A 72,089-nucleotide genomic window follows, 5' to 3' on the forward strand; every position below is an offset into this window, starting at 1 on the left:
GCTAAGGTAGTACCTTATAATCTGCACCCTTGGTAAGGTTATAATCATGAGGAGTTCTGGTGCTGAGATGTTTTGCATGATTCACTATATCCAGATTAAAAATTAGATTTGTGCATTTTTGTAAGAAGTAGGGTAAGACAAAAAGTGATCTAAGGATGAATTTGATGTTTTAGTCAATGTTGGATGTCTCTGTCTGTATGGCAGCAACACAACTCAATGTAGCTTCATATCTTCACTGCCATTACTGACAGTGTGTAAGACCAGTGGCAGCACCAGGAATTTTTTTTTTGGGGGGGCATTGCTGGGCAAAGTGAATTTCAGGGGAGCAAAATCGACAAATTTTTGCATAACATTGCCCATAAAAAGGGAAATTTATGTAATTTTGGGGTTTTGCCTCAAAAGTGGGGGGGGGCAAGAAAAATATTTAGGGGGCAAATGCCTCGGCCCAAAAGAAACTAGTCTACAGGAAAGGCTTCTCCTTAGAGTAACCTGTCCGGCCTGAAAGTAACCTGTTCATATATTTTATAATTTTGGTTTGATGTGTCGGGCTCGGGCACTATCTTTAATAGCGCCTAGTTTATCCAATTGACAAAATCCCCAAGGTGGGCAAAATTTCAAATTCAAATACCAAAATGACTTTCCCTGCCCTATATTTTCTATTTTCTTTGCCGTGTTAATTTCACAGTTGGAACTCCATTCACAAAATAGGCCAAAAATAAAACCCTCTTGAAAATTACCACTATGGGGAAGATGGGGATGTATTCAATTGCATGTGTATGAGGGAATGAATCACCTACAGCTGAGCAGTCTGGCTATGGTCCAATGTGACATCCATACTTAGTAGAAGGACACTGGCGTAATCTGTAAAGTGACTTGAGTTGAGGCAGAATGGGGCATCCATCGTTGTCCATTGGATTTTATCTTTGCTCATTCATGTTTGGTATACCAGTAATATCCAATTTATGATAAAATGCCAGTGGTACTTATCCTGTGAAACGCTGGGTGAAACGGTAGGCCCCCCTATTTAATAATTTGCGCTTGGTCAATTTACCTGAACTTTTTTCTCAACATACTGAGCTAAAAATGTACAGGTATCTCTAATATTGTCAGTTTTACAACCAGGATCAAGTGATTCCACTAAAATATTAAATTTTTCTGAAATGCACTGACAGATTTTTAAATCTGATTTTTAAACCATTCTTGTTTCAAAAATGGTCATATTTAACAAGGAATTGGCTTAATATTGTGATCCACAGCCTCATTCCCCCCCCCCTTTCTCATAAAAAGTTGAGATGACCCACGCTCTCTTTACTACTAGGCCTACCTAAAGCTACCCTAACCATACCAAAATGACTGAGAAAGTAAAGAAACCAAAATAAACAAAGTATCAGTTTTGATTGCAGAAGCATGAAATATTCAATAGTCTACACAGAGTCATTCTTCAAAGATAGGTGAGTCACTAGAAATGCCACAGTTCAGTCTGGCTGAAGTCCAAATATGACATTACACACCATCTGTGTACCTCTGTGCTCTCAGCTGGAAGGCCATCCAAGTAATCTGTGAAGTTGATCGCTTTCAGGTCATTCATTCAATTCCTAGCCATCGCAAGCACCTGCTACGGGATTTTTTTTCATTTCGTTTCTAATTTGCACTATTTTAGTCATATTCTGGCAATAATAAACCAAAACATTATTGCTTCTGTCATTATTATTGGGTATGTCATGTTAGAAAGACAGATTGCATCATAATGTCTGTCTGTGCCTTGAAGTTTCCTGATGTTGGCATGGTTAGAGGTACATGTAGAACAGGTTGATGTAGTACATGGAGCACCTGCCTGCTGCCTCTCACTACTGCAGCCCTGGTGTGATTCCTTGCAGCGCCATGAGAATGGTTGCCAATCCATGACCATCTTGGCTGGTTTTTTGGTTGGTACTATGTTTAAAATCAGACCTCTTCCAAATTCCTGTCCCATCTGATCAGGTTCTTGTTGTGTAATCAGTGGTAATGGGCTAATGGCAGCAAATTGAGATCCTTTGTTGGATGATAAAAGTCACACATCTTAAATCCCATCATGGAAATAGTAGATCTATATCTACTATTTCCATGATCTATCAACATTACTCTTATTTATTAATTATTAAAGTAAGGTGCTATTCTGTGTAGGTACACATGCAAAGCTGATCAGTTATAGCATATATTAAAGTAAGCTAATAATAGAAATATATTATACATATTTTTTTGGCTGTGAGCTCAAGAGATTAAGCCCCAAAGATACCCCTGGGCTGGTGGACAAGGCACTGTCTGTAATAGAAGTTACAGTATGGATGGTGTGATTGAAATTATAGCTATACTCACCAGCAGCATGCTATTTTCCAAATATATCAAGAAGGTGATCTACTGAAGATAACAGTTACAGGTTTACCTGGAATTCAGAATTCAAGCACTGGTGATCAAAGAATCAAAGAAATTTAAGGACAGGGAAGGTATTTCAGCCTTGCAGTGCACTCAAGTATTTTCTTGGCACCAGTTTAACAAGTTTTTCCCTATCGAAGCATATCTTGCACATTTTTGGGTGTCCAAACAGATTTGTTTTGTCTTTTAACCAAAAGGATCCTTTTTAGAATTTAATTTTTGAACAGTGGCAACTGTGCTCTTTCCACTTATTAAAAACACCCATTTTTTGTGCATTTTCTTCTGGTCACACACACATACATGACATACAATATTATATCCTGAGTGAACCCCCAACATAATCCCAGAGTATATTAAACAATTGCCCAAGCTAATACGGTTTAAATCAATTAAGTTGTTATGGACAAAATTATAAAATACTAAATAGTATTATGTGTAATTGAAGTTAATTCCTGTAAATACCCTTTTTATTGCTAAAAAAAGTTAATTCCAGTACCTTGGTAAAGGATTGATAGTGTTGATAATTCTAGGTGTGGCGATTATACATATGATTAGCATGCATTTATACTTCAACCACTGTATGATAATTATGAATGGATCACAAATATGACTCATTTCCAACTATTTTGCTTTCTATTGATAATTTGATTTAGTATCACTGTTTGTAAATATTATATGCCAATGTAAAATATTTGATCATTTCCTGTTGGATCAAAAAGAATTTTTTCTATTTTTTTTTCATGTACCATATTTGACATAATACAGGAACCCCTTCCCTTAAGATGACTTCCATGAACTGTTCTATCTTATACTTAATTATTAAGCACCACATTTAGACAATTATTTTGAACAACTGTATTTGTGTTAAGGTGAATGGGATGGCAAGCGCCATATTTTAGCCATTAATTTAACTAAAAAACTGCAGTGTACTTAATATTAATAAATGATCATTATAGGAAATGAGTCTATACTTTGAGCACCTCGTAATCAGCGGAAAATGTTAGGCTTTTACCACTGTGCCGAAAAGTAGACCCACGTTAAGAGTGATCATAGTTAACCTGTCTGCTCTATATTTTGCAAGTTTATAAAGTATATGACTTGAATTAATAATTTGTGATGCTTCTAGCAAGATGTCACAAGAGAATTCTCCAAATAAAATATATTAATATTAATCTGTGATGTTATAAGGCCCGCCGATTTCCCCTTCCTAAGAAAACCATGCACATAGGGTGGAAATGACACACCCTTATTTCAAGTCTTGGGATCTCCTTTATCACCTTTATATTCCTCTTGTGTGTCAGCTTTATTAGTCTCAATATTTGAGTGCAAACACTGCTAGTTCATGCTCCTCTCTGGCCTTAACTGTTGGTTTGAAGTCTTATATCCCATCTTTGAATTCACCAGGTCCACAAAATTTGATCATAGGGCCCTTGAGTTTCCAACCTGAGGTGAAATAATTATTTTGATATTTAATTATGACTATTTCACAGATAATGATAAAAACAACTTGTACTCAGCTTACATTGGTTTATACCTGCACACCGATTAAAAGGGGTTGGATTTTTAGTTTGGGTTCCAGATTCTAAAGATACCAACAAAATGGAAGCCATCCTGTGTAAAGACTTCATCTTACGTCGATCCTTATGTTGTGCTATACAGGAAGTATAAGCCAAATGGTCCTTCAATTAGTTCTTATAGCAGCGCGGATTTCAGGCCCAGTTTATCATGGGGATATATGTTTTGAGCATTTGTCATTTTACACAACCCCACCCCTTATGATTTTTACTTGCCACAAACAGTGAACAGTAATTACAGTGAATGAATCTGCAATTCTATAATGATATCATGGTTGGGATGTTTTTGATTTTGGGCAGTGACCCATCATTCAGGCTGGCATATATAAGTTTTCTTGGATGGAGAATGGGTTGTGCCCAGGGTTTACTCACAAAGTGATGGCATGTGAATCATAGTATTTAATCATCAAAGTATAGGTTTCTGTCAATATTTTCATTCTATTCATTGGTATTATATTAGTTAAAACTAATTATGCACCAATAATGGCAAGAACTAAAAGTAATACAGGGCCGTGCTGGGCAATTGAGTGTTTTCTTGGATAGTGGGCAGTGCCAGGTATAAGTCACATATTGGTTGGACTTAAGCACAAGTGCAAATGCAGTGCACTATAGGGACAATTGTCAACTCTTTGGAAATTACTTGAATCCAAATATTATCATTTTGATTCAGTCATAGCAAATCAGCTAACAACTTGAACAGGAAATAAGTATAAGACTTAATATTGGTTACCCCTGGAGATTAACCAGTAGGCCTCAATGACATTGACTTTATAGAAGGATGATTTAGACTACAGCTAAAATGTGCTTTTGTTGACATAATACTCACAGCTAAAATATTAATAATAATTCAGGAAAGTTATTTGTAGTTGGGGTGCAGTTGTGTGGAAATCACCCATGGTGGGGCTCAGAAGAAATAATGACATTCATAGTGTAATGATAGTCAGAATAATGGGATATGTCCAGGGAGAAACTAACTATCCATATTTACCTATATTTAAGGCTACCTAATGGAACGAACTAGTTCACAGCTGTTCTGGCTCCTTTATAGTGGACCATTTGAGGAGAAGTTTCTGTAAGCTTTCTTCAGATCTGCTGGACATAAATAGATTATGCAGACACATTTATTATCTTGACTACATGGGAAAACAAATTCAGAGCTGATAAAAGCTGCAAATCATATCACTGTGATCTCCTTGGACTACCAGTTCCTGAAGTGGCAGAACATTTTTTTTTTTTTTTTCACCTGAAGCAGGCGTTACGAACTGTGATTGTTGGCACTGGTCAAGTTCAGATAGACTACATCTGGACTCTCAACTTCAAGTTTGTTACAGTGCATCATTACAGCAGCAGGCCTGACCATATCAACATGTGTTCCTATCGCATCTTCTCAACAGGTATGCCATGACAACCAAAGTCTTAAAGTTAGTTATTTCACACTTCAAAAAAAGATGTTTTCTTTGAATTGCCTTTTTGGTGTATCTCACAGTTTTTCCTATATTGTGGAACCTTGTCAATATTTATATCAGCTTTTAATGTATGTACTTCTTACTAATGTGCCAACAAGTACATTCCAATAGTCCTTTAATGGAACCACTTGGATTGGCTTAGATCTACTGAGCCCCAATCGCAAACCGCAACATCCCTCTAATAGCTTGAGTGAAGCAATCAATAGATCATCATACAGGTGTCAGAGTCCCAGCACAGAGCCTGCATGTGCTAAGATTGGTTAACATGCAAATATTGTGTTGTATATTCTTGCATTTTCTAGCTTTCTAAATATACAATTTTAAAACTTTTAACAGAAAAATTCACTCCTTGCTCATGGGACACCACTATGAGGCGTCCATGGCAGCCATAATGATTCTCCTTGACTGCACACCATCTATAGATGTGCAGGGAAGGCAATATTCCCATTTATGTGTTGTGTGCAGGAAGGGCTGGGGGGGGTATTTATCGGTCAGTGATATTTATGTCACATTATAATACTATGTTTAATGATGGTGTATGATTATTAAATTTATGTGCAACACTTATTATTTTGGTGAAAGCTGACTCATAATTTGTAATCTTTGGTGAAACTGAAACCTAACTCATATTAATTGTAATCATTTATGTTCAATAATTATTTCTTTGGTGAAAGTGGACTCATTCTGGTTTTGAATTTTGTATTGTGTCAGTTTCTTAACTACATGTATTGCAATCGTACCCTCTATAATTATGAAGACTTACTAAATCACTACTCATTACAAAATCACATGCTGTCAATATTTTGTGATGTTTTTAATACCTGTAATAAGAGCCATTTAAAAGATTTCAAGCATTAGGCCAAATAAAAAAATAAACATGTTTCACGTCCCCTCCTGCTTCCTTTTTTGAGGTTTCTTCAATTTTATTTTTATTTTTTGAAATTCAGTTATAACTTTTCAAAAAATATGTCTAGGAAGTAGAGATGGTTTCTATAGCCTTGCTTATATACAAGAAACACTTTTATAAGGTTTTGTGATAGTTACAGGGGGCCTATCTCTCAGAACTACAAATAAAAAGAGGCCTCCTCCTTTTTCCAGGCATTATTGTATACGCTAAAACACTACTAAAACAGCTCTAATTATGGGTATTTACACTGATTTTGCGATAAAAAATAAAAAATAAAAGTCCCTCTTCCTCCTTTTTTTTCAAAAACCGGACGTGAAACATGTTTTTTATTTTACTTGGCATTATAGAATTCAATCATCCAGTTATGAAAATGAGCTGATATTCTATTTATTGTGACCTATAAACATTGAGGAAGTGTCAAGTGAATAGAAGCCAATGTACTATGAGGTAGTGCTGCATGAGTCAGTACCATCACTGCAATTTGTTTACAAAATGCCAACAGTCAAGTTTGTGCAAAGAATATGGGTAAACTTAAACATATTAAGGGGATAAGTGTAAAAGTTTTGTGCTATATTTATTTTCACGAATTTCGCGTTAGAATTTTACAGTTAGGGTTAAACAAAAAAATTTTTATCAAACCCTACTGTCCAGTACTATTTTAAAATTTACATTATTTTACTTTTTACTTAATTTTGACAAATTTGTTCTGTGTAACTTTGGAATACGGATCAGTTGCATTCAGGTTTACTCCTATGAATCACAGGTTCTGTAATTTCACTGAACATATTCTGGTTGTAAGGGATGCTACAGACTTTTTAGTGGATGTAGAATATTTTGATTTGATTTGATTTGTTCGGGTTTTGACAACCGAAGAAAGCCTCTATTGAAGCTTATTTCCATTGGGGTCCATTTGAGCACCGGGACGAGTTGGGAACAGTCAGGGGTTAACACCCTACTCTTTTCGAAACTGACTGCGAGATACATGTACAGGTATAGCTCTCTGTACACGGGACCGACGGCTTAACGTCCCCTCCGAAGGACGGAGTACTTTCATGATTCATCTAAATGAATCATGGGGAGAGTGGATGTCCAATTTTAATCTACAGATGTTGCCAATTAATTTCAGACATTTTTTCCAAGTCAATATCCCAGCAAATATCCACCGCCGGGAATTGAACCCGGGACCTCATGCACTAAAGGCAAGTACCCTAACCATTAGACCATGCACTCCCTCATATGTAACATGTCTTTGTTATTTAATCTATTCCCATCATATTTCCAGTAATGTTGAACTTCTAACCAATGTTTGATGACATTAAATTGATAATATATTTCCACCAGACATTCTACATAACATATTATCGATTTTACATCATCAAACATTCTTTAGAACTTAAACCTTACTGGAAATAGGAATAGATTACATAACAAAGACACGATACATTGAATATTCTACGTTGAATACTCTGTAGCGGCCCTTACAGAGCTTCTAATTGGTTAATTACATGGTATAATCATCTGAGTAACCAATCAAAATAGAGCTTTTATATCTCTTAGCATTTTTAAGTTTAATTACCTTCAGCCTTACTAGGCATCATTACCATATCTGTGATTGGCTTAATATTATGATATACCCCTCTTTGTATCCAATCAAAATAGTTCTCAGAGGCCAACAATTCACACAGACTGGCTAGAATACTTCGCTAAGTTGTAGTATACCATCACGGCAGTTTGAACCACTTTTAATGACAGTCTGTCATTTGCACTTGTACTATTTGTAGCAATAATTCAACAGCTGTTTAATAATTAGTAAGGCAGTCAAATCGTTCCAATACAAACATATGCTTGTCTCCTTGTCAGAATGGATTTGACAGCCAACTTGCACCTAGATTTGTATTTAGGGGGAAATCCAAATTAAAACTGCGTATAATTGTCGGCTTTTATCACAAAAAATTTAAAAACTTGGTTAATGGTGTGGAGTAGGGGTACAATCACAGACTACTACAGACCATTCGCAACCAGTCAAAGTCCCTGTGTTTTGTATGCTGTGAATTCTTGCATATTCATGAGGGCCAATTGTTTCATCGTGCCGTGTCTAACAATCACACCAGCGTTGTGTGCCTTCACGTATACACGATAGAGCTTTGCGTGTCTTTGCTTTTACGTCAAAGACCGTAAAAAATCCATGTTACCACCATCGACTGGTTATATAAGGGAGGAGTGCCCCACACAGCAACATGATGAGTCTGGACCAAGTTGCTTCTAAAAAGAGATGAGCATAGAGGTTATCCACTTTACTCATGCGTGACTTCTAACAAAAGGCGCTGATTCTCGTAGTATTCCTCATTCAAACCAATTCAATACACGACCTCGGAGTTACCTGCATGACTTTGGCGGGCTATTTTGAAGCAGTCATGGTTGCACATGCAGGTACTTCTTTTGGAAGTCCTAAACAAGGTATAGCAGTCGTTGATAGGATATGCAACTTATAGAACACTGATAACCTCTATTCTGGCCTGTAAACACTGGCATTAATCTTTACCTCTACCCATCAAAAATGACAAAAGTGCATTATACTATGATCAGGTCATAATAGGTGAGAATTATTCAGTTTTTGGTATGGAACATCAAGTCCCAACTTCTGTCTGTGTAAGTTCACAAGAGCGCACATCAGTCAGGCAATTCGCTAAGCACAGTTTAGGAAGGTTGCTGCACCCATGTTCAATACGCCGTTCTACAATTCTTTGATAGATTTTGATATTATGAGCTGATCAAACATGCTATAGAATTGTTGAAGCAATAAAATTCAATAATACAGTAATATAATGATTTTGTTTTGAAAATAGATTTCTAAAATTTTCTTGAAAACAGCAAGATTTATTGTCAATTACATTCAGTTTTATTGTACAGGTTTTTTTCAAAATCAATCATATTTACATAAAAGTATTTTTTAAACTGATTGTTTTAAGCCATAGCTGGGAGTACCAAATGAGAGAGGACACTCCATCAATAAGCCGAGTAACAATCACATGACTGAGCACTAACAGCTATAGTGTTTATAGGTGTATAGTGGTGTATCTACTATTGATACATTACATCTTTGATGCCTACATACATATATGGGCAGAACCTAAAAAAATTAGTCATTTAACCCTAACACTGCTTTTTGCAATCGGAAGTTAAAGATGTCACTTGGCTTTTGGGATTGAACCTTGGACCCCTTGCATGCCAAGCACACGATCACCGATTGGTAGCCACAAGGGTTTTCGCTATCCCGACCAGCGATTCCTTGAGCATATAGCACTAAATTGTGATTGCATTGGGAAAGAAACATATCAGTCTATCATATTTTTTATACTATCATAGCAATTTCTGACATAAAGATATCAGGTTGATGATGCTGTGGGCCAAAAACATGCGTTTCACATGATGTGACAATTAAGCCCAAAGACTTCTACAAAAATTAATTTCTTTCATAACTAACTTTTTTCATCATACCAATTATCAAAAATAACATAAAATATTAAAATTATGAGCTAACTCTTAGCCTATACTCAAGATTTTGAATGCCTAGACTTGTAGCAAGTCTTAGAATTTTGTGACTATACAATAATAGGAAAATATTAAAATTTGATTTGTATTGCCAGTTAGAACTAAAGGATTAGGATTTAGCTATATTTGATTTGGCAAAACAGGATAATATGTTTTTAAATCCAGAACATGAGTGCTTTATTAAGACGGGAGTGTAGGGCTGTGTGTATGTTGGGGTGTGTGTGCTCTTAAGTGGTCTATGTCATGTCATTCAGGATAGGAATCCATGATATACTGGTACCGTTGGTTAAAAAAAACCTTGATGTCAGCATAGATCCTATATAAAACAAAATCCTCAATTAGTTCACCTGTTTGTCTAGCTGAATTCTGAAAGTGCTGGTCACCTTATGATCTATCTGTGTGGATTGAAACCTATTTGAAAGCCATTTTGGTCTATTTTTGTAGGAGTTTGCATTTAATACCTGTCAAATTAATGATTTTAAATTTATTTAATGAATTATTTTATTGTATGATGTTTCCTTTAGTAAGATGCCATAGCTTATACACTAATCCGATGAGCCAAGTGATGGACAGAATTCATTCCGCCATTTCTGGGGCCAACTGCACCAAAATGGTGGTGTATAACTGCCCAACATTGGGTGGAAAGCACTACCTCAAATTCAATCTTATATTGTATTGCATTGTAAACTTTCAGCATCCTTTTGTCACACGGTGATGGAACACAGTTTAAAACTCCTGCAAAGGCTTCATCATTTCACATTTCAGGTTGGATGCCTCCGTCGATGGTTGCCATTGAGGTGTAAGAATGCTTGGAATCTTATTTGTCTATAGAGTGGTGACATCCTTGGATAAATTCTCTAGCAATATCAGTCGAATGTCAGAAATATTTATCTTGAGATATAGCCCCTATTGTTTTGGAAACTCTTTAACCGTTCATATTTTTTAAACTAGTTATCCAATTTCAATGGGATTTGCTGCAAAGTGTAGCTTTGCAAATACGGTTTTATTTAGCTGGTCTAAATAAAACCAATTTACCTCAGCAGAAAATGGTTGATCCCATTGTTATGGTATTGGCTTCATTGCCAGATCAGCCTCTTCTGTTCCTCCAATGGGTGTTCTGATGTTCTCCCTTTGTGCACTGTGACATTGGTTGCTGGGGGGGGGGATTAAGTGCAATGTGAATGCACTAATTAAGATTAAGTGATCTACTGATCTTTGTTGAATTAAGTTATTTCCTAATGTGAACAGGGTCCATGCCATTCAGGATAGGGTGTCTGCATTCAGGATAGGGTGTCTGTATGGTTGGTTCAAAGACCTTGATGTCAGAAATGTGGTTGATGATCCTAAAACAAAATCATACATTGATTCACCTGTTAGTCTAGCTGCATTCTGAAAGTGCTGGTCACCTTACTTGGTGTGTGCAGTATGATACATTGCAACACATTTGGATCTATTTTAGTAGTTGAATACTTACATGAAGGACATTTTATCTATAGAGATGGGAAGGGTTATGGTTTTGATGGGTAACAAACCTGATATTTGCAGCAATATCCTGAAAGTCCAGGCTGAGCTAGAGTGAGTGACCTACATGTTTGGGAAGGGTCTATTCCTCATTTAACAAAATGTCAGGTGCCTTTGAAATTCACTGTACAGCCAAAGTATTCTAGCTAGAATACAGAATTCTTACATTCTTCCAACGATATTATTTAATATGAGAGGATAAGGCGGTACCCGTGACCGTATTTGTTGAGTTGGTGAACTCTTAAGATTTCATGTCAATGTGAACATGGCTTAAATCAATTATGAGTTGTTAAAACATAAGATATATTACCCAATAAAGCTCTTGCATGGCTAGAACACTTTACTCAAACAATAGGCAATATTATTAGCACTGTGTATATTACCTGCTTCTTAAAATCTAGCAATTCATTTTAGTTAATAGCTTTTTTGTGACAGAAATAACAGCCACTTATTCCAGTTTATTTGTAGGCTATTTGTAAAGCTGTTTGGATCAGCTCATTTCATTGGCTGGACTGAAGACATTTATTGTTTCAATCACATATATTTACTAGCAACAATAGACGGCTGGACATATTTGTACACATCCTATAGAAGCAAGGGTTGTGCTCATAGCTCTATACCAAAAAGCAGCTGCTTATCATCCTCTGCTTGTACTTAGTTGCATAAGTGGCAATTTACACTCGCTGTTGTCTGGGCATCTTTTGTTGGCAAGTTTAAATCTTCATTGGCATAAGATCCTCTTCCTAGCTACACATCAAGGATCTGGCGTGCACAAAGCTGATTTTATTTGATGATCTAGACCATTACTGAAGACCGACAAAGGACTTTGCACTCTGTGGACGACTAGAAATCATATGGAGAAGCAGTTAGATGAGTGTCTATTTGAAGAAGTTACATAGATTTTGCAGCAAAAGTGTGAGTAGTAATATGTGATAGGCTTATGCTTATGCTTATGGTCCAATGCCTAAACTTTCTCAACACGCTTGTTGACTGCAGACAAAAACTTTCAATTTTATTAATTTCACAATTTTCTGAATTGTAAATTTGCATCACCATATTTGGAATCAGCATGAAAATACATTAAAATGAGTACAAACAAGCCTAGTATTGGTTCAGTGGGTCTTAATATAGCTCTTGATGTTTTGAGAACATACCTCAAAACTTGAAGCCTACTTGTATTATATAATAGCATACAGATCATTTAGCACTTTTATGCCTTGCTTTGGTCTTGCCATGTAATTTTCTAAATATTTGATGGAAAACCTTAATTGTCATTTTAATATTATTCTTATGCACACTCTCATGTCCACAGACTGGTGTTTGTGGTATACTTATTATCAGTCCAGCCAGGCTTTTTTCATAAAACTCATCAGACTAGGTGTGTTTCTGCATGGTACATCTGGATAGGCAAACACACAAACATATTGAACATGTTGAAGTTGCAATCTGTCAAACACTGTGGACAAAACAAATCAAGAATGGGTGACATTTGTGATCACTCCTACATGTTCTATAAGATCCACGAATTACGCAGACAGATGTTGCAAGGTTCGTGATGATTTGAATTATCTTGAGGTTCATATGGCTTCATTGCCATTTATTTTAATTCTGACTGGTGTTTCATTTTATTTTAATTACCATTCATACACTTTTTTAAATGACATAAAAGCAAAATCATCAAATTAGTGAGGGGATGTAACAAATGTTCAAATTACAGAACTGCTGTGCAGTAGACAACCTCGTCACAATTTGTGGTCGTTACTTGTTGGGTTTGACTCCAATTCTTGCCATAACTCTCAATGTAACGGTAGCTTTTGCGGGCTTCTTTTGTCCTATGATTATGGATTTGTTTAACAGATAATGAACTTTAATATCAAGAGGATTGATCCTCATTGCCATCATTGGGAATGACAAGATCAAACACTTTTTATTTTAAGCAAATTATGTATACAGTTTATTTGGTTGTCTCAGGCCAGCAAATGGTCCATGGGCAGACTCACCATTTGAACCGGTCCATTCTTTTTTCTGTGCTGTAGCCCCGGTGGTAGCACAAAAAGGCCCCTAAGCCAAGTGGTCCAGGCAGGGATTGCCACATGCTCATATAGACAGTGTCCAGTCCACATACAGAAGGGCCACCACTTCCTTCAAATTGTTACCTTAAAATATATAAAGATTATCACTATGTATGATTTTGTAGTTTTATCATGTTTACGGGGATCCCTTCATGCACTTGCAAATCCATTCAGTCACAATGTTTTTATTTCAACAGAACATTGAATTTATAAACCCAAGCTATACAGAAATGTATTTATTTTTTTAAACAATGGGACATATTTGTCGCAGTAATGTAATGGGTGAATATGTGGGAAGATTTTACACCTGTGCCCCCTTCACTCCCTCCTTTTTGGAAATGTTGCTTGATGCATACACCATATCATGCATACAAATCAGCATAACAATAATACATGAATGTTGCTGATGCCAATTTGCTTTGTATTGATACAACATTTTGAGAAACTTACAAATGAAAAGGCTATGGGCCACCAGGTCAAAAATGCTTTAAAAAATGGGCACATTGGAAGCTTCCAGTTGTCAATACTCAGTATAGGTGAAATGGGTTTGCCCATAATGGTGTGCAACTGTGCATGATATTCCATGTTGTGGTATATGATCGATTTGTGCATTAATGCTGCAACAGGTCCCGGCAACAGGTGCGCATAGCAACCACCCTACCAATATTATACAAATATGAGATTCCCAAACAACATTACTCATCTCTATATTGTATGGAATGGTGTGCAGACTGAAATGAACTGGATTCTTGACAAGTTGAAATTTAAGCTTCAAAATTTGGCAAGATTCTGTACTTCTTGTGACAGCTTGGCAAAACTCCCCAAGGTTGCACCTTAAAATAAGTCTATTCCATGGCTCGGGTTATGATTTGTGATTAGCTAATGATATAGGGTTGGATCTGTACAGGGGGATCAACAGGGATAGCCATATACAAGTAGATATGACATGTCCAATACAATTACTATAGGGGTACCCATACGATGAGTGGGACTAACTAGGGTTGACGTGCCCTTTCAGGTCTGCTTGTATAAGCTGCCTTTTCCCTCCATGCAAATCCAACAAAATTCAAAGCACAAAGCAACTGCAAGACCAAGCATCCCTAGTGATCTGATTGTGTAATGATCTGAAGGTACTGTGACCAAGCTAATTAAGTGCACCAAAGATAATTAACAAATATTTTGTATTAGTAATATTAAGGAGTAGAAGTAGTAGATAAGGTGTGAAGGCCAGTTATCAGTGAATGCATTTTATTGAAATAAGGCCATCACAAAGCCCTTCCCCAGTTTTAAAACCTAAAGCAGAATACAGTCCCGAAGCCTCCCTAGTCCAAAGGCTCCTTAGTCCGAAGGTTCGCTAGTCCGAACACGTAATTTACCATTCGCTAGTCCGAATTCTGAAAAAGCTTCGCTAGTCCAAATATCGGGTTCCCTAGTCCGAGGTTATTGTAGAATAACTCTGTAACGATATGTCGTAGATAGCACAAACTATACATTTTTGACATCCTTGCAATCAGATGAATAATTTGGTATATCTGTTGACAAGATTGGAGCATTTTCTGAAATGGCTCCAGTCCTCCACATCTTAAGATAAACTTTGGACCATGTACTTTGTGTGTGGAAACTCCCATGCTTTTATCACAAAGTGCACAATTGTAACAAATTTGGGAGCTTAGCAGCTAAACTATATTACTCATTGGAGTTGTAGTGTTACATCCAAATAGGCCTAAAGTGTACAAATTCTGTTGATTTAAAGCTTAAGAGTATCTTAAGAAAAATTGTTTCGTCATAACAAGTTACTTGGAAATAAAACAATATAAATTATGTTAAAAGTATCAGTAAATACCTGGTCCTTCAAGAAATTATGACAAACTCTTCTGACGTCACTATAAGGGAGTGTTCATAAATACTTTGGGGGTTGGAAAATATAGGGGAGATCAAAGAAAAGAATGTACATGTATTGTCCTACATTTTACCCCGTACATTTACCCTCAAATTTTTTTGATCCCCCTATTAAGGACTGAATTTGTTTAGGGCCCCACACATATGTGGGCTTATGTTATTATCCAGATGGTTGTCTGTCCGCCTGCCTGGTTGTTTGTTTGGCTGTTCAGGGTGGAAGCAAATCCATTAATCCACTCTGCAGGTTAAACGCAATAACCAATCAACTTCATTATTATGTCTTCAGAATCTTGCATCCTATACCTTTGTACATAACCAGGCTGTCCGATCAATTTCTGTATCGGTCACCGGGAGCTACAGGGTTTTTTCATATCTGTAGTCTCTTAATAGGATGCATAGTTCATGTACTTTATGTGCAAAAGTCTCTTTTGGTGTGATTTTTTTGTTGTAAATGTGACATGCCATGACTAAAAATCACATTTTGACCAAAAAACACATTTTTGACCAAAAAACATATTTTTGACCAAAAATCACATTTTGACCAAAAATCACATTTTGACCAAAAATCACATTTTTGACCAAAAAATCACGTTTTTGACCAAAAATCAAATTTTTGACCAAGAATCACATTTTGACCAAGAATCACATGTTTGACCAAAAATCATGATGTGATTTATCAAAATTTAATATTGATAAAAGATTTCAGAGAAAATGACAGAAAATGTTATTAATTCTGACACTATAGTTATTCTCTCCTCAATCTTCATTTATATATACCTCCTGGAGGCACAAATTTCTTCGAACTATATTTTTTGTCAAAGACCCTCGCAGTTCAGATTGTAGCGGCAAATCACCCAGTGCTGCAACAGCTCAAAACATAACCAAGCTATATATTGTACATTGTTGTATAGTACACTTTGTACACATTAAAGAGGAAGCCCCGCCAGAGCAGTTCTTCTGGGGTGAATCAAATCTGCCTGAATATCAAATTAATCACTGATTATATTATCTCTGAATTTGACAAGTGCTAATTGATGCAATAACATTAAAACATCAATTAGCACCTGTTTAATTCAGAGATAACCTTGTCACTGATTAATTTGATAACTAGGCAGGTTTGGTTCATCCCAGAAGAACTGCTCCGGTGGACCTTCCTCTTTAAGCCCGGTCCTGACTCCACATCACAGCGCGATGTGATGCTATAAAATCTGTAATCTGAGCCAGGTTTTTACGAGCTCAGCGGTGAAAATTTTCATCGCGTGGTGGAAATTTCGGTCTGCGATGGAGTTGAACAATGTTCAACTTTTTCGCATCGCGCTGCGATATCGCAGCCATGCACCCTTCTGATTGGCTGCTGGAAAATCAATGTCAGTAGAATGACCTTAAAACCCCCTTAAAAGGAGATGCAGACCCCACATGCTTTTAAAACATCGCAACATCGCACGATGAAATTAAAATGTACATTTTAATTTCATCGTGCGATGCTGCGATATTTTAAAAGCATCGCATCGCGCTGCGAAGTGGAGTCAGGATCGGGCTTTAGCAGCTTATCAGTTCCTCCGCTAGCTATGGTCAACATGGCTCAAAGCACAGAACTCAAAGCATATGGCTACGATGACTCATTATGAGATTGCCAGAAAGAAAGAAGAAAGAACTTTACAGAAATAGACCTTAGCCGTTCTGAAAGAAAGAATAAAGAACATTAAGTGACAGAAAAGAACCCTGTTCTATGAGCTCGTGCAACCAAGAATGTGTGTTTTGAAGAATTTTTTTATTTGGCTAAAATCATGTAAAATCACACATTTTTTGGCCAAAATTAATTTATTAATTTTATTAATTTTTGCTGAAACTTTTAAAAAATATGTTTGTAAAAATCTCCAATTTTTTTCAGATTTTGTTGAAATTTTTGAGTAATTTTAGCTTCCACAAAATAAAAACAAAAACAACGCCTGACCGCCTGCCTGATCCCCCCCATCGCACCTTACATCATTTAATACTGCATTACTAGGGTCTATGCTCAGACTGAGATCCTGACAGATCTTGACCAGTTTTAAACATCAAGAGACTCTGCAAAGTTCAAATCAAGGTTACTCATTCAGTGGTCATGAATGGGATAGGCATTGGGTTTGCAAAATGTTATGACTAGCTGGATTGGTCAGTCAGATATTGTCCCTGACCATAAACTCCAGAAAAACTCTTCTATGGCCTAAAGTCCAGACTTGTTCCAGTCACAGTAGATTGGGTTTCTGGGAAGTCAGTTGAAGAGTGTTACTCATAACCGGGTCAGTTGCTATGGTCAGTGTCACAATTTTTCAAGGCAAATGCATACCAAACACTCATGATGGGCATGGTGGTGGCAGCTCAAGTAGCCAAAGTTTCAGTTAGAAGAAAGGTTCCCAAAATCTTGATATCTGGCACTTTTACTGATGAAGTAGATATCACACTATTGGGGGCAGTGGTGGTGAAAGGAATTTTTTTCAGGGGGCCTATTAACCCTACACACACAAATCTAACAAATTCCAACAAGGAAAACCCACTGCGCATACATGCATCCCATGTGATGTCATGACACCCTAAGTCATATATACGCATGGAAAAGCAAAACCCCTGTGGCTACTGCTCGGTCATCCGGTGGTTGGCTTGAGGGGTCTAAGGTTCAAATCCCAGGTGTACTAAGTGACTTCTTTGTTCATCTCCTCTCCTGTTTTGTTTCTTCTTTCCCTTCTGATAGCAAAAAAAACCTTGGGGGAGTTAGGGTTATTATCAATGAAGCCCAAACACTGCACTTTTTTTTTATTGTGGCATAGAGCTGAATTAAATCTTAATTTCTCAGTTCTCAGTTCCCAAAGTTTGGTGCTCCGAGCTGTACACCCCTATTAAAATGAAAGTTGCTTGTCCCCCATGGGGTATGGTGGTATAGTTATGTGTAGAAAATATTGGTTATGTCTCGCTCGAGCCTCGCTCCACCCTAACATAAAGGCCGCAAGCCCGGCAAAGCTGAAGCCTCTGACTTCCATAGTAAAAATTTGCAACTTTGGAGTTGCAGTATAGAAGAGCCTCGCAGGGCATAAAAGCAAGGGTAAATATAATTGTGTGACATCACAAAATATATTTATAAATGAGTTAATTGTTAAGTTATTGCATCCCAGAGACATGGCAGAGGGAAGGCAAAAACAAATACCGCTGTGCATGTGGTTCTAAATAATGCTGATGTATGTGCGTATATGCACTTTGAGCACATTCCGCAAGGTCTGAGAGTAACATTAATTTTGGAAAGTGAGATCGGCTGGATAATGATAATTGCTGCTAAAGACAATGATGACAATGCAATAATAATGGTTTATGGTTCTTTTTAATAAGCCGAGCCTAAAATTGTTGAAAACATGCATCTTTAACCAGGGGCGGATCTTCTTCTACAAAAAATAAAAATAATTTTCTGAAATAATAAATTTCTGACACCCCCTTGGGCTCCTAAAATGGCCAATAGAGTCAAAATTACCATAGCATTTGGGTGAGCAAAGTGAGTTAGAAATTTTAGTTTTGGTCTGAATCTAAAGGTTTTGTTAAGGAAAGAAATTCTACTATGTTCTTATAGCATGTTACATAAGTGAATAAGTGAAGTTGTGCCAACTCTGATGAAACTTGTTCAGACAGCTAGTGGACCCAGATTAATGAGAAACAGAGTATTGCATAACCTAAGTGGTTCATTTCCTCTTTAAATTTCCTTTATTAGGTCATTTGCGCACTTGCCACGCTTCTATGATTGCTTCACTAAGTCACCAATGATCATCATACTAGTATTAGGGATGTCCACTGTCAACACATTTGCTGCTAGAACAGTTTCCCACTCACTGTGTGTGTGTGCACCCCCCCATGTATTGTCTATGCAAACACAGCTCCATGCAGTAAGTCCCAGACCTGATAAATGGTGCACATGCTGTGGTCCAATTTAGGCCTAAACAGATTGTTTCAAGAAATTCCTTATTCCACTAGAAAACCAAACTCTTTCCTGATTGGTCAGTAAATAGAGAGGACCTTCCTTTATCAAGGGATTCACTTTTTTAAAAAAGAAAAACGCAATGAGATGAGAACTACAACAGGTTGAAGTGACAGCATTATGTGCATCAGGTGTTGAAATGCAATGATCTCCAAATTGGGGTTGATTCAGACAAGCAAACTTACATATTTGTCAAATTTAACTATTTTTGAAGACAAAATGTGCAGATGATAAGAAATTTGAGAATGTTTAAGGGTATACGAGGTATTGTTGGTCGAAGTAGCCAAAAAAAATGATTTTCATTATCTGAATCAATATATTATTGAAAAATAACACTTCGGTGTTTTGCAAAAGTTCATTCTACTAATTATATACTTTGAAAACTTGCTTAATTTATTGTTGTTAATGAGTTATGTACATTTTACAAAGGTGTTGTTGTTTCAGCCCTCTTTACAACATAACTCAAGAACCACAGGACCTATAAAAGTATATCTGTGATATTTGAATTCTTATACATGCTCGCTATGAATTGAGCAATGCAATTTTTGCTAAAGCTCACTACCATTCGCAAGATGCTGTGAACTACTTTTTTTCTGCTGCTTTATACCCTTAAGGCTACATGCTCTTTTTGGTTGAAATTTTTGGCGGGAAATAATCCCGCCAAAACATTAAAGTAATCTTTTCCCACAACTAAATATCATAGTCAGGAAATTAATGATGCATCTGGTAGCTTAGATCATAACTTTCATTATACTTAGTTGCAATTATCCCAGAAAATTCTTGATTTGTTTTTACAGAGTCTTGAATTGTCGATGTTTTTGATCAAAAACATCACTCGGTGTATTTTGAAACTTCGAGGCATTAACTCTTCTCAAATTAGCCCCAAATCATAATTTATTATATGCACGTGTAGCAAACACCAATGGGAATAATTGGACGTTGTTTGCGGAGCCTAAATTTGGTTTGATTTTATTTCACAATAATTCTAAGGTGAGAATTTTGACCTGACATTTCCTTTTTGGATTTCCAATTTAAACTCATTGATATGTGATATTTGAATAAATAAAGAGTACGCTTACCTTTCTGCAACACTTCCCGGTATCATTAAGCATCTGCTGATAACCAACATTTTAGCTGAAAACAGTCCCTTCCTATCATTTTTGAACAAAATATGGTTCAAAAGTGTGTACACTACGCGTATATAATGGCACAGCGAGGTAATGAAGAGAGCTATTTACGGTGGGGTATCTATTGTAAGTTATTAGGGTAGGCCTATAGTATATCTTCCCGCAAGTGTCAAGCATGTGCATACATAAGGGCGGTATATTCAAACGGTATTGTCTGGATCATTGAGTATCGATTGCAAGACGTATACAGTAACACGGATGTGTGTGGTCCTCCCAGGTTTTGACATGAATTACAAATGGCGTTGTGAGTGACCCAGCGTTTTCATTTTATTATTACAAAATTAATCGTCGTTTATCACAAGTCCTAAGAGTAGTACCAGTTCAATTCATCAAAATTAATTTGTATTAAATGAAAAACAAACAGACAAGTAGAGTCATATGTCTTTCTATGACTGTATTCCTACCAAAATCTGATTTTAAATACACTAGAAACGTGTTGATATGTATATCTTTGAAAATTGCCGAATGTTAACCACAGTCACCGTGGCACAGTAGGCATCTTTAGCATTCATAGTGCAATTGCCAGTGGTTCGAACCCTGGTGAAAATTTTAGTATTTTTTATTCTTTTTACTAATGCGCTGTGCCGTTTTTCAAACACGCCCCTGAATGAAATTGATGGGCAAGTACCCTTAAGCCTACCAAAACCCATCTCAAATTATGCTCTTCTGCACCCCCCTTTGGTACCACCACTGTAATAAAGGTGACCACTGTAATACAGGTGACCACTACTAATGCAGGTGACCACTACTAATACAGGTGACCATTGTAATACAGGTGCTACTCAGTGACTGAGTTGTTTGTTATACGACATCACTCTGATAGATAGAGTCATCCTCATTTTTTTTTAATTTGGGCCTTGGTAAGGTACCATGGGGCAATTTTTAAGGTACCATGGGGCTGCCATTTCAATTGTTATACCATTCTGGTTGGTTTATTGCATACACTCTAATAACGGTAAACCATGTAAGAAGAAAGTGATGTATTTTGAAATTTATAAAATATGTGCCTTCTTGGCTTGAATGGAATGATTACTTTACAAATGTGCTAAATTGGCTTGAATGCCCGGGGGGGTCACTCCCATTGTGGCCTGTACACCATCCGCGATAATGAAAACGCGTAAAAAGGGTAGTTTTTCGTGGGTGAGCACGATACGCGCGTGGTTAGGGTGTTAAAAACATGAAAAATTGGAAAAAGGGTAGCAAAATTGCAATTTCTAAATCGCAGAAATGCAATTTAGGGTATGAAATTTGATGTTAGGAATGAAATCCCTGTTTAGGGTGTCGTTTTAGCCAAGGGTTAAATCCTTGTTTAGGGTGCTTTTCAAAAGTTGATTATCGCGGATGGTGTACAGGCCACAATGGGAGTGACACCCCCGGGCTTGAATGGAATGATCACTTTACCTATGTTACCATACAAAGATTACCTATGTTACCACATGTAACTACTGACTATGGATAAGACTGCATTACGTCCTTGCCAGACACACATTGTCCATGTTCAGCCAGGTAGAAAATCTGACAGTGAGCTGCGTCAGCAATGCAGTCACAATAATTTGTTGTACGTAGTCAAGAGTAGATAGCCACACACTGATGAACGTCAATTATATGTATTGTGTACTTACTTCATTCATAACTTTTCCAAACACGTATTGTTTGTTTATTTGTTTTTCATTTGATGGGATGTCCAGTTAAATGAAGTAATGCAAGTTAAATGGTTATGCAAGTTAAATGGTTATGCAACTTTTACTGTACTATTATGCAAGTTAAATTGTTATGCAACTTTTACATTGCTGCAGTTGTGTTGTTTTGTAGTCATTTTGGATGTGTTGGATAGAAAATTTAGTTGTATTCTAATTTTCATGGTATTATATTCCATCCAAGTGCTTCCCCCTATTCCATTCCAGTGGAGTGTGGGCTTCCAACACTTTCTTCTTCTTCTTCTTCTTCCTTAATAGTAGTACCAACTACAGAATCCTGAATATTATTGTACTGCATAAAACAAAAGATCCAGATAAGAGTTCACTCATACTCCTTCCTCATGTGTATCAGGTATAATGGGACAGACTCCAAAAACAGATGATGTAACTTCAATCTACCAATTGTAGGATAGTCTGGCAAGAGAAGAAAGATCTTTTCTCATTTTCTCTGGTCTTGGATTTCATGGAAGGGTTTGCAACCACCTCCAAATCATCTCTGAAGAAATAATATAGTATGGGTTTTTTACTCAGCGCTTTGTAAATGTATGCACATCAACACAGCACAAGACCCTTTGGATAGGCTGCTTCTGGAGTTGGGTTCTAGATTCCTGAATGTAACCTGCAGGGATCCCCACTAAAATACAGTATTGACGTTTTTCATACATATTAATTTTTATGTGTATTGACCTCAACCCTATATACCAATCAAGTGCTCATAAAGCATGAAATTACATGACGTGAAAAACTCACGTTTGTATACCTATACACCCATTTCTCATGATGGGATGTTGTTTTGATTTTCCACCCGGATTAATTAATTTTGTGCGTGAGTACAATTGGTTGTACCCAGTAGTACCTAGCACCCATGTCTGGGCAAGTGAGCATTGACTGAGTTCCTATTGTTTTCCTTTTATCCCATTTTGGGTGTATTTTGATATATTGAGATAAAATTGGGTGTAGTCCTAGGTGTAGTCAGCAAGCCTTTTGTCCTTGAATGCTAGCCTTTTGAAATAATTCCCAATCAAATTGATTAAATACCCGAACCGACACAAGTATTTTCTCACCTTTGGGTAAAGTTTCCTCCAGAAATTGTAAAAAAATATAGTTTTATTTCTGGGGGTTTTGGAGTGTCCCTGGACCTAGAGCTAAATGCTAGGATCATTCGTTACAAACCTGTTACGCACTTTTTTACGGTCTATCACATAATCGCGAAGGCAAGCAACGCTCTATCGTGTATACGTGAAGGCGCACAATGCTGGCATGATTGTTAGACATGGCACGATTGAACAATCAGCCCGCATGAATATGCGAGAATTAACAGCATACAATGCATGGGGACTTTTGATGCATGGTCTGTATATAGTCATGGTAGTAGTATGTGATGGTAACCAAACAAAGATCCACTGAAAATACTCAAAAACCCAGTCTTCAGGAACAAACTGATAATTCTTTTCATGATGAATGAGTAATCAAGGGATTTTTCAATTTTTTTTAAACATTTCATGTATACTCTTTGCACACTGTACCTTATTTTCAAGAGTATCAAGCTGAGCTAAGGCCTAAGCTAAGGTTGATAACCATTAATTTATACAGGCATGACAATTTTCTGGTGTGAGGAAGTTGTTGCAAATTTCCACTTTTTTTAGTTATTTATAACCTATTTTGGAAAGATTTTCTATACTTCAACCATTTATTTTTATTTTTTTCGGAAGTTTCCATTTTTTTCATTGAAATGTATTCTTTCACCAAATTATAAGTGACATATCTTTTCCAAATTGAAAGGTTCTGCGTTAAAGTATTTGCTCATTACCATTACTTTTGTTGAAAACAAATCGCTGTTGCAAAGAGATGGAGTGAAACATTCAGCTTCTATGTTTATTTTCTTGTAGTGTACATGTGATTTGTACCGTTGTATTTTAGGTGAATCAGGGCGCTAATTAGGTTAAATATGATACTCAAACTGACAAGTACTTTAGTGGTTAGCTTGATATGTGGGTTTTTGGTGTGTTTTTTTCACATTGAATTTACATAAGCTACCAGAGCTCAAAATGTTCACCATTTGTAATAATGGTTTCAAAAATGAGATGGCACATTATGGTTTAAATACTTTTGTTTCATTATCAAGTTTTGTGGAAGAATGTTATTGTTTTGAGGCCACAAAACATGATTAATTTACCATGATACAGCAAAATCTTGTTTTCTGTAATGATTACCTTTGAAAAAAAGAACCTGATCCAAACTGAATCCTATATTACTCATCCTGGGTGCTATGAACTTCTTGGTACGTACCTTTTGTTGTGAGAACCGGAATTGAAACTTCAAAGTTTCCCTATCTGAATCACTGTTCACCTCTTTTATCACATTTAAAAAAATGAATTTTAAATCCATAGAATTTTCTGTGTTTTTGTAAACAATTTCTGTACAATCTATTTATATACCTAGGTTCTTCTTTTACATTTTTAGTGAAACTATTTTTATCAAAATCCTTGAAAAATGGGAAGTTTTTACCTGTTTAAAAACTATTATGCAGACTGTAGTAGGTAATCAATAGAATGTTTGTATTGTTATGCCAATAGGATGGTATGTGTCATAGGTGTATTTTGGGTGCCATTGACGTCAATCTTTTGTACCTGTGCTGAAGTCTAAAGGATCACGCTGCCAATTTTCTCAATGCATGGGCACACAATCTCTATGGATATAATATTTAATTTGGCTACTTTCCCATGGTGCATATTGATCTAATAACCATTTTTGGCAACACTTGAAGTTTGGCCCAACTCCCTGTATTGTGTAGCAGGCACCATTGGGTAGTCTTTTAGCAATAGGCATGAGAAGAAGACGTGTTCCTTGACTCTTCGTGTAAAACACTCTGCTGGTCAGAGTGTGATCCTGCTGGTCGGGATCCTTCAAAAGCATCTTTAATAGTATTGTTTTTATTTATTTATGTATATTGTATGGTTTGTCAATTTCTGCCGGTCAGATCTTGAGAACCAAAGAATTGCTGGAACAATTCAGAAACTGGAATCACATAATTTATCGTCAAATCCGAATTTGGACATTTAACTGTTTTTCCTTCGGCTGGTCCGTTGGAAATCAACAATACAACAAAGTCAACATCCTGAAGATATCTGACATCCCGCGTCAACATATTACTTGTATTATTATTGAATTGCAACATTGTTTGAGTATCACTTGAAAATATTGTCGCCCGCCGTCTTCAACAAAATTGTTATCATCATTGTATTCAAAGATCTACTGTATATTATATTCCTCAAAAGTGCTGGTCACTTTATCTGTATAAAAAATCATCATGGCTACTGCAGTTCTGGCTCGATTGAACCATTCTTGGTTGAAGGTAAGTTGGCAAATGAATATCTAAATATGCGTACAACTGGTCATGTCATTTTGATAGTACCGTACTACATGTAGTTAAGGGGGTTTGAGCCAGGGTGCGCTTTGAAGGGGCAATTAGCTGAATTTAATTGATGCCATAGTTACATACTAGATTATTTATACATAGCAGTTGTATTTTTCAAAGAGAATAATTCCAAATCTGAGGGGGGGATCAGGTGCATCCATGGACTCACAAAAAGCACCCTAAACAAGTATTTCCAAGACTGAAATTTGCACCCCTAAATAACATGCAAAATATGTCACCATGAGATGGGTAAGTGAAAACTACCCTAAGTAAGAAAAAGAAAAAAAAACACACCCTTTTACACCAATATTACATGACTTTAATACTCTATTCTAGTCTGAGAAAATACTCTTTGTACATGAATTTACGGACACGCCTAATACCCCCCTTCACCATTACAGTGCCCCCGGTTCCAAATGTTATCTAGCAGAGCACAGTTCAAAAGTTACCTTTAGTGTTTGGGTTTCAAAGTTCTTGCCCATCTCTTGCAATTGCAGAGCCTTCTTTGTAAAGATGCTTTAAGCTTTGAAGTTTATGTTTTATTACATTAACTATTAACTCAAGATTTGGTTTAAAATCCAAAGGTGTTCATATGGGGTATAATCTTCTTCCACGGTAAACCAAACAGCTTCCGTGGTAAACCTTATAGCGCCATCACTTGCTGAAAGTACGTTATTAGTAGGCGTGAGTTAAAAGCTATCTGGGCTAGAACTATTGCGACTGTAGGGGTGAGCTTGTCTACAGGTAAAAAAAAAAATCGTGGAGGTTATATTATAGGCCTACACGTCTAGTTTAGGGCAACGGGGGGGAGGAGGCTTGCTAGGCCTACTACGGGGATGTGCGACAGATTCGGGATGCATTTTGGTTTATTGATGGCACTCAATTTCATGAAAATTTGGTTTAAGAAAGATTGTTTTTATTTATTTTTTTTAAAATTAATTTTACGCAATTTTATTGATTTGCAGCCCGTTTTAGGGTATTTTGGCCATCAAACACAATTAAGTCAGATCTCGAATGCTATATCATGATTCATAACCCTTTCCTGTATAGTTTAAATAGGCCTATTAATATAATTTTTAAATGCTATTTTATTATTTTGTTATTAGGCCTAATTGAAAATCTAAAATAGTATAAAATCGTATATGATGCCTTAAATTAAAGTTTAAAACGTTCTTCCAATATTAAAAACTATTATTAAATATTCCCTAACATCTCAGACAACACGCCCCCCCCCTCCCCCAACACACACACCTACACACCCCTACACCAACAACCACATGCCAAGTCTTGGCGAAAGTCTACCTTGTACATCGTGCAACGCTTGGCGTGCACCATCCAGCATTGCCCGCTAAAATACACTACCCTATTACGAGCAATGGAATAGCCGTCAATCATGCACAGTGGTTGCTCCTGGAAGGAAGATTATACCCGATATGACGCGGTTGCTCATGGAAGACAAGAAGGATTATACCCCTTTTCAAGGTGTTGGCATATCTTGGTTTCAGATGTCATGAAAATTACATGTATTTTCAACTTCTTATGTTTATATACTGCCAATTTAAAATAATAATATCATAACTGCAAAATACACACACGTATGAAAAACAAAATAGGTGAACATTTTTCAACATTATTTACTAATCTATTACTTCCTTGTGCAAAAAATCAACTTATCTTAAAATCTTAATTAAATCAAATTGTTAAATTCTATAAGAAAAGACTAACAGTAAAACATTCCTTCACCATGACGGCAACATTGCAGTACAATTAGCTTTAGAATTATGATGCAGTGATCCGTTAACTCTTTGGTAACCATGCTTTTGTTGTGTAATTTTGCACAATTTCTGTGTAAGTACAGGTACTTTACACATTCCAGAAGTTCAGACAATTTTCTTGTTAAAATATGATATGGAGAATATCTTTAACAAAATTATGGAAACTGAAAGTTTCTAACCTTGATAAATAGATAGATGCATGACTTCCATGTCAAAGTACAAATTTGTTATAAATATATATCACTTTGATACTGTACTGTGTATGATTTTTATTTCATCTTTATAATCAGATATTTCTGTTTTGTCTAAAGTGAGCCTATTCATTCGGGGCATGATTAGTGCAGGTTAATGTGAAAAAAGTATGTGGTGAAAAAAAAAATCATTAAGTACTTCAGCTTTGGAAATTGGGAGTGGTCTCTTTCACTATCAATAGGCCAGTGTGGTATTGTACATAAAGGTAATTTGGAATTGATCAGACATGTCTTATTGTCTGGTATTTACCATATCTGCACTTTTATCTGCAAGATTTACTTGTTTTTTTTTGGGGTTTTTACACGGCAGTTAGATTTAAAATGTGTCCCTTATGTTACAGTCCAGAAGAAAGTATAAAGTTAACTTACATCACCTTTAAGAAGAAAAACTTCATAATGCTTCCCATCACATTTAAAGAGCCGTGTACTGAAATAAATTCTTTTGCAGTTCAATTTGTTATTTGTGTTGGAAAATATATACTTGATCTCTTTTCTCACTTGCATAAAAAGGCATACAGCTTTCAAATGTTGTTATGTGGAGGTGGCATCTCTCATTGGTCATTGTGACTTCTCCCCCCCCCCCCCAAAAGTAAGGACAGGATACCAGGGTACTTGGAGACATGCTTTACTGAATAATGTCAAAAATCAATAAGAAACAAAGGATGCAGATAATTGATTTCTTATACCAAAATATATTCAAGATTGATTGTCATTGAGAAGGGTGGGGCAGGGTGTTGTACCCGTAGACGTAAATCGGCTGCTGGCCTGCTTTTCAAAGGCCTTTCTATTAGTATTATGATATTAATAATACACCTTTTATGTCAGTCAGTATAGGGCATCTTGAATTTCTCTTCTTTTTCAATAAAAAATTCTGCAATGTGGAAGAAAAATGTACAAAGGGTCCATTGTTTGTTTGGATAAGGGGTTCAGAAATTTTTAAAAGTACAATTTTAGGTGGGTTCATGTCGACTTTTTGGAAGTCCTGTGCCCCCCCCAAAGTAGCCTAAATACTGCACATAGTTCACAGATCTCTGCTGGTGCAAAAGTTGACTGCTTTTGCAATGAGCAGTTTAGCATATTCTGATTTTAAAGCAACTACTCCAGGGTAATTTTATGGTAATCTCTCTTTGTTATGGTAATTTTCCAGTATTTTGTTTCTTGATCCTCAAAAATGCTGAAGCTGCACTTAATCCACCAAACACTCCATCAACCATGCATATATTGCATTGTCATCCTCTGTCCTCAATGGTTGAAAAATGTGCAATCAATCACAGTTGCCAAATATTTGCAATTCAGATTTTTTTTGTAGTTTTATGAGTGACTGAGACTAATGGCCGCTTACAGTTGCCATAAGGTATCTGGTCTGAAAAAATTATATGCACACAATAGTATTGTATTACACCTTAAGTTACAAAACAAACAAGTTCAAATTTGTGGTCCACATTGAAAGCATAAGTATTACTTAATTAGCTTTTCTTATTTAGGTACAGTTTCTAAAATTATATTTTAACATATTGTTACTATCAGTTCCTATCAATGGACAGGCATCTAGTGAATACAAACAAATACAATTTGATTTATGAAAGACTCATTTTGTATTTAAGCCATGGCCTAAGTTTGATTCATTAAACTAATAACTGCCTAAAGATCATATATTCAGGTTTTGTGAAACATTCATGTTACTCAGGGCTGTAGCAAGGTTGTAAAATGTGGGGCGGCCACGACAAATGTGGGGCGGCCAAAATACAAATATATAACCAAATTGAAATAAAGATATAAAGACAAACATAACAAATTTCTCAAAAAGTGGGGCGACCATGGCATCCCGGCCGCCCCGCTTACTACGACCCTGATGTTACTAGTAAATACTACTATGTACTATTTATCAGATTTTGGAAAAATTGTGAAAACTATAATTCACAAATCAATGCATATGAATATAGCATCACTTGAGGCTAATGCATGTCTTGTAGTCACATGCATAGTTGTGCATATTTAACTGATAAAAATAGGGGCCTAAATTACCAAGAATAGATATACCTGAAGTCAGATTGGACAGATATGCTAGAGGACAATGACGTACATAATTAAGCAGATGACAATATGGATTCTCTTTGCAGGAGTAGTTTTCCACATCATGTATGCAGCTTGGTAATTTCAGGGGGAAAATTGTAAATTATACTTCTGTGGCTGCAACCAAGATCATGTGATGTATCTTTGATACATTTTAGTTATTAAAAGGTAGTGGCATATCATTTGGGAGGGTTGAACATTTTAAAAGAAAGAAATTTACACGAAAGCAAAATTTCTTGTATATGTATAGTTGATGGGATTGTGGAGTCATTCAAGGGGGTCAGTTGCATTTTATTTGTTCACATTTCTGGGGGACGAAACTTCAATATTATAGACCACACTTTATATTACTGTCTGTTCAATTAGCTTAGATTCTTGAATTTTTTAGATATTTGAAAAAATAAAAAATTGCGGCCAAAGTCATCAAAGAAAAGTGTTAGCACAGCCTTGGACCTAACGTGATTTATACTTTTCAAATTCCCAAGTTCAATTTAAAACCCCATTTCTTTTCAATTTTGCCTCATTTTGGGCAGTTACTTGGGTCCACCAAAAAGGTTCGCAACCTTTTTACAAATCGAGTGGGACGGTCCATTCTCAACTAGGGCATAGACCCTATCCAATTTAGCAAAACAGTCTGTCCACCAATCTGGCCTGCCATTTCAATTGTTATACCGTTCGGTTAGTGGATAGGTTCCATAGGTGATGATGGTCCACGGTTTTGTTCACGAAACTATATGGTAAATAGCGATTACGTTTTATGCATAACATTATTCTGAGCATTATTTTTTTTAAAACAATGACATTAAAATTATGGATTTTGTTTTTATTTCAACTGGTTTACAATGTAAATTGAGTTTTGTTTAATACCATCATTCCTTCCCAAGAATATCAGCATTCGCTTGACATTTTCAGATACAGTGACTTTACAAGAATTGTTTTCTGTAACCTGGTTGTTTTAAATAATATTTTCTTGTACAAAAGTTTTTTTGTTTCCAAATGTCCTTCTCATAGTTTGTATTCAACAAACAAAAACGAAATAACAAATTGAAAATAAATGTGTAGCTTTATAATAGGCCTATACCTTCTCAGACCAATTCGAAAAATAAATAAATAAATAAATAAATTAATAAATTAATAAATTAATAAATAAATAAATAAATAAATAAATAAATAAATAAATAAATAAATACGCAAGAAATGTATTTATATAAGCTGGGCCTATTTTAGAAACCTTAGCTCATAAATAAATATAGGCATACTGGCAAATGTAGCTATTTTGCTGCACAATACTTCTTGATGCGGATGGTCGAATATATACTATCTCAGCGCAATATGACATTCGTCCCCATTGCTCTAAATGGATTGATTCAAAAAAGTTTATGGTACCCGACGTTCTACGGCTTGTTATAAAAATATCGCGGGGAAAGACCAAAATTGAAAAGAAATGGGGTTTTAAATTGAACTTTAGAATTTGAAAAGTATAAATCACGTTAGGTCTAAGGCTGTGCTAACACTTTTCTTTGATGACTTTGACCACAATTTTTTATTTTTTCAAATATCTCAAAAATTCAAGAATCTAAGCTAATTGAACAGACAGTAGTGCACTAGATATACAGGGATATGTGGAGTGCAATCTTGCCTTCATCATTAACATTAAAGGGATAAGTTCATATCTATGCATTGTCATGAGCTTAGTCCCATTCAATAGTTACTACTGTAAATACACATATTTAATATTTATAATATCACCACCTGGCCTCCCAGACCATTGATTGCTGAAGAACTATATGCATACCCTCTGGATAAACATGTGCAGAATCAAAATTCAGTAGTTTCATTTCAGGGTTTTGGAAATTTTATGTGTGTTACAGGTTTTTTACAGGTTTTTTACAGCAAAAGCCCAACTAAGGTTATAAGGACTTTGTATTGCAATTGAGACATGTCTGGGTAGTACCTCAATTGTCATTTTCTTTGGATATTAATCAGTCACAAAAATGTTTGGCACCTATCCCAAGTGTGATAAAGTCTACATAGTCATCTTTACTTCCCATTTTGTGACTGTTAAGAGGCTAGTCATCCCGGGTTTGTTTATATCCTGCATGTGCTGGAACATGTGCTAATATATACATGGTGCAAATATAAGAGGTTACAAATAAGAATCATGTCTAATTCTAAAGGCACTAGCCTAGTTTATAGGCCAGCTAGGCCTACGTGTGTACCTTTGTCAGTTTAGAATCGTATCCTGATACACGGTTTGTGATGGTCTTAAGTGAAAATCATCCGTTTAGTGTTTACCAGCTATTTTCAGGTCAGTTTGTAGACTCTGCATGTGTACACTTGGCATGCAGACGTTATGGATATTTTGAATCATTTATGCATGTATTCCATAGGTTATCTCTGGTAATCAGGTGTTGTTGTCGATGGTGATGCGATACGCCCAAGGAAGTGTGTTTCTGATTCTCGTTCGCCGCCTCAAGGCATTATGCATTGCGTTGTTATATGGTCTTGATGAAAAGGATAGGAAAACCCTGGCAATGGGGTCTCTCAAGTACAAGCTGGATGCCAACATGTGCACGACAAAAACATGGCCGGAAGATCGGCTTGATGGTCCAATGATAAAGATGACAATAATGATGTTGTTACATGATGGTAACATCAGATGAACAAAAGTGGGTCACATAAGCCCACCCACTTTACTACCAGCTATATAAGAGGTAAGAGCGTGGTGTTAGTTTATTTGGGTCTTCTACTTAATATTTGGTGGTCGAGGATACTTACTTACTGCTGTCTACTGATGATACCTTGTATGATGTCAAAAAATGAAGAGTGGTCATTGCCTGGAACTTATCCTAATTTGTTCATGTTGCCTAATTGGATGCTTGATATTGGTGAGTACAGTTGCCTGGGTTGGGACTTAATGTTTTCTCATTGGTGTCATACCTTAAGTCTATTATTTTGTTCTTGTATTTTTTTTAATTGCTGACAGCTTGACTTAGTATCATGGTAGATGTATTGAATTGTTGTCACCTGTATGTATGATTGTTTGAAGATGAAGGTTGCAATTTGGACAATACTTTAGATTGGGATTAGGGTTAGGGTTATGATCATATAGTTGGCAGTGGTTCCACAAATTGGAATCATTGCACAAAGGTCAGAAACAGGAAATCATAATTACATTTGTATAGCAACTACTTTTGAATGGTGTCCCCTTTGCACAGAAGTTGAGGTTAATGCATAGTAACCAGGTCTGTATAAGGGGCATGCACACTCAATTAAAAAAAAATATTTTTTAGTGTAGCTGTTCCACTTTCTGTGATGTTGGTCCAGGCTAAGAGAGAATGTCATTGGTACTGCTGGGGCAGTTTTTAAAAGATTTTTGTTCCATTGAATCCATTGGCCAAGGTCAAAATTGGGTGCTTTACCATAGTGTAATGCTGTCATTCGGAGAAAAAAAGGCAACACTGCTGTTGCTTTTGTTATTGTGGAATGCTGCAATTCTTTAGAGGTTAATATTTGCTACCATGTTCAACTACTGGAACAAGAAATCTCTATAGTATTTCATCAGGCATAAATTCAGTGGCCTCTCAAATTATTGTACAGCATATATCCTGTTTTTGAAGCCCATTCATGCTGACAATGAGTTTACTTGTATATGTCTAGGCCGGCCTATATTCAATCAGGAAAGTTGAAAGTTTCCTGGTTTGAGTATCTATGTTACTATATGTATACTGCTACATATTACTGAAATTTTCAAAAACATTTTAAAAATGTTGGACCAACTCAACATTTTTGTTTTCAAGAAATTCTCCCCTCTCCCCTCCCTAATATACTTCAAACTGGAGTAGGCATGTGTTACCCTCTATGGCCAGTTTGAATTTCACTTGACAAATGAATGAATAATTAAAAATTCTCACACATACCTACCTCTCGTTTTGTAGGCTCTCATAATGGTTGATTGATCCAGGAAAACAATAGGCCTACTGCAATTATTGACAAACATTGTTACCTCGGAATCTACTGACTATTGTATGCTAACAAGGGTTTATACTGAAATTGCACAATATATATAGCACTATTTTATGTTAAACTTGACTTTCCAAGAAGCTGATTGTAAAAGAGTACCAATTTTATTAACATTTTATACATGTGTTAAAATTACATTTATAGAAGCACAGGTTGAATTGATGCCATATTTATTTCATTGCCATATTCAAGATTAATCATACATGAGCTGTTCTATCAGGGCAAGAGACAATTTTATCTCTTAGATTTGACATTTTACAAGTAATTGATGAGATATTTGGCTTAATTCCCAATCTGATTGCAATATTTAGACTCATTTTACAGTTTGTTGGCAACCATTTGAAGTGTCTCTAAAATACTTCATTTTCACAACAACTTTAAGTTAGGAATAAAAAGGTTTAAGCAACAAAACACTCTTCACAAATTGTGAAAATTTGAAGTAATTAGGGCCAGGGGGTCTTATACAATGTTATAGCTCACATTCACAATAATTTATTTCTGTAAAGTAGCCTACAATTGCTTTGCAAAATTTTAAACTCAAAGCTGCTCAAGGAAAATTCAATATTTACAATATTGTTGAAGAGAGAATCATATTTCTCAAGGGATGTTCTTGTTATTAAACTTATTTAGGACAAGGACTTTTCATTTCCATTATTTGTTTTATTCTGGCTTGACAATTTCGCTACATATAAACATGCTTGCATGTACATGTATGTGGGTGGGGGGTATTTATAGTATTTGAATTTATCAGTGGAGAAAAATGATCACAGTTTTTGATTGTACACCACATTTTAGCTCCCCTAACTTTCAAAACATTTTGCTCTACTCCAGCTGCCACGTTCTGACTGTTTGCATTATTTTTACTTGCATTTTGTGGGCTTATTTGGCCCTATAGTATCATGAATATCCTTATTGACCAAAAAATGCAAGATTGGTATGCTAACAAGTAATGGATTTTTGGGTCCGATCCATTATGTCCTTTTATGTTGTCCACAGCTTGATTGGGTTGGTTGTCTTACTCTTAGCAGGCAAATTGGGATATTCCAGTTGAAATCCATACTCCCCTTCCTAATATCCCACCACGCAAGGGGTGTAGGCCTATATATTTTGCATGGAGTCACTCCTAATTGAAATTCACACTCTCTGTGTGAAGTTTAAGTACATGTCTTCCATAGGGGGTGTATGAATATCAACTGGAATAGCCCATTGGTTAAGTGGCAAAACTAGATTCCTGAAGGTGGCAAGATTGGGTTGGCAGAATTTTCTTGGTGGTGGTGGAGGGGGGGGCATTGTTTGAGGTTTTTGCAACATTTTTCTGAGAAGTATCAAGCTCATATCAGTCTAGCTTTATCATATGAGGCCAGGTGCTTCCCGCACATCAAACTCAGTGAACAATTAGTTTCTCATTACTATAGTTACAACATGACTACAATATAATTTTTGCGATAACAATAATTATCTAAAAAAACATCAGCTACATGTGGAGAGGGTATATGCGTAGAACTTGCCCTGTTCCCCCGGATCTCAATGCCTGAGAAGTGAGCAACCAACAAGGCAGTGATGCACTTGCGACTAGTGGTTGAGTTAAGAAACAAGCTGCTTGTCAGGGTCTACATGTGGACTAATCAGCCAAGCTAAGATTGTCTACTTGTCATCCATAAGCCATGGCTATTAAACTATCACATCATATAGGGGGATACAATTATAATCCTAACAGTGATTGACAGTGATGAGCCGATGGATTACTTTTAATCCATACAGGATATTCTTGGCATGAGGGATACACACTTTACATGTGGGATGTCATAATGTGCGGAATTGTCCTCGTGAGAGGATTGGAGTGGTTTTCACTGAAAAAAGGGGGAAACCAATTTTTTATGTGAAAGAATTGTCTTTTTTAGCATAATGGGTATCCGTATAACTGTGGGTATTTAGCATGATGGGTACAGCATAGGTATAAGATGTTGTATATTGTATACAAGCCGATACAGGCATAATCTGCATATGTGATGCGATCAAGCAAAATCAGTCGGAACTCGGAAATATTGATTTTGAGATAGAGCCAAACAAAGGAATTATTTCCTGCTGTTTTGGAAAATTTTAATTACTCATATCTTTGGAACTAGTTGTTCAATTTAAATAGTGTTTTCTGCAAAATGCAGCTTTGTAAATGTTTTTTACTCTTATAAATAAAGAAACTGAAAATTTATTATTTCCGAGTTCCTACTGATTTCGCTTGATCGCATCACATATTACAACGGTAGTTTAATTGATGTCAAAAGTGCGATGCCCTCAATTTTGCACTAATTTTTGTTAAACAAATAGTCTATTCCAGACTCATCTTTCCAACATATTTCATTAAGAAAAAGAATAAAATTGTAATAATATTCTCTCCAAAGAAAATTGTATGATTTAAGATAAATTGCTAACTGTCTAGCTGTGATGTATGAAAAATCATTCAACAAACTGTTAGGAAGTTAGAGTTGCAGAGTATTGCATAACCTGATTAGAATAGGAAATGTACATTATATCTTACTTATCCCACTATCCGGTTTGATAAGACTTGTTATTGGATTCCTAATTGAATAATTTAAAAGCAAATTAAAAATATTAAAAAATATTAAAATATGTTGTTCACTGTCAGTGGTGCCCTAGTCACTATGGACCACAATGGCCTCATCCAAATGGCATAGTTCAATAACCTCAATTAAACAATCATAGAGCGAAATTTGACCTCAAGTTGCAGAGTATGAGTTTTTGTACTCAAATTTTCAAAGGTCATTCAATGAATGTACAAATGTGTCCATCCATATCAAAAGGATGCACTTGTCGGCTGCTACATGTGTCTCATTTCACACTAGCTAGGAATAAATACCAGACTCATTTCAAGTGCAGGTCACTTCAAATCATCCCCAAGTCACATGGTTTAGGAATACATAGAACATTCCTTAACCATGTCACTTGGGGATGATTTGAAGTGACCTCCACTTGAGATGAATCTGGTATTTATTTCTAGCTATTATGTGAAATGAGACACATGTAGCAGCGGACAAGTGCATCCTTTTGATATGGATGTACACAAATGTATTAGGGTTAAAGAACTGTGCCCTGATAGATGAGCATGTTGTGGATCCTAGTGTAGTGATATGTAGCTTTCAGTATACCACAATGTGATGATCAAGTATTTTCTAACTAAAACTATAGAAAACAAGCAAACAAAAAATTACCAAAAATGACTGGTATATATTTGTATTCATCTTATTTTTTCAAACTTCTCACGCCCCCACTCATATTGACCCGCAACCATGGACCCTTACAACGGCAAGTGAGGATATGAAAATTGTGATATTTCACTATTGAAATCATGGACTTTTTTACATAAATGTAACAATTAATCGCCACACCATGAACCTGACATTAAACCTTGAATATAGAAGACTAATGGGCCCAATTCTTTCTGAAGGTGTATAGTACTCAGATCTGGAATAGGTCTTTGTAAAACATGACATATTAGTCCACGATTGTAGATGAAAATATCATTGAACTATCTGAAATTGTTAATGTGTCATTGAATAACACTATTTATTCTTTAATACCTGGTTGAGCATTGCGTTTATACCCTTGGAAATCAACTTGAAATATTGATCAAATATCACTGACTCATAAATAATAAAGAGGGTATGATGACAGATTAAAACAATGAACAAAATAATGACTATTATTTGATATCATTGAATTGTCACTTTATTTATTTATCTGTTCAGTGTTTTTAATTTTCTGTTTCATGTTTTTTTCCTTTCTTTATTTTGCTCTTTATTATGTTCTATGAGTGGAATCATTCTTTGTTGTCTTTGAACTAGCCCCGTTTTCAAACCGTGATGCCTCTCGAAAAGCGAGCGAAGCGAGTTGGAAAATCCTTCATCATACAGCTATCAGAGTACAGCACAAAAGCCTGTGCTACATGTATGTTGTCTTGTATCTTTCTTTCTTTCTTACTTTGTTTTTCTTGCTTTCCTTTCTTCTTCATTCTTTCCACCTGCAATATTCAATTTAGTTTCATAGATTTGATCTTATAATTATATTAATCACTTATTCACTCATATTAAAGGTTATTTATTGGTGATTATGCTAAATTATGCATAAATATATGAATAAATTTTCACCTTATTTGTAAGGTGAAAATGCAGTAGATTTGTAATAATTACTGAACTCTACAAGCAAGAATGGCCTGGTTAAGTTTGACATGAAAGCCCGGGCATGAAAGCCTTTGATGATTAATTTAATGCTAATTCAAATAGGAGTTGTCATCGACTAAAGTCTGTGTGCAGGGGTACAAGGACATAGGCCTGTCAGCTGAGACAGATATAGGGAGCTGTCTGGGGTGAGACTCCGGGTGGGGGTACCTGAAAAGGAGGAGGCTTGACCCCGGGCTTGACCAAAGGATGTGAACATGGCGGAGGGGTCATGGGGGTGTAGATAGTAACTTTTTAGTGGTGGTGGTATTTGGGGGGAATTACATACAGGTTGCCTATATGTACTAGTATTTAGCTAAACTTGACCTCAAATGAAAAAAAAAACCCAGAAAATTCTCCAAGCAAATTCTATTCCAAATGGAAAAAAAAACAGCAAAACTGTGACACATTATTCAATGGGGGTAAAACTTTTCTTTTCAAGGGAGAGCTTTGTAAGAGTAGAGACCAGCTCTTAATTGTAAATGAAGGGATAAAAAAGCAACTAAAACTGGGCGGGACAATATATGAGCAATGAATATTTATTTATATGTTGTTATGTTTATAATTTGAATCGTACCTGTCTTAAAATATTAACAACAGATTAACCATGGAAGTAGCAGACTACATCAGTGAGTTAATGGAAGGCAGTCCCCAGGACTCAGGAGATACAAAAAGCAAATAAGAATTTTGTTTAATTAATTCCTTGTAGAATAGACCTACTCTGTTTCATTGTTGCACCATTGTAACCATGGTAACTCAGTGTGGGTAAAAAACAATCAAACCTAATCAAGAATTAATCTCAGAAATAAAAATTGAAAAGAAGAGATTTCTTATTGACAAATGCTGCAAATGTTAATGGAGTTTAGGGACTGATTTAAAACTTGGGGCTGAAATGTGTGGTATATGTTTATTTGTATACATGTAAGTACAAATATGTTGCTTTGCCATGTTATGACATGTGACAGGTGATGACTATCTCATAATGCGAGAATGCCACTGAAATTTTAGTAAGTATTTCCGGGAATAATTTTTAATTTTTTACATTTTTAACTTGTATCTTAAGAACCATAGACACTAAATTATAAAATAAGCATGCTTGTACTTACTTTATTACTTTCATTCATATATCATGTGCCAATAATTGAAGTAATTGAGGAAAAAATTGCCCGGTTTGAACAATTTTTAGATTTGTCTGCTAAGCTTCAGTTTAAGGATTATACCTATATTAAACGAGTCATTCTCAGTCGATTAGTTATGACTATTACTACTCCTAAAAATAAAGATCAAGGTCACACAAGGTCACAGGGATTTGACAGTCCTAGATTGAAAGGTGATTTTGGATTGGGGAAAGGGGCACAATTTTACGAGATCAGTTTCAAAATGAAAGTCATTAGTATTAAAATGCACTTTATCAGTGGTTGATTATGATGATGGTTGGTTGCTGCTGCTGCTTATTATCTTGAAGTATTACTTGGATTCTAGTTGGATTTTAGTTGAACTGTTTACAAGTGGATATATACTGTGTTTTATTTGATGATTGGATCCATCACCAAATTGAATCATTATGTGAGTAGCTTGTATTATCATAAGTTTTTAAGCAATTCATATAGCAGTTATATATACAAAGCAGTAGATAATAGTCATGAAAACAAAAAAACTTTTGAAAGTAAAACTTTTGAAATGAAATATATTTGGACAATTAATTAAATATTGACTGATACATAAAAGAAAATGGAAAGATTTGATTAAATCAGTCACTAAGTTGGTATTTATTTTGAAGAGCCTGTTTGTTTTGCATCTTTTCTGTTATCTTATTTGACTAAAATACTACAACATACATTGTACTTTCTAGAGGCCTACATACGTACCAGAGAGAAGGTTGTGGATGTAACAAACTTAAATATTAATTTATTATAAGAATATTATTTTGGCAGATTTGGATGTTGCACAAATTAAATTGCAAGTATTTTTTTGTTTTGGTTGTTTTTCTTAATTTGAGGCAACCGTGCATAGAGTTAATAATGTGAACAATTTCCCAACCTACCAGGAGCACACCCTTGGACATAATTATAATTATAGAAATGACAGACTGAAGTTGAAACTTGTGGTACAACGGCGCAATGCATTGACCAAAAGAGCAAAACCTGAATTTTTTTTTGCTTGCTACACTCACAAATTGGAATTTTGGGGGAGTTTTTTTGTGCTTTTGCATTTTTTTGGGGGGGGGGGGTAGCTGCACCCAATGCACCCCCTGCATACAGCCCTGATCTGCATGTTTATTTTTCTTTCTCCATCATCATTTACATTACCAGAACAACCTAAAACCATCAATATTCACAGTTGGAAACCATATAGTTAAATACCAACGCATTCTGAATCCTTGAACATTTCCGTTACTATATTAATTTTCCTTTGTGTGAAACGTCACAGCAGAGAAGATGAGAAGCATGGAGCTAGTTGGGAAAGGTCATGGTAACGAGTTCGTTTTTTCGAAGACATTCTTTTTAGGCCTTGTATGACATACATGAACACAACGTTCCGAGGGTAACTTGGCCTTGCCTTCAGTCAGTTTTCAAGTACTCGAGCTCTGCGTCGTCGTTAATGTCATAATTGAAGATGAAAACATACTTGTACTACTTGTCAAACATGTCTGTCCATATTTCCCATCCTTGACTCACTTATTGTGTACTGCTGTGGTGTCTTTATTAGGTACAAGTTTTATCAGTGTCACTGACTTTACGATCAAACAGTTTAACAAGATTCACCACAGAGTCAGTCAGTTGTTTGCTTGAAACATTGTGTTAAAAAAAAAACAAAAAAGAACCAACATACTTGATAAAAGACTAAAAATTCATGTGACCGTACAAAACATGTTAATACCAGAGGACACAGTTCTTTAAACATATTGAATATTTTTCCACTTTTCACTGATGTCAAAAGGTACAGCATATGCCTACAGAGTCACCACCAACCAATACCGGGGCACTTAAACCCTGCACTGCTGTTAACTAAACGAATGTTTATATTTTTATATCTTGCAGAAAACTATCAGATGTTGTCATCGACAACACCATCACCTCTGTCATCGATGACACCCTCCCCATTGTCATCTACTTCCACGTCCGCACCGTCTCCAGAGTCCCCATCATCCAAGAAAAACCCTGCACCAAAACCAATCTTGTCCAAGTGCCGTGTGTGTAGTGATGAAGCATCTGGCATACACTATGGAGTTACATCGTGTGAGGGGTGCAAGGTAAGAAGGCATCACAATAGATGTGTGTTGTGATCTGTTACAACCAGACCAGAGGTGTTTGTCAAATTACAGCCAATACTAGGGAGCAAAAACAAAACAATAAAATAACATAAAATACACTTGGTTGTGACTGGGTATGTTGAAGATAATTTAATTTTTTAACTTACTCCTTCGGCCTGATTGGATCAGATTATGGCTGAATCCACATGATCCATGTCAATGTGATCTGCCGGGATGCGCACCATAATAGAAAGTGGCTATGGAGCATGTTTCTTGTAAGTGCATTACAGTGCGTGTGCATGTAGGGTGCTCATTGCGCGATGCCGTGTTCATGCATAGTGTGCTCATGATGCAATGCATCCACACACACACAACAGAAGATCGCATTAAAATGTATGAGCGTATTGATGCGGATCCCACTTCCCAATGTCACACATGCTTTAAATGAGCAGTTAGCCTGCAAACTGGTATAATTGCAATCATAAGAGGATACATCAGCACCAAAATCTTGGGTACTGTAGTAGAAGGTAGGGAACTGAAAAGAACAAGTATTTTAAAATTGCAAATGCTCTGAAGTTGACATTTTTTTAAATTTTGATTCATAATCTATCAATTTTCGATTAGACAGAAATACAAAAACAAAAATAGTTATTGAAGATATTTAACAATAAAAGCTAATTTTGACAGAGCCTAGTTTGTAATTATATCAAAATGTCACATGGCTTGACATCATTCATCAATTACCATTGTTCTCATCTAATGAAGTAGGTATGTCATTCCAATTGTGCACATTACTATCATCCAATTATTAAGCTTATTGCATGCGTTTGGTTTGTTACAGGAAGGGAGATTTTTGATATGGTAAACATTTTAACAAGTTGGCAATTTTTTAGCAAATATATCCCTATATTCCAACTCCTAGTTCTGTGCATCTCATACCCTCTGAGACAAAACAAGAGAGTTGCTGAATGGATGTGAACTTTGCACTCACTACAGTGTGTTGAGAGTAACGCCATGTTGGATTTTGCAGTGGCAGCTTCCAATTGTGCACGCTAACCTAATCCTGCGGGGTGTGTACACACACATAGATTATCCGTACACTGGTGACAACTGTGTAAACATGATGTGAGTTGTAAATATCCCTATATGATCACTTGCCTTTTGGCATTTGATGACATCACTGTCAGTCTATTCTATTAAAATTATTATTTTCTGACTTATCTTTTTCACAGGGTTTCTTCAGAAGATGCATTGGCAACAAAACACTCATTGTCCAATGCCAAAAGGAAGGTAGCTGCGATATTGGAAAGACAACACGAGGGCGCTGTGCTCACTGCCGCTATCAGAAATGTCTTGCTGTTGGAATGTCCATCCATTGTAAGTTGATGTTTGCTGTTTTAATTATTGTATATACTGATGTAAACATGCTGAGGTTTGGAAAACTATAACTATTTTATGTAAAATTCAACAACATAGGCCCTACATCTTTTATGAAGGTTTTTTTTAAATTATAAAACACTCTGATTAGTGAAGAGGAAACTGTTTTGGACTGTCATTAATGTTTTATCATGATTATGGGGAAGTGTTGTTTTCTTATGCATGTAATTTGATATATTTTACCATTTCATATTTAGCTGTGCGAGTTGGCCGCTATTCCAAGAAACAGAAACAGAAGAATCTTGCCGAGATTGAGAGTCTGTCCACACAGGAGAAGGTACGAGAGAGGGAGGAGAAGGACCGCTCCATGTATGCACTTATCCAGAAAGTTGTAAGCGCACATGAATCAACCTGCTTCAAAACCAACACACACGCTCATGTAAGTTCACAAAACTGGCTTTCACATCTCTGATTGCATAAACTTAACAAATTTTGCTCTATGTTTACATATCACTGAATACACTCTGTGCCCAGTACCTGTATGATTGTCTGGTGATGCAAAGGCCTTGCCTAGCCTTGCCTCAGTAACCACATGATCTGGTCATGGCCTTAACCATGTGGTTCCTAGGACATGTGCTGGGGACAGAGCCTTTTTCAGGGGCTTCTCTTAGGTTTTAAATTTTAGTAAATTTCCAAAAATGTCCTTGCCTCAAACAAATGTTAATTGAAGATGTTCAAAACAAATCTCAATGTATTTGATAAAAAAGTAACTAGTAAATCCATGTGTCTACTTTGTTTGCCACTAATTAATTGCATCAATTAACCAGTCAACTCATTTGGTTCCATGGCAGCGACTAATTACGTCAACAATCAGTCATACACGTACATGTGGCCATACACACGCACCCCTACATGTGCAGGTAAAAAGCTTGCCATCAGGTAGGCCACTCTCCATGTGGTAGTCATCGTGAGATTAAGCCGGCAAGGTTGCCAGCCGGTCGGTTTAGCGTGGGCACAAATTACACATAATTTACAAAGCAGCAAACTTGTTTATGGTTGAAACTCGTGTCAGCCCATGCTGATATGCATAGGCAAGCATTAGTTTGTCACTTGCGGATTTTCAATGGCTTCTCAAGTTAATACACTATTTATATCAATAGACTTTGTGAATAATAGATGAAGCAGATTCAGAATAAGAAGAAAAACAACATAAAAGCTTGTTTTGTTAAGAGCGTAAACTTCCTGCTAGGTAAATGTTAGAGTATTATATGCAACAAACAATATAATTATGCATTCGTCAATTTTGCAAAGATAGCAAGGATAATGTTAGATATTGTTTTAAAGAACAAATGACGTATGTTGTAAAATATACAATCCTTTTTGAGCATAATGGATTGAATTGTTCAGCAAAATTTTCCCGCTGAAATAGCAAAGCTTTTTTGATTTAAGTTATTCCTTTTTCCTCAATAGGGCTATCATACAAATAGATGAATCTCTGAATTTCACTCAAATATCTTTCAGGTGTATTCCTAGGTGATCAATAAAAACAATGTTCAACAGGCATGTAGATTTGCCTAGTAGGGTTGGTCAGTCAGGCATGTGCATTTGCCTAGTAGGGTTGGTCAGTCTGGATGGGTTTTTTTATGAACCTGATGAAAGAGGCTATACATGACCCCAAAAACATAACAATAGGAGTAATTAAATATATTGCAAGAAATTTGCTTCTGTAACAAAACCGTGCCTATTATAGCCTCTGTAACAAAACCATGTGAAATGGTAGAGGGAGCAAAGCAACAGTATTATACCAAATCATTTGTTAAACATATCAAGAGCTACATCTGTGCTAAATTGCACAATCAAATCGCCATTCTGCAGCACTATTATGAGTTGACCTGGTGATGTCAACTTGGACGTCCGCACTCAAGAGGATTAATTTAAAAATGAAATCAAATAAAAACAAAGCAACCCGACCTGAAGTATCACTGTGTAAATTTACATAGCAACAAGTAAAACATTGGCTTGTTTTGACAAGTATTGAGATGCATGCATTTCAAGATTTTCATTTTTAAATTCAGTAACTATCATAAACTTAATGCCATTAATCATATCGCTTACTTTTTGTCAAATTCTCTATTATTTTCACATGATGCATATGAATAACATTAGTTTAGTTGTAATAGAACTCCAGTCTAGTAATTCAGAGGTTCTGGCTTTGGGCAGTCAGTGGCACATGTGTCTGTGTCCGAGTCAGATTTAAGCATTTCTGTTAAGAATTGCCTGTATTTTCTGAGTTTTGTTAAATGAATTTTGGTCACATTATTAACAAGTATTGTTACCATTGTTTGTATCTCAACAGGTGAAGTTAAAGCAGATCTCCCACAACTCTTCCCACCTGGATAGTCTTGAGGTTGATTTGTCCATGTTAGCCGCACAGAATGGTCTTCGCAGCCACATCCAGCATTCCCTCAACACACAAGAGTTATATGCCCAAGTTTGCAGTATCAAGACCTTCCAGACAGAAATCCTGACTCCTGCCGTGGTCAGTGTGGTACAATTCAGCAAGAATTTACAAGGATTCTGTGATCTCTTACAGGTGTGTTATTACGACCATTATCATATAACTATTCTTGTCTTTTTCTTACTTACGATACAAATGTCTGATACACATTTGGAAAAGTGTGATGCATCAAAGAACGTGGAAAACACAAAGCGAGTTGTAATACTATATCCAAATAGCTTTCTTGGAAATGACTTAAGATGTGTTTTGGAAGAGACTTGTGATGTGTAGGGGTTTACCAACATATGTTTGTATATCCTGCATCTGGCGCAGTGTGTTCTAGTCCTATTCTATTTTGCCTACATCAAAAAAGAAAAAAATCTTGGCATATATATGTGGCTAAAAGACCAGTAAAGATTTTGTTGTTTCATTTTTAACTGTGCACAAGCATAAAATCTGATACAAGTTTAGATACAAAAGACAGAAGTGAATTACAAGTGAGCACAGTATGAAAATAGCTATTGCAAGACTAACTGTCACAAAAAGTGGACCAAATTGACATCAAATTCTACTTTTGTTATTGCAATCCACAGGAGGATCAGATGACACTGTTGAAAGCAGGTTTCTTTGAGATCTGGCTTGTGAGGGTTGCTCCCCTGATCACCATCAGTGGAAGTGAGATTGATTTCGGCACCGGGGAACCTTTCAGCCTGTCCCATCTCCACTGCATGGGTAGAGAGCAGATGTTTTGGGAGGAACTGTTTGATTTTGTGCGAGGATTCAACAGTCTGCAATTGATCAAAGAAGAAGTGGCCTTGTTCACAGCTGTCCTTATGCTGTCTGCAGGTAAATAGCCTCAACTCCTGTGATGTCTTTCAATACCCATCCTTCACTGTTGTAGTTAAGAAATTTCAACTGTAGGTTGAACGGATGAGATTAGTTATTTATGCACAAGGTCAATTGATTAGTTATATAATATGTATTCATAACTACTACAGCAATAGATGAATACAATTTTTGAATATACTACCCTGCACCTCAAGTAGGTTGCACTCATCACCTGTGTATGTCTGCAATCATAAACATACCACTCTTTTCAAAGATACTTTATCTTTACAAGTGTGAGTGATCAGCATTTCTTTGATACCTTTGGTTTATTGCATTGGTACCATGTGAATGTCGTAGTGCAGGGTTATATATTCAAAAATTGTATTCATCTATTGCTATGGTAGTTAATCCTGTTACATCATCACTTCTACAGCGAATAGATGTTATTGAACTGAGCCCCTGCTCTATTGTTAGAACATCAGTATAGAAATAAGAGGTGACAGGTTTGTTCTTGAGTAAATTAACATGTAAATCAAAGATTCTATATTTAAATCACAACCTGTCTTTTCTTTTCCTTTGTTAGATCGGTATGGACTGCGCGAGGTCGCCAAAGTGGAAAAACTTCAAGAGGGATTTGTAGAGTGCCTGAAGCGCGAAGTAACCCGCCGTGACTGGAAGAACCGACAGCTGTTTGCCCGCCTTCTCATGCAAATCACAGCACTCCGTTCAGTCTCCATGCTATTCAACAAATCCGCTAACAACTTCCGCCATGCCTGGCCATACGTAGAGGTCCCCCCACTGCTAGAGGAGATTCTTGATTATGAATATTGAGTGCATTGAATTAACATAACTTTTAGTTTTAATCCACAAATCCACAACATTGGATTAGATTAATGTTCAAAATACCAGATACCTTGAATTCAATTATTTACATTAATGTACAAAATATACATAATTTTATATGAAATATCAGTCTAATAGATTGGTTGACTCTTACGCCCTTATCAAATCCTAGTGTTAACATGATATTGTAATGTGAAAATGCAGTGTTAAATTGTGAATAATTTTGTGTCTGCTTGTTGACAAGGTTGATATCAGACTCTCAGCCAAGGTGTACAACCATTTTACGTCAGATGACATACAACATGAAGAATACAACAACAAGATATGCTTGTTAATTCCGTCGCCTCTGTTGATGAACAATTAGCCAAGAAACCAACAAAACGTTGAAGACTGACTATTTTTTATGTGATATCTCTATTTTTATTGTTGCTGAATCCCACTGCTGAAAGATGTAATATATACGAATGTTATATGATTGGTCATGGGCACACTCTATAGATTGATATTATGTGTGTATGTGATTTTGTTATGCTCACCTTCTTTCTGTCGCTATCATACATGTCATAGTGTTGGTTGTTAATAGTTTCTATTTTATGTATTTCTCTGATCAAAGAGAAATTCCTGTTATGCAAGTTTGGTTTGGGTTGGGAGATGCCTTCCATATTAAGTTATTTTGTAAAAATGAAATCATTGAAACATTAATATTGATGTATAATACATGCAGATTATGTAAAAACAAAATCATTTCTAATTAGCAAACATAGAAAAGGAGTTGTGTGTTATAAGGTAACCCCATGGATAGACACTACCCCAGGGGGGGGGCACATCAAAAAAATTTGGTGGGTATGTTCCCCCGGAATTTTGAAGTGGTGGGTCTTTGGGAGCTGATGGCGCATTGGTAAAAGGGGGTCTTTCGGGGCTGCGAACAAGTAAAATGGGGGCTTTTGGAGCTGCGAACTGTCAAAATCAAGGGTCTTTCTTGTTTTTTGGTTGAAAATCGCCTGAAAAAACCAGAAATATGAGGAATGAGCCATTTTCGGGTCTTTTAGAGCTGAAATTATCAAAATCAAGGGTCTTTCGGAGCTCTATTTTAGTCAAATATAGGGGATCTTTCGGAGCTGTGAAATCCAAAAAGGGGGTCTTTCCGGGGGAACATACCCGTATGGTCATTTGTGTTGAGTGCCCCCCCCGACACTACTAGCCAAATTACCAACCTGTAAGATCAATTTTAATTGGTTACAAAGATGGCTATATCATGTATTGAGCCAATCAGAGATATGGTAAGAATAGCCAATAAGGCTGAATATGAATTAAGCTTAAAATTGCTAAGTGATCTCAAAGCTTTATTTTAATTGGTTACTCAGATATTTATATAATATAATTAACCAATCAGAGGCGCTGTATAAAGGCATCAGTACCAATGGGGTTAAGGTACAGCAGGGTTTGAACATTGATTGAGATAATCATATGTAACATGACATAACTGGTCATCCGGCAAATTGACAAACTTGTCTGCCAATGATAAATATCTTTGTAGTATGTGATACTGCAGATCAAGAATTTTTAAATGCCTAGTGTACAGACTTGATTTTGTTTTTTAAGTAGTATACTCAAGATTTTCAAGAACAAGTAATGTTGATATCATTTACATTTATATATTCTATGCGGTCTGTAAACAACTTGATTCAAATATTTTCCCGGGAAAGTACAAGAACAAAGTTCAAAAATGCATATATTTTTCAAATTTTTTAATTCTTACAAAACCATATTCATGGATGAAATAAACTTCAAAATCTTTATTTTTTCACTCAAATTGAAACAAAAAGTATTCTTTTAAAATCTATTGATGCAGCTATTAAAATATATTGAACATTTTCAAAATGTTTGTAAAAACATTTCAGATTTTTCCCATTAAAAGCTTTCAGTGATTTTTAGGGTCATTAAAGAAAATTTTAAAATTCAAAGGTTACAGTACTCTGACATCATTAAACTCACATCAAGGAAAAATTATCGGGTATAGTTAATTAAATGCAAATACTTTCTATGGTATATCATTTATTAATCACATTTTGACCTGTTCTATGTAGAAGAAAGTATATGGCATGCATATCTCGTTAAAAGAAATGATAATTTACAACATTTTGGCTTCAACTGAAAATTTGTATTTGCAGACATCTTCCTCATTTGGTTGTTTTGCCACACAAATATTTTTTTAATGTGGATATTCTGTACGACCTTGCGTGTGTATGTGTAATTGATTTTAAAAAAAAAAAGCATGGGAACATTTTGCTTAATATTTCCAAAGATTATATAATTATTCTATATATTTGTACATATTGGAACCATTTGTATATAAATATATATATATTACTTTTATTAATATTGTTGAGCTATGAAATTTATATAATTGGAAAAAGTGGAAGTGATATAATATATGGTGCCAGGTTTTGATGATTTGTATGCATTTTATCTTGCTGTGCAACATGTCTTAATCAACCAATTAGGACTTAATTACACAGAGTGTTAATTAATGCAAGGGTACATTTCCTGCCTGTAGTAGTATATTCACTCCAACCTTGTAGAACAAATCACAGTAGATATGGGAATAACAGGTGTTTCATAAATTTATATGTTTTCCTTTTGCAAGTGCATGTGGATTCAACTATTGTTACATGTTGTATTGTCGATAAATTCAAGTAGTGCAAAGAATACAATAGCTTACCTAACATGTACTTGGGGTGTACTAATTAATGATTATGCCCAGTAAAATTGGTCACAGCTGATCATTTAATACACATGTGGTGCATACTCTGTAACATATAAATGTTAACAGATAGTCATAATCTAATTTAAACACTGGAATTTTGAAGACTTGGGTCACTGAAGTTAACTAAAACTGATTTTCAGATTAAAAGTAAGTCATCATTTATAAGTTTTTTGTATGTAGATGAACATCAACTGCGACTTGCGGCAGTTACAGATACTTGTTTGTAATTATGAATGCAAATTCTTCATGTGAAGTAAACACACCCACACCTGGAATTAATTATGTTAATCTCTAATTGTGAGAAAATTGAATTCTGAAAGTTGAATTTTGCTTTTAATGTAAGCAGATTATAAACAAGGTATTGTGACAGTCTGCATGCTGATGATGGTGTTTATACCCACAATTCCAAATATAATGTAGGCTCGTAAACATGATGGTATTGGACCAAATCAAATTAATGTACTATATACAAAATTAGCATAAAATGTGTTTCAACAGAATATTACATTAATTATGCATGAGAATTGAGACACACTTTGTGCATAAATTCAAGATGCTTCACAATTAATCTGAAATTACAATAATGATGGTGAATTTTACATCAAATATCTTGTGATGCATAAAAGATGAGTTGAACCAGATACATACGTGTGTGTGTGTTGTATGAAGCATTAATGTTATGTAAATACTTCACAACTTAGGCAAAATATTACCAAGATTTATAAAGTGCTACAAAAACTTGAGCATTTCCAAAAGTTCAATTTCAAGAGCACTGCATAACAAGATTCATTTTGTGTGAAACTGCTGTAATTACATAAAGAAACATGCATGCATGAAAAGCATCATTTTCAATGATTATCTGACTTGCTAAGCTTAACTTTAAACCATCAATGTATTTGTTTCAAAACTTGAATAGCTTTCCAAAAATAGTGTCTACTATTTAGATATGTTACCACAGAGATGCATGGAAATGTGTTAGTCTTCCTCACATGAAACACCTTGTGGCATGCAGTTATCAAGAGTAGTCTCTACCACAGTTGGAAGTATATTAATTTGCCTCTGTTGTACATGAATTATTATTTGAAGTTAACTTGAGAACTTAAAATGTAGCTTCAGAGCCATTTAAATAAGACCAAAGTGTAACTTTGATAATTAATAATTTAAAAATCTCATGTATGATATGTTGTTGTCACTTAGTATTGATGTACACCCAAGTTGAATTTGTGACATATGATTCTGTCCCATTGGAGCAAAGTTCAGTACCTTGTATTAATTAATTCAGGTTCTTGTGGGTGTTGCCTAGTGACATAAAACGATTTCCCGGGCAGCTCAAACCAAGGGTGGATCTAGATTTTTGAAAGTGTGGAGGCACTCATTTTGTTAGTATTTACAGGCAACTGAATTAATTGATTTTCATGCATGATAAATGATATTTGTATGCTATGCATCAAGGTTAAGAGAGTATTTGAATTTCAATTGGGACGAATAATTTATTGACACCCACAAACGAATTTGTATTAACTTATGGTAATTCTCTCAGAGAGGGCGGCAAAATCAAATTTTGCGTAGTATAATTATACTGGATGTATTTCTTTATCCGAATAATTAATATCCTGATGGTATCATAACTCGACTGGTTTTCCGACTTTGATTACCACAGTCAATCAAATTATTGTGTTTTATAAAAATTAACAAGATCTTCCTCCATTCGAGAGTTTCAGTATAACACAGAAGTTCTATGAAAATCCAGTTTACTACATAACTACTGAACTTTGTAATTAGGACTGATATAATTCATGTGAGATTCTAGTGTTGTGTTACCAAGTCTTGTATAGTGAACTTGTTGAAGATCCACTGAGGGACCTATCAATATTTACATCAGGGGCAATGGCAGGTTTATGGCAACATGGCTTTTTTCAGGAAAAAGGAGGGCATTTTTGTAAAAAAGAGCAACATAACATTGAGGGAATGGGATTAGGGAAACCCAACTTATTTGGTCCAACAAATAGTGAACTCGCCATTTTTCTCTACATAAATAATGATATGTCCCTAAATAAGAGTGCCTACTTGTGTTAAAACCTTTCAGAAATGCCTTGCACAAATTGAGAACTATTGCACAAAGTTGGCCTTCATTTTGTATATTATTGTCATTGTTTTGTTCTATAGGGCCTATGGAAGATGTTTTCTAAATAAAAGGATGCTATGAATAATTGGTGTTATTGTAATTTCTTTTACTTGTTAGGATTTGTCATCAGAATACATACATTCTTATGTGTGACCTGCTGCCTCGAATGGTAGTTTTGAGACATCATGGCTGACTGAGTTGATGTGCACCTGTACAGCCAGTAGTAGTGAATGGTCCATTGTACCACCATTCACAAAGAACACCAACCCTAGCCAGAACAACTACCAACATGCAACTTTATAGTCTAGTTCCCAGCTATAATTGTTCCCCATACACCCAGATGATGTATTTTTCTAACCTATTTCTTCGTAATCCTTAAAGTCCCTAGTACACAAATTTTGTTGTTCCCAAAATAAGATATTGTCCCATGGGTGGGGGAAGGGTCATTAAACTTTACATTCGGTCAAATTTCAAACTTCATCAAATTGTGTCGAAAACATATAATGTATTCCTCTGGTCATAAGGATTCAGAAAATGTATAGTTTTACCTATCTAGGATGTACCGTTCTTGGGTTATTACCAAAAAGCTCAAAGGTCAAGCATTGACCTCTAAAGGGTCTACATTTTAAACTTGCTCAGATTTTGATGAAAATGGTGCCAAAATCTCCGTTTTCGGGCTATGTACACATCAAAACATGTCAAGTTCAATGGGTTTCTATGGTCATTGACCTATTTTGATGCAAAATGACCTTTCACCTTTTTGGTAATAACTCAAGAACTGTTCATCCTAGATAGGTAAAAATATACATTTCTCTGAGAGTAAAATTCTCTTGAGAGTTCCAAGTCGATCCGAGAAAAGAAGTGTTTTTCACCCCCACCCTAATGTATATACATTGATTACAGCGATCAACTATCCTGTGCAAGATCAATTATGTGGAGCAACCACTACAGGGCAGGGCCTAACATCCTAACATGGATAAAAACTACTGATACAACTATCCACTGCTTACTACATGAAGGACAATACCTTGCCAGAAGTGTTGGGACACTTTCAATCAGTAATGACCCCGATCAATATGTGTTCAATTCTGCAATGTTGCTCATGCTCACCTTGATTGGTGGGTAAGGGGAAGGTTGGGAGTTGTGGAAGGGTTTGGGTTCAGCTCCAAAGATGCAACATCACATCAAAAATAATGATAATATGGGCACACAGACTGGTTCTATTTCAAAAAAATGTGATTTATTCATCAAGTTTGCATAAAACGGGGCAACCAGCTTATTTGTGATCATATGTTCAATTTTGTCGGCCAAAGAGTAGTTTGAGACATGGCTCTCAAAAAGACCCCCAAAATGGCCCATAGGATTGTACAAGGGGCAAAACTAAATTTGATTCCAATAACACTTTCAAACATGTCAAAATTGTTCGTCTGGTCACATGAATCCCAGATATGTAAAGTTTGTGTGTGTACGACCTATTAAGAGGACTTGTCCAGGAAATTCGACTATTGGGTGGCAACGGCCAAAAATAGATTTTCCTTATAAGTTGAGTGGTAAGAGGCCTTTGTCTCATATAAACACTGGTGGATTTATTTTGACAATTTATATCTTGTTGCCATAGTAACGGACATTTTTTCCATTATTAGCCAATTTAACCAATTGTCACACTTTCGAGCAGTAAAATACCCTTTTATTAGAGTAACTGTACCTCACACATAAAATTTCTTAATATTTTCTTATAATTTTCCCGATATAGATGGAAGGCTTAGTAGCAAATACATTGCATAACAAATTAGAATGGGGTCAGAATTGGGCTATACCATTTATTTTAAATAGGGGTGTTTTTGATAATTTTGAATATTCCCATTTAGACCTAACTTCTGGGCTTCATACCCCGTATGGTAACGCTTCATTTGATTTGTCATTTTAGGTTTGACTTGATGGGACATTGTTACATTGAAAATGGAAGAAATTAGTTTGGGGAAAATCATGTGGTAAAGAGGTGTTGCCAGAAAATGTTGCATACTTTCAATTTTGTAAATGGATTTAGGTGCATCATAAAGCTGATTCTCGCATAGAATACTTGTATAAAATTGTACTATTATCGTGTACAATAGTTTAGTGTACTTTGTATAATGTATTTATATAAAAAAAATAGCAGAGTTGCCATTCCGCATGTAAGTGTTGCCATTTTTGGCAAAAAATGTACTACATCTGTAAAAAGTTAAACGCATGCTTGCAACACTGATGGTGTTCATGATGAACTATAAATAATAAACCGTACTTTGATATTGACTTGTCATGAATAGCTGCATACAACTAAAATTGACATTATTATAATAATATTTGGATTGTATTTACAATATCTACAGTTAAAAGTTATATCAACTTCTCATAGGCTTAATCCCCCCTTGAAATATGTGTAAAAATTCCGATCTTCTTTGCTCGTTTTGAAGCCTTTTGGGCACCTTTTGAGATATTTTATGACAACCAGTCGATTGCAAATCGATGAAAGTTTAACATATGATTCAATGTATGGGTAGCCTGAAGTTCCACCTCGTTTTCCAGGTACGAGGCACTAAACAGCGCCCTCACTGTTTTTTATATGCTCTCAAGACAATTTCGCGGACCTATTTTCTCGATAATTATAAAAATGCGACTTTTTTGGCGACTTAAATTCATGCATAGGCTTTACACTTTATTTGAGATATAATTTGCTACTCTCTCTGATTATTTGTATAAAGGGCAGCCCAAATACCTCAAAAAGTTTTTGTATTTTACCGAACTCATTAGGGTTACACAAATGGCGCATTGATTTAATGGTGTGCTCCCTTCAAGGGTAGGCTACCGAATGTTCATAAAACTTTTGTTATTATGTTCTTGAAATATAAAATGTTTTGAGTAAAACACTCAAGGTTTGAGTGCTCTGTGACATTAGCCCTATTAAATTTATATGGTGAATTCTGAAAATGTGCACATTTTCAATATTTTGACCATCTATTTAGATTTGCATTAAATACCAATTATCTACCTTTAGTTTTTGACCGTTTATCTACTAAAACCGCTTTAACCCTATAGCTAGAACTACGAAAAAACAACCCCTCTCCTAACATTTTTATCCGTCATAAAAAACACATGTGCCTGCGCCCAAACGACCTAAGCTAGTCGTAGATCCATCCTTTGCGCTCATTTTAGTGAGAAAATGTTCTTACCCGGGTAGAACCCGGGTAGAACCGATCGTCAAAGATGACTATAGAGGGGGGTTGGTGAGGCACCCATTGGTTTGTACAGTAAAATCAATGATTTTTATTTCATGAATAGTGTGTCTTTTCCTTTTATATTGAGGAGAATATTCACTGAAAATTAAATTTTGTAGAATTTTAGCCCAAAATCAATTTTTCCTACCGTATATACTTTTGTACATGGGCAGAATTTCCCAAATTTTCATGGGCACCCTCACATTATGACATCATAGCAACATTGTGTGGGGAATATTTGTACTTATTTTGGTATTACTGGGTAGAGGAGACCCATAGCTATACATTGGTACCAAATATAATGGTGTCAAAAATTAGGGGGTTACATTATTTATGTTGGTAAATTAAAATGATTTTTTTCCCGAATTCAATTAATGTAATAATAATGATAATGATAATGATAATGATAATGATAATGATAATAATAATAATAACACTAACAACAACAACAACAATAACAATAACAATAATAATAATAATAACAATAATAATAATAATAATAATAATAATAATAATAATATAAAATACTTAAAATGCAATTTTCCAATTTTTTAAAATAGAAACACTGCTTTTTTGGAGAAGTTGTTATTCATTAATATTTTATAAATTGTTAAATGCTGCCAAAATACTTTGTTATGCAAAATGGTTCTCTACTAGTAAGATTATCCTGAACTAATTTTTCTTAAACTAAAATGAATGATTAAAACCAAAATACTATAGAAACACTGTATTTTCAGCATTTTGATATTTCTGTAATCTCATATTTATATTTGCAATACATTAGGCTTACAATCTCCATGCTAATATTACAAATATAGGCGAAATAGACAAATAAGAGATTGTAAAAATAGGGAAATTTCTAGAAACACTGTGAGCATACAGATGATTTCCCCAAACCATTTTTTCTATAAATTCTTAAAGCATACTTTAATCTTCCAGGAAACAAAAGTTTGTTGAATTGGAAGCGTTGGCATGATACTTACAACCGTTTCAACCATACAGGTTTTATGTACTTTTTAAAATAATAAAAACACCCCTCTTAGAAAAAGTGGTATCTCCCAAATCAAAAGGCCCTCAGTTCCCATTTAGGTCCTGACACACAGACAAGACCTGGACCTAAATTCTACCCTCACCAACTTGAATGAACCCGCTCTAACTTTCTTCCAGAATGATATCGAATTGACAGAAAATTTTACACATAATTTTGCCAAAATCACTCAATTTAAGGGGAAAAGAACAATTAGCCGTTTCCATGGCAACAAGAAGCTGGTGTCACTATAAATGTTATTTTGATACATCACCCTAAAGTATCATTGATTGACACAATATGAAGAAAATTAATGATTTTGCGTTTTGCCACAAATTTGAAAAATAAGTCTATTTTCCTGGACAAGTCCTCTTAAGAAGTTATGGGGCACAAAAGGTCTAAGGTCAATTTCCTTGTTGAACAGGGGTCAAAAGTCAAAGATGTTCCAATTTTCATAAAAATAATTGGGGTTCAAGTTCAAGAATTGGGGTTCAAGTACACCTTTAAGTCATATTATAACATTTGCTGAAGAGAACACCCTCAAAAAAAATGTTAAATTCTGGTTTTTACAGGATTGTAATGTACTTTAGTAATTAACAAAGATACAAGATTTTGAACACTGGCTATTTCTGAGTGATTAGTATCATTTTATTGGATCTGAAAAAGAACCTTTATCAATCTAACTGGCTATCCAGGCTTGTGCTCAGTTTTTTGTTAGTATGAGCTTGGAATGGTCCATGGATTTCCCATGGATTAGCATGTGTCCCTCACAGACCAACCTGGGTAAACAAAACAAAAGAAAGAATAAAATGCAGGAACTGTCGTTTTATTTTTACAATGGAAATATTAGTCGAACACGTAACTATGCGATAACAGAGTACGTACACGGCATGCGGAACACACATACACACACCCCATCAGAGGGTCGTACCGTATTACAACTGCTGGAGTAACATGCATTGGCGCTAGTAGTAAATTCCAATTTTCTTTGCTTTACCTCCCTTGTTTGGCTCAAAATTAAAAGGGGACATATCTGACAGTAAAAGCTAACATTTTATGGAAAATAAATACTAATCTATTTTTACAGAAATGTTACAATATGGCTTTAACAGACAACATATTTGAGTTCAGCATTCACAGGTTAACAAAAATAAGTTGGCTGTCAGCTAAAATTAGCACACATTTCCAAAATAGAAAAAGTCTGATAATACGATGCAATGTTTGCATAAGTGTCACAAAACTTTTGACAAGCATTGTATGTAAATGCAATATTGTATAAGACGTTTGTGATAAATTGATTCCGGCTTTCTAGGCAGGGTATCCTTTAATGGAACCAAAGTGAAAACTGTCAAGTGAACAAATGAGGAAACATCTCACACTCAAGATCAGTGGACACATTTATTATTCTCATCAATCTTCCTCATGATACACAATGAGAATTTCTTTCCATCAATCACAGCAGGCCCGTAGCCAGGGATCTCAGCTGAAATGTCTATGTATATGGCGTAGAACATGGCCGCGAAACGGTCATGCCATCGCCCTTGCGCGACACAGGGGGGTGTCTGAGGGGGGATGTGCTCCCCTCAGAAATTGAGAATTGAGAAATTTTGAAAATGAAGCCCCAATTGAAGCCATTTGGTGCACCATTTTCACATTATTATCATGATTATTTATTATGCGAAGTAGAATAAATAAAGTGCTTCTTTCATGATAAAATAATAGCATATAATTATTATCTGACATAATATATGGTAGGCCTACTGAAAATAAAGTGCATCTCAATTCTTTAAAAAAAAGTTGCGCACGAAAATTCGCACAAAATACTGAGTACTAAATTTGATGCAAGGTGTGTCTGAGGGAGATGCGCCCCCCAAATGGAAAAATTTTGAAAAATGAAACCCAATTAGAACCATTTTGGCACAGATTTGGCGCGGTGCAAAAATTGGCAGAAATGATACTAATTTTGTCACAATCAATATGAATTTTGGTCTTCAAAGTGAAACAGTTTACATAAGACTGAATACACCGTAAAAATAAGTTAGGACTAATTTGCTGGAAAATGACTATCACATCAGACATCGCTTTTGACTAATTTTAGTCAAAACGATGTCTTATAGGATTAATTTAAAGAAACATTACTAACTTATTTTTACAGTGTAATTGTTGAAGTGTCCGTGAAGCACGCCAAAAGTTTGATTCACCATTTGGAGGGGACTATAGGGGCACTGAATTCATAGACAAAATTGTGTTATTATTTACTCCGAGTCGGATTTCTAGCCAGGATTTGCAAATTGCAATCAACAAGGGGAAAACTAGTACAATATAAAATAAAATAAGGCAAACTGAATTAACAGTATCCTATTCTGTGCCGGTCCCAATAGTCCCTTAGAGTGGCGGCACCAGCATCATAATAGGCCTACAGGCTATACTTTTTTTTTTTTTGGAGGAAAAAGTGGGGGGCAAGAGAAATTTTAGGGGGAAAGGCATGCAGCAAATATGACATTAAGTCTGATAAAATGTGCATGGAGCCGCGCGCACACAAATTTGATATTTTAACACTTATCAGTTATCCATTAATTCCATTTTTTTTTGGGGGAGGATAAACTGGGGAGAAGAATTATTTTCAGGCAAATGTCACCCCTCACTGGGTTGGAAAATTTTGAAAAGTAAAGGATTAAAATCGTCAGTTTCCATGCATGATAGTATAATAGGCCTATTATACATGTGTAATATGACAATGTTACCTGGAAAAATGCTGTGTTATTATTTCCCTTTCACTTTTTCCTCTCTTCTTTCCTTTTCCTGTCTTATCTTTCTTTCTCTTTTTGAAAATTTTAGGGGGTTCGAACCCCCCCTGGCTATGGGCCTGTACAGTATACCCTTTTCAGACGTGTATACAGAACTTCAACAACAACAGGGGGCGTGAATTTCTTGGTGAGCTAAGGGTCATGAAACATGTAAATATAACATATTGAAGCTTAAATGGTCAAATATGGTCAAATTTGCATGAAGCGCACCTATAGATGCTTTTTTTAAAGCTGAAGTGGTCAAACATGAGATTAATTTTCGTCAAAATTTTGTTGATACCCGGGAGGTGAGCGCCCCTGTATACTATACTGCTTTTACTGACCTCTTATATCCGATTGATTGAAATATTCAGTTTCTCCCAGTTGCATGGAGAAGACTGTCCCTCTGTGGATTATTTGGACTCCTTTGGGATGCTCAGGTCGCCACAATATTTTTAGATTTTTAGGCCTTTTGTGACTATTTTTCCAACTGAAATAGTAAAAATACACCATTATAATATTCTGCACACCTTGATAGCCCATTTGTGTCAACAGTTCCAAAATTGTTGGTATGGCAATTACAGTAACCACTTGGGTTACCTCACTTCAAAAATAGTGGTGGACTTATAATCGGGGAGGGGCTAATTATACTTGTTCTAATATGTGAGAGAAAAGCATTGATTTGAGAACTTAGTCAAAATTACAAATGGGCTTATACCCAAGTGTACCCTTGTTCCCAGATGGTTTGAAAAATAGGGGGTTGGCTTATACCCGTGTGATTACGGTATTTGTGAAAATTGTAAATTTTGATTCGATTGGACTCAACTCATCTAGGCTTAGAAGCTAAGCTGTAGCTTAGCTTCTAAGCCTAGATGAGTTGAGTCCTCAATAAACTTGTATAAATCTTAAAACCATGATCTACCCTCTAAGCAGGCAAGTGAATTTGGACAGCGGTCAGTAAACTCATGATCAGAGGATTTGCTCTATGGTCATAGCACGGAGCAGTCACAGGACTTCCGTGATCAGTGATTTTATGCACCTAGTCCCTAGACGTTAGCAATCACTGAATTTGTGTCATCTCATGAAGGATCTGAAAAATTTCATCTTTGACCCATGACACATGACCCATCCAGTGGCAGTTCTACAGGGGGGGCATTTTCCCCCAAATATTTTTCTTCCCCACCCCCACTTTTGAGGCAAACCCCCCAAAATTACCTAAATTTCTTTTACTTTTTGCGGCAATTTTGTGCAAAATTTGTTGATTTTGCCCCCCCTGAAATTCACTTTGCCCCCCCAAAAAAAAATTCCTGGTGATGCCACTGGACCCACCTCCAAACTCAACCACTACCTACTTGAGATACATCTATGCTGTGCAGATGGACACTGCATAACTGCATGCTTAGATCAAACGATGTCGGATAATCGGGTGCACAAAATGGACGGGGCGCAAATGGAGGAAGGCACAAATGCCTAGCATTTCTATAGCCCCTCCACCAAATTCTTGGAGATTGACTAATTAACCGCCATTAAGGAAAATCAATAGGAATTCACTTTCTTGATTCACAATACGGATATTTCCATACTTACCCACGCATTCAAGACACCTTTGCCTGTATTTTAGACGTGTCGGTTTCGATGCATCTCAACACGCCACTCTACACGTGTTGACTTAAATGATTGAGCTTTAAATCCAAGTAATAACACTGTCATAATTTATACATTCATTGGATTTGCTTCAAGTGTGATGAGTAAATCCTAGTAGCTTTACAAAGCTTCAATATTAAAGAGTTTACATATTACGTGGGTTTTTGATAGCTCTTTATTTTACTTCTTGATTCTTTTGGTTTCATTTTACACATTTACATAGACCAACAATAATTATCACAACACTTCATAAATAGATCAATGGAAAAAAAAAACCATTTTGGCTCATCCCTGGCGTTGATGAGACTGAATGTCTTTCAGATCAATGTATATATAATATTTTAGAGACTCTTGTGAAGACACAAAGACAAGAAACAAATACTGGCGCAGTGTATTAAAGATATTCAGTTCTTACACCACATTCAGTTCAAAGAGATTCATACATTGAGAAGAAGACAATATCCATTTTGGCCAAGATGCATATTCAGTATTAATGCTCTGCGTGCTAGTCATAAGCTTCAACATAAAAAGACCAAGTTTTGAGAAATTTTCTCAAAATATCAAGAGCTATCTTAAGAACCACTGAACCAATACTATGCTTGTTTGTACTCATTCTAATGCATTTTTCATGCGGATTTCAAATATGGCCATGACAATTTAAAATTCTGAAATTTTTGAAAAAATAAAATAAAATTTGAAACTTGTCGTCTGCAGTCGACACCCGCGTGGAGAGAGTTAAATAAAAACTATTTGTAAAAAACAAATAGCTTGAATAAATATATCAACTTATATCATAATATATGACACAGTCTGATCCAGCCAAGACTGCTAGGGATAAGGATCTGAGCAATCTTGGTCAGATGATGCAGGCTGCCATTACTGCTTGTATGCAGGAAGGCTAGAAAGTTGACCTTTCATCCAATCTTCTCAGGACAGCAATATTAATATGTGTGAAATGCTGAAGATTGCAATGCCAAATATGTGAAATGATATCTACTGAAGAGAGTAATGTTATGTGTGAAATTTATCTATTCAAGAGCAATGTGAAATGCTATCTACTGATGATAACAAGTCAAATGTGAAGTGCTATCTACTGGAGATAGCAATATTAAGTGTGAAATGCTATCTAATGAAGAAAGCATTGTCAAATGTGAAATGCTTTCTACTGAATTTAGCAATGTTAAGTTTGAAATGGTATCTTCTGAGGATAGCAATGTTAAGTGTTATTCCTACCTACTGGAGATAGCAATATTAAGAGTGGAATGCTATCTAATGAAGATAGCATTGTCAAATGTGAAATGCTTTCTACTGAATTTAGCAATGTTAAGTTTGAAATGGTATCTTCTCAAGATAGTAATGTTAATTGTGAATTGCTATCTACTGGAGATAGCAATGTTAGCAATACTAAGGGTACAATGCTATCTACATAAGACATCAATGGTAGGTGTGAAATGCTATCTCTATCTACTGAAGTGTGAAATGGTATCTTCTGAAGATAGCAATGCTAAGTGTGAATTACTATCTACTGGAGATAGCAATATTAAGAGTGGAATGCTATCTAATGAAGATAGCAATGTTAAGTTCAAAATGGTATCTTCTGAAGATAGCAATATTAAGTGTGAATTCCTATCTACTAGAGATAGCAATGTTAAGTGTGAAATGTAAGAAATGCTATTTTCTGAAGTCTGAAATGCAATCTACTGAATATAGCAATGTTAAGTTTGAATTGCTATCTACTGGAAATAGCAATGTTAAGTGTGAAATGCTATCTATTGAAGATAGCAACGTTAAGTTTGAAATGGTATCTTCTGAGGATAGCAATGTTAAGTGTGATTCCTATCTGCTGGAGACAGCAATATTAAGAGTGGAATGCTTTCTACTGAAGATGGCAATGTTAAGTTTGAATTGATATTTACTGGAGATAGCAATGTTAAGTATGAAATGCTATCTACTGGAGATAGCAATGTTAAGTGTGAAATGCTATCTACTGGAGATAGCAATGTTAAGTGTGGAATGCTATCTACTGGAGATTGCAATGTTAAGTGTGGAATGCTATCTACTGGAGATAGCAACGTTAAGTGTGGAATGCTATCTACTGGAGATTGCAATGTTAAGTGTGAAATGCTATCTACTGGAGATAGCAATGTTGAATGTGAAATGCTATCTACTGGAGATAGCAATTTTAAGTGTGGAATGCTATCTACTGGAGATAGCAATGTTAAGTGTGGAATGCTATCTACTGGAGATAGCAACGTTAAGTGTGGAATGCTATCTACTGGAGATTGCAATGTTAAGTGTGGAATGCTATCTACTGGAGATAGCAACGTTAAGTGTGGAATGCTATCTACTGGAGATTGCAATGTTAAGTGTGAAATGCTATCTACTGGAGATAGCAATGTGTGAAATGCTATCTACTGGAGATAGCAATTTTAAGTGTGGAATGCTATCTACTGGAGATTGCAATGTTAAGTGTGAAATGCTATCTACTGGAGATAGCAATGTTAAGTGTGAAATGATATCTACTGGAGATAGCAATGTTAAGTGTGGAATGCTATCTACTGGAGATAGCAATGTTAAGTGTAAAATGCTATCTACTGGAGATAGTAATGTTAAGTGTGGAATGCTATCTACTGGAGATTGCAATGTTAAGTGTGAAATGCTATCTACTGGAGATAGCAATGTTAAGTGTGAAATGCTATCTACTGGAGATAGCAATTTTAAGTGTGGAATGCTATCTACTGGAGATTGCAATGTTAAGTGTGAAATGCTATCTACTGGAGATAGCAATGTTAAGTGTGAAATGATATCTACTGGAGATAGCAATGTTAAGTGTGGAATGCTATCTACTGGAGATAGCAATGTTAAGTGTAAAATGCTATCTACTGGAGATAGTAATGTTAAGTGTGGAATGCTATCTACTGGAGATTGCAATGTTAAGTGTGAAATGCTATCTACTGGAGATAGCAATGTTAAGTTTGAATATATACTTACTGGAGATAGCAATGTTATGTGTGAAATGCTATCTACTGGAGATAGCAATGTTAAGTGTGAAATGCTATCTATTGAAGATAGCAACGTTAAGTTTGAAATGGTATCTTCTGAGGATAGCAATGTTAAGTGTTATTCCTACCTACTGGAGATAGCAATATTAAGAGTGGAATGCTATCTACTGGAGATAGCAATGTTAAGTGTGAAATGCTATCTACTGGAGATTGCAATGTTAAGTGTGGAATGCTATCTACTGGAGATAGCAATGTTAAGTGTGAAATGCTATCTACTGGAGATTGCAATGTTAAGTGTGAAATGCTATCTACTGGAGATTGCAATGTTATGTGTGAAATGCTATCTACTGGAGATTGCAATGTTAGTGTGAATTGCTATCTACTGGTGATAGCAATATTAAGAGTGAAATGCTATCTACTGAAGATAGCAGTGTTAAGTTCAAAATGGTATCTTCTGAAGATAGCAATATTAAGTGTGAATTCCTATCTACTGGAGATAGCAATGTTAAGTGTGAAATGTAAGAAATGCTATTTTCTGAAGTCTGAAATGCAATCTACTGAAGATAGCAATGTTAAGTTTGAATTGCTATCTACTGGAAATAGCAATGTTAAGTGTGAAATGCTATCTATTGAAGATAGCAATGTTAAGTTTGAAATGGTATCTTCTGAGGATAGCAATGATAAGTGTGATTCCTATCTACTGGAGCCAACAATAATAAGAGTGGAATGCTTTCTACTGAAGATGGCAATGTTAAGTTTGAATTGATATTTACTGGAGATAGCAATGTTAAGTGTGAAATGCTATCTACTGGAGATTGCAATGTTAAGTGTGAAATGCTATCTACTGGAGATTGCAATGTTAAGTGTGGAATGCTATCTACTGGAGATTGCAATGTTAAGTGTGAAATGCTATCTACTGAAGATAGCAGTGTTAAGTGTGGAATGCTATCTATTGAAGATAGCAATGTTAAGTTTGAAATGGTATCTTCTGAGGATAGCAATGTTAAGTGTTATTCCTACCTACTGGAGATAGCAATATTAAGTGTGGAATGCTATCTACTGGAGATAGCAATGTTAAGTGTGAAATGCTATCTACTGGAGATTGCAATGTTAAGTGTGGAATGCTATCTACTGGAGATTGCAATGTTAAGTGTGAAATACTATCTACTGGAGATAGCAATTTTAAGTGTGGAATGCTATCTACTGGAGATTGCAATGTTAAGTGTGAAATGCTATCTACTGGAGATAGCAATGTTAAGTGTGAAATGCTATCTACTGGAGATAGCAATGTTAAGTGTGGAATGCTATCTACTGGAGATAGCAATGTTAAGTGTGAAATGCTATCTACTGGAGATAGCAATGTTAAGTGTGGAATGCTATCTACTGGAGATTGCAATGTTAAGTGTGAAATGCTATCTACTGGAGATAGCAATGTTAAGTTTGAATAGATATTTACTGGAGATAGCAATGTTATGTGTGAAATGCTATCTACTGGAAATAGCAATGTTAAGTGTGAAATGCTATCTATTGAAGATAGCAATGTTAAGTTTGAAATGCTATCTACTGGAGATAGCAATGTTAAGTGTGGAATGCTATCTACTGGAGATAGCAATGTTAAGTGTGAAATGCTATCTACTGGAGATAGCAATGTTAAGTGTGGAATGCTATCTACTGGAGATTGCAATGTTAAGTGTGAAATGCTATCTACTGGAGATAGCAATGTTAAGTGTGAAATGCTATCTACTGGAGATAGCAATGTTAAGTTTGAATAGATATTTACTGGAGATAGCAATGTTATGTGTGAAATGCTATCTACTGGAGATAGCAATGTTAAGTGTGAAATGCTATCTATTGAAGATAGCAATGTTAAGTTTGAAATGGTATCTTCTGAGGATAGCAATGTTAAGTGTTATTCCTATCTACTGGAGATAGCAATTTTAAGTGTGGAATGCTATCTACTGGAGATAGCAATGTTAAGTGTGAAATGCTATCTACTGGAGATTGCAATGTTAAGTGTGAAATGCTATCTACTGGAGATTGCAATGTTACGTGTGAAATGCTATCTACTGGAGATTGCAATGTTAAGTGTAAAATGCTATCTACTGGAGATAGCAATGTTATGTGTGAAATGCTATCTACTGGAGATTGCAATGTTAGTGTGAATTGCTATCTACTGGAGATTGCAATGTTAAGTGTAAAATGCTATCTACTGGAGATAGCAATATTAAGAGTGAAATGCTATCTACTGAAGATAGCAGTGTTAAGTGTGGAATGCTATCTACTGGAGATAGCAATGTTAAGTGTGAAATGCTATCTACTGGAGATAGCAATGTTTATGTGTGAAATGCTATCTTCTAAACAGACCAATGTTAAACATGAAATGCTATCTACTGAAAACTGTTAAACTTGTGAAATGCTATCTACTGATGACCCCCAATATTAAGTGTGAACTGCTATCTACTGGAGATAGCAACGTTAAGTGTGGAATGCTATCTACTGGAGATTGCAATGTTGAGTGTGGAATGCTATCTACTGGAGATTGCAATGTTAAGTGTGGAATGCTATCTACTGGAGACAGCAATGTTAAGTGTGGAATACTATCTACTGAAGATAGCAACGTCAAGTGTGAAATGCTATCCACAGAAAACAGCAATGTTAAGTGTGGAATCTACTGAAGCAATGGCAAGTACAAGTGCCATCTACAAAAAAGACAGCAATGTTAAAGTGTGACATGTTGTTTACTGCAGATAACAATGCTGAGAGTGAAATGCCATCTTCAGTGTGAAATGCCATTTACAAATTAATCAGTCTCATAATATTAGAATGAGATATAAAAAATAACAACAACAATTAAAATGCAACTCTGGATGCATTTATTCTTTTTATACAATGCTGTAAATTTTAATTTAAAAATTGCAAGTTAGCAAAATCAATGACCTAGCCATTTGGCATAATAAATCTCATCCACTGTAATAAATATATTATTTACCACTCCATAATTTGTGAAATATTAAAATAAATTTGATTATCTGAACTGAATTGAAAGGTACTTATCTCAAATATGCAGAGAAATGGCGTCCTGTTGACAGATTGTAATTGGTGAATGACCGACTTGGGCCAGCTATCTACATAATTTGTGTAGATTAATTCAGTTCTATTTTATCTGGATTGTAAAAAGTAAGATATTACCTAATCTTGCCAGCAAGACTTCAGTCTTTATCATAAACATAATGGCATCTACGGACCTGAGTCTATGGTTACAGTTATTGGAACTAAGATATTACCCAGCAAACACAAAATGTTTTACAGAAGGCATTCAGATGTTGGGATAAAGGGTATACAAGCATAAAATGTTTTAATAACATTCAGAAAATATTTTTGAAAACTTAATGCAAAACATTCTAACCTAATGTTATTAAATGTTGACAAAATATTTTGGGAAAATGTTTGTCAAAAAATATTTTTTAAGAACATTCTGACAACATTTGAAAAATGATGTTGTACTGTTTTATCATATAAAGCATTTAAAATTTTAAAAATGTTTTCATGACCTTTATAACATTTTTGTGTTTGCTGGGTAATAGCACAATAGAGGTGATCAATGTGACATCACATGCCCACCATATTGAAGGTACAGGCCTTTTTTGGGTGCATTAAAAAAAAGGTGATTTATAGTGAGTATAGTGCGCTACGCACAGGCAAAATGCCTAGACGTTGATCCACAATTCAGGGATTTTGCTGCTTCAAGAGCGCACACCTTAGACATTCCACAAATAACATTCGCAAGCAGGATCAGCTCCCCGGGTTTTGTACGTGTTACAACAAGACAATTAGCAGTAAGTTAAAAGAATACCAGGCCCTTGGTCAGAACCTGAATCCAGTCCTAAATCAAAACCACAAAGGGTTAAAAATATGAAAGAAAATATCCGAAATATGTCTCACCTTGTGAAACTTATAAAAACGAAACATTTTATGATACATATATTATATATATCAAAACACTACTTTCTTCAACGTGTCTAAGGAAACTATACGTGTTTCCCAAAATATACTACTTTTATCTTCTGAATTAGAATAGTAGTATAGCTTTATATGGTCATGTTGAAGAGATCTAATACTACTCATATCTTTCTAAACTTAGTAGTATTACTTCAGACATGCATATAAAATTGTCTTTATTTAAATAAACCATCCAAATATTTCAGGCTTTAAAGCCTATTTTGTTCCGAAATCTTTCAAAACATTCAAATTCTTTCCAAATTTCCAAATCAATCTTCTACTCAACCAATTGAACACTTCACTGTCTTTTAGTAAAAATGTCTGCGTCAGCGAACTAAAATTGTAAATTAACACTAAAAACAGCAAGGCCGCAGGGCCGGCAGGCCCGAGGCCGGCGACTCCCATACGACGACTAAACATTCCAAGTGAGTTTATTTTATAAAGGCCTCGCAGTGCTAGAAAGATCGGTAAACCGCTAAAGCCCTAATGCAATCGCTCGCCTCTAGAGCTGTTACAAAGTTCCCACTCATAACGGTAATCAACTTGATTTTATCCAATTTAGGACATGCTGAAAACCGTTGCTAGAAAGCATACAGCTAGCAACCAATTAATTTAAAAGAATAATGGGCCCTTGGTCAGAACCTGAATCCAGTCCAAAATCAAAACCACAAACGGTTAAAAATATGAAAGAAAATATCCGAAATATGTCTCACCTTGTGAAACTTATAAAAACAAAACATTTTATGATACATATATTATATATATCAAAACACTACTTTCTTCAACGTGTCTAAGGAAACTATATGTGTTTCCCAAAATATACTACTTTTATCTTCTGAATTAGAATAGTAGTATAGCTTTATATGGTCATGTTGAAGAGATCTAATACTACTCATATCTCTCTAAACTTAGTAGTATTACTTCAGACATGCATATAAAATTGTCTTTATTTAAATAAACCATCTAAATATTTCAGGCTTTAAAGCCTATTTTGTTCCGAAATCTTTCAAAACATTCAAATTCTTTCCAAATTTCCAAATCAATCTTCTACTCAACCAATTGAACACTTCACTGTCTTTTAGTAAAAATGTCTGCGTCAGCAGACTAAAAATTAACGCTAAAAACAGCAAGGCCGCAGGGCCGGCAGGCCCGAGGCCGGCGACTCCCATACGACGACTAAACACTCCAAGTGAGTTTATTTTATAAAGGCCCCGCATTTTATCCAATTTAGGACATGCTGAAAACTGTTGCTAGAAAGCATACAGCTAGCAACCAATTAATTTAAAAGAATAACGGGCCCTTGGTCAGAACCTGAATCCAGTCCAAAATCAAAACCACAAAGGGTTAAAAATATGAAAGAAAATATCCGAAATATGTCTCACCTTGTGAAACTTATAAAAACGAAACATTTTATGATACATATATTATATATATCAAAACACTACTTTCTTCAACGTGTCTAAGGAAACTATCGTGTTTCCCAAAATATACTACTTTTATCTTCTGAATTAGAATAGTAGTATAGCTTTATATGGTCATGTTGAAGAGATCTAATACTACTCATATCTCTCTAAACTTAGTAGTATTACTTCAGACATGCATATAAAATTGTCTTTATTTAAGACAGTAAGTTCCTTGACCAGGGAATTTCAAGCTAACTCAATTTTTCCATTAGAGCGTACTAGGCACCGCCAGGGTTCGAACCTGATACCTCTTGCACCATAGTCCACACCTTATCGATTAAGCTAACTTGATCATTCAGTATTTGATCAGTGCTATGCCACTACCCACGGCAGTGCTATGCCACTACCCATGGCAGTGCTATGCCACTACCCATGGCAGTGCAATGCCACTACCCATGGCAGTGCAATGCCACTGCCCACGGCAGTGCTATGCCACTACCCACGGCAGTGCTATGCCACTGCCCATGGCAGTGCAATGCCACTGCCCAAGGTAGTCAGCTACTGATTGAGAAAAACCTTCAAAGTTCGCTCCCAATGGTAGCATTGTTGATTGAGAAAAACCTCAGCCAGTTATGTGTGATCCTTACCCGGATCGATAAATCTTCTCACTTGCAGGGTATTAGGAAAAATCTGATATAGCAAAATATTGCCAGGTATGATGATGGGCATTATAAACCTTCCTGGATGTTCCAAGGGGGCATTCAGAAACCACCTTCCTACCCAGCCATCATTTCTTTTGCAACAAATCTTCCCTTGTCAGTAAATGCCCCCTTAATACATTTAAATCAATCCAGATTCATAAACATTGCAAGGATAGCCCCACGGTTAGCATGGATCCAGAACAGGCTATATGACATGCAGGTAAAGACTGTATTGGTTAAGTTTTGCAAAACCATGCATATTACCACGTGTGAGAGCTTCTTTAGGGATTTAAGTAGTGTTTGCACGTTGATTCGCAAATGCTTGACTAGATTTACTAAGTACAAGGGGATAGAATACATAAATTTCTGCTTGTTGACGTGATCTTTTATTTCATATTAAAATGTCCCAGAATCCCTTGTGCAATTAGTATCTGTGACACTGACAGTTTGGATGATAGAAAGTTCTTAAAGCATATCCAAGTATATATGCTTTCAAGTTGAGGCTCCCACTGGATTGTCATAATCATTGGTGTAGTCCTCATTCCAGAAAAATATAGCACTAATTTTGTGGAATTAAAACATATTATCCTGTTTTGCCAAACGAAACATAGCTAAATCAATTAACCTTCCGATATCAAATCATTTTGATGGCATTTTACATTTATGGCAAATGATTAAAAATTGATATTTTGATATTTAACAGTCCTTGAAGTAAACTTTCTAAATCTAATGATATGTACTTAAAGTATATGTAACTGGGATGAAACGCCAACGATCAATTGAAAATTTTGACCTTTCGTATTGAAGGTAATCTTCAATTATGAAACGTCAAAATTTTCAATTTATTAAAATTTAAAACAAACAACATTTATATTTATTTTTACAAGACAATGACTTACAGTGAGCACGTAGCATTCAACAAAATTAAGATTTATAGTTAGCTGATTCAGAGAAACACTTGCAGCTTCCAGAAATACCACCATTATACAATGGATCTTGTCATTGGACTGGATAAACATAACCATAAATAAGCAGAGCTGTCAATAATATATTTAGTACAAAATGTTTTCTCTGTATCATCATTATACTATTGATCCTGGCATTGTTCTGGATAAAAATAAACATGTTTTAAACCATAAATAGTTTCTATAAATAAACAGAGCTGTCAATACTTCTATAGTCCTGTCCACACGGAGGGCTATTTGCTCGAGCACTGCGTTGCTCGAGCACAGACTCGGGGAAATCTGCCGTCTGAACACTTTCGAGGATCCCAGTCCTCGAGTTTTTCCCCAAATTTATCCCCAAATTTATCCCCTAGAAATTTAGGGATTTCACAGGTTCCCAGTGGTGCTATGCCACTGCCTATTGCAGTGCTATGCCACTGCCCATGGCAGTGCTATGCCACAACATTTTGCTGGTTACAAAAACACCCCTTTTTGTTGAAAAAAACAGCGTTTTAGACCCCTAAACACGAAAGCACGTTACGCTTTCGTTGAAAAAAAAGACCCCTTTTTACACGTTTTTATACAAATGTAAGGAGAATCCAAATAGTTAATGACATTTACATGGAAACACCCACATTCACCAAATACATTTAAAATGGTTAATCACTCTGTATTATTTAAACTTTCTTCAAGGACAAAGCACTTATTTCCAAGAAGCCCAGCAAGAATAACAAGAGCACCACTGGTGCTGTAGCTCATTTGTTATGGGTTATGGTCAGGAATACCATGCATAGCTATGTATAGTAGGGTGGGCCAAAAAACACTTTTTTTCTCGAATCGACTTGGAACTCTTGGAGAATTTTACTGGGGTACATACTAGTGTTGTGCTGAAATATCAGTAATATTGGAATCATGTTTCTCCCAGGCAGTAGATTTTCACAAAATCACTACTTTTTGCTATATTTTACTGTATAACTCTATATAGAAATCAGTAGAAACAATCTGGGAAAAGTAGGCATTCAGATGCCACCCTAACCAATATTAAACATTTTGGATAGTTTGTTTGGACCCTCTAGAACATCACCAAATAGATAGCCGTCTCCAATTGGTTACCATTATTTTTGCTAAAGACACGCATGTAAGTCAAATATTAATGATATTTGAGTTGCTATATTAAGGGGTAGGGGTAGCATTATGGAGAATTTCCCCAGTTCTACTCAGTCAAATTTCACAAATGCGGTATTGTTGCACAGATATGAACTGCAGCATTGCCAAAAATAAATGCTATATGATTTTCGGTTATCCATGTTTTGACCAGAGGTCAAAAGGTCACACAGCCTTGAAAATTCCTACATATCAGGGGTCACATGACCCTTTAACCCCTGGTCATGTCAGAGCTGCACTAAATTCATATCTCATGTATTGTTTGTACTTTTGCAGTTCATATCTACCCAACAAGACCAAGATTGTGAAATTTGACTCAGTAGAACTGGGGAAATGCTCCATAATGCTACCCCTACCCCTTAATTTAGCAACTCAAATATCATCAATATTTAACTAAATACAGGTCTCTAGCAAAAAAT

General features: G+C 35.7%; 1 protein-coding gene across 1 annotated transcript; it reads left to right on the top strand.

The window, feature by feature from the left end:
- The first annotated feature begins 25,052 nt into the window (after positions 1–25,052).
- On the top strand, positions 25,053–47,624 carry LOC140164873 (nuclear hormone receptor E75-like). Its single transcript, XM_072188251.1, has 7 exons — positions 25,053–25,639; positions 41,098–41,309; positions 42,542–42,686; positions 42,944–43,125; positions 45,043–45,279; positions 45,777–46,029; positions 46,595–47,624. Exons 2-7 carry the CDS (start codon positions 41,109–41,111, stop codon positions 46,840–46,842), a joined length of 1,266 nt encoding a protein of 421 aa, XP_072044352.1. The 5' UTR covers positions 25,053–25,639; positions 41,098–41,108; the 3' UTR covers positions 46,843–47,624.
- The last annotated feature ends 24,465 nt before the right edge of the window (positions 47,625–72,089 follow it).

The sequence above is a fragment of the Amphiura filiformis genome, chromosome 11, assembly GCF_039555335.1.
Source record: "Amphiura filiformis chromosome 11, Afil_fr2py, whole genome shotgun sequence".
Taxonomy (NCBI): Eukaryota; Metazoa; Echinodermata; class Ophiuroidea; order Amphilepidida; family Amphiuridae; genus Amphiura; species Amphiura filiformis.

Bases quoted from the DNA above. Each gene is read 5' to 3' on its own strand.
- LOC140164873 (XM_072188251.1), top strand. From the start codon at position 41,109: ATGTTGTCATCGACAACACCATCACCTCTGTCATCGATGACACCCTCC. The intron at 43,126-45,042 runs GTAAGTTCACAA...GTATCTCAACAG, and splicing joins AAACCAACACACACGCTCAT to GTGAAGTTAAAGCAGATCTC. The intron at 45,280-45,776 runs GTGTGTTATTAC...TGCAATCCACAG, and splicing joins GATTCTGTGATCTCTTACAG to GAGGATCAGATGACACTGTT.